At 40.8% G+C, this 72,089-nt stretch overlaps 1 protein-coding gene across 2 annotated transcripts; it reads left to right on the forward strand.

Annotated features, from left to right (window-relative positions):
- The first annotated feature begins 22,889 nt into the window (after positions 1-22,889).
- On the forward strand, positions 22,890-52,130 carry LOC120536814 (apolipoprotein L2-like). 2 transcript variants are annotated; one of them, XM_039765315.1, is made up of 4 exons: positions 22,890-22,968; positions 31,459-31,548; positions 47,309-47,407; positions 50,374-52,130. In XM_039765315.1, the coding sequence occupies exons 3-4, from the start codon at positions 47,349-47,351 to the stop codon at positions 51,332-51,334; spliced, it is 1,020 nt and encodes a 339-aa protein (XP_039621249.1). In that variant the 5' UTR covers positions 22,890-22,968; positions 31,459-31,548; positions 47,309-47,348; the 3' UTR covers positions 51,335-52,130. The 2 variants fall into 2 exon arrangements, with proteins under 2 accessions (XP_039621249.1, XP_039621250.1); XM_039765316.1 differs by lacking the exons at positions 47,309-47,407; positions 50,374-52,130 and adding an exon at positions 44,104-45,549.
- Positions 52,131-72,089: the final 19,959 nt, after the last annotated feature.

Consider the following 72,089-nt stretch of genomic DNA (forward strand, 5'->3'; position numbering starts at 1 on the left):
AAGAAATCACTTAAATAGGAGCTGCCTGACACAGAGAAGTAGACCAAAAGCACATCAAAAGCTAGACATCATGCCAAGATCCAAAGAAATTCAGGAACAAATGAGAACAGAAGTAATTGAGATCTATCAGTCTGGTAAAGGTTATAAAGCCATTTCTAAAGCTTTGGGACTCCAGCGAACCACAGTGACAGCCATTATCCACAAATGGCAAAAACATGGAACAGTGGTGAACCTTCCCAGGAGTGGCCGGCCGACCAAAATTACCCCAAGAGCGCAGAGACGACTCATCCGAGAGGTCACAAAAGACCCCAGAACAACGTCTAAAGAACTGCAGGCCTCACTTGCCTCAATTAAGGTCAGTGTTCACGACTCCACCATAAGAAAGAGACTGGGCAAAACGGCCTGCATGGCAGATTTCCAAGACGCAAACCACTGTTAAGCAAAAGAACATTAGGGCTCGTCTCAATTTTGCTAAGAAACATCTCAATGATTGTCAAGACTTTTGGGAAAATACCTTGTGGACTGATGAGACAAAAGTTGAACTTTTTCGAAGGCAAATGTCCTGTTACATCTGGCGTAAAAGGAACACAGCATTTCAGAAAAAGAACATCATACCAACAGTAAAATATGGTGGTGGTAGTGTGATGGTCTGGGGTTGTTTTGCTGCTTCAGGACCTGGAAGGCTTGCTGTGATAGATGGAACCATGAATTCTACTGTCTACCAAAAAATCCTGAAGGAGAATGTCCGGCCATCTGTTCGTCAACTCAAGCTCAAGCGATCTTGGGTGCTGCAACAGGACAATGACCCAAAACACACCAGCAAATCCACCTCTGAATGGCTGAAGAAAAACAAAATGAAGACTTTGGAGTGGCCTAGTCAAAGTCCTGACCTGAATCCAATTGAGATGCTATGGCATGACCTTAAAAAGGCGGTTCATGCTAGAAAACCCTCAAATAAAGCTGAATTACAACAATTCTGCAAAGATGAGTGGGCCAAAATTCCTCCAGAGCGGCATAAAAGACTCATTGCAAGTTATCACAAACGCTTGATTGCAGTTATTGCTGCTAAGGGTGGCCCAACCAGTTATTAGGTTCAGGGGGAATTACTTTTTCACAAAGGGCCATGTAGGTTTGGATTTTTTCTCCCTAAATAATAAAACCATCATTTAAAACTGCATTTTGTGTTTACTTGTGTTATATTTGACTAATGGTTAAATGTGTTTGATGATCAGAAACATTTTGTGTGACAAACATACAAAAGAATAAGAAATCAGGAAGGGGGCAAATAGTTTTTCACACCACTGTATGCACACACACACACACACACACACACACTTTGAAGTCCCGCAAGACTACTTTCACGTCACGCCCTACTTACAAACAATTTCTCGGAGACACTTTAACGTCCCATGAGACAAGGAAGTGAGACAAAAGGACTGCTGCTATAGAGGCTTTTAAATGATCGACGCGCAGCACAACATGCAGAACATGCAGCTCGGTAGCAGCAACTGATCTGTCTGTGTGTGTTTAGAATCCCCCACCCCTTCACAATGCGATTGGCAGAGACGTGAAGTGGCGAGAGTGAAGCACGCTCCTGGAGCAAGTAGGAGGCAAAGCCCCCTAGCATATATATATTACTTTTAAACAAAAAGAAACACAAAAACAAAGAACAAAATACAAAATAATGCCTAAAAATTCAACTCAAGGCAAACTAGCATAGCCTATAATTTAAAAATTCAAAATCCAAGAAACAGAGCAAAAATCAAATAAATCATCAGAAGACAAATAATGTTTACAATTAAAATTGTCGGCTGATAACACTCAATGGCGCTCTGAGGTAATCCATTTCCTTTACCTGAATATCATGGTGGCCCCATCTCTTGGGGTTGCACACACAGAATATAGGTAACAAAGCCAGGAGAAAAATATAAACAATGCAAAATTGCTAAATAATACTTATAGTTAATAAACCAATATAAACAAAAATTAAGCAAACACATGAAAAATGACAATTCAAAACAATATTAATACATACAAGCACTATATGGACAAAAGTATTGGGACATCTGACCATTGCACCAACAGGGACTGTAATGACATCTTATTCAAATCCATAGTTTTTAATATGGAGTTTGTCTCCCACTGCAGCTATAACAGCTTCCACTCTTCTTGGAGGGCTTTCCACAATAGTTTAGAGTGTTTTTCTGGGAATTTGTGCCCATTCATTCTGTAGAGCATTTATGAGGTCAGACACTGATGTTGGACGAGAAGACCAGGTTCACACTCTCCATTCCAGTTCATCCTAAAGGTGTTTGATGAGGTTGAGGCCAGGGCTCTGTGTGGGGCAATCAAGTTCTTCCACATCAAAGTCACCTGTTGATGTCTTTATGGCTCTTGCTTATTTCACTGCGGTACAGTCATTCTGGAATAGAAAAGAGCCTTCCCCAAACTGTTTGCACAAAGTTGGAAGCATAATGTTGTCTAAAATGTCTTGGTATGCTGAAGCATTAATATTGCCCTTCTCTAAAAGTAAGGGGCCTAGCCCAAACCCTGAGAAACAGCCCCACACCATTATTCCTCCTCCACCAAACTTCAGAGTTGGCACAATTCAGTCAGGCAGGTAACATTCTCACGGCATCCTCCAAACCTAAACTCGCCCATCTGACTGCCAAACAGAATAGCGTGATTTGTCATTCCATTGAACGCATATCCACTGCTCGAGTGTCGGTGTGCTTTACACTACTCAATCCGATGCTTGGCATTGGACTTGGTGATGTGAGGTTTGCATGCTGCTGCCCAACCTTGGAAACCCATTCCGTGAAGCTCTGCTGCAAAGTTTTTGTGCTTATATAAATGCCAATGGAAGTTTCGAACTCTTCAGGTATGAAATCACCTTAGCAGTCGTTGAACACGCTCTGTGACTTTATGTGGTGTTTTGCTTCGTGGCTGAATTGCTGTTATTTCTAAACACTTCCAATAATACCACTTACAGTTGACTGTGGAATATCCAGCAGGAATGAAAGGAAATTTCACAAACTGCCTTATTTTAAAGGTGGCATCTTATCACAGTACCACGTGTAAAGTCACTGAGCGCTTTAGAATGACCAAATTTGTTTCACAAATGTTTGTAAATGGAGACTGCATGGCTAGATGCTTGATTTTATACAACTGTGGCAATGCATCTGATTGAAACAGCTAAATTCAATAATTAAGAGGTGTGTCCCAATACTTTTGTCCATAAATTGTAAGTCAGGTAACATGTCTGCAACAAAACACATACTATACATTTAGAAAACTATATACTATACTATATATTTTTAAAAAATACCATCCGTCATTACTTCATTAACATCCATTACACTATACTGCAACTACAGTAGATACAAATCAAACAATTATTAGTTACAAAATTCTTGTGAAGTGAAGAAAAATGGCTGGTTTAGAGGTCAACTGTGGATTTATTACTATTATGTAATCTCTTATCTAATTCTACCCTTAGTTGACTTGCTCCAGCATTTAAAAGAAAAGCCAAGTAATCTTAGGATTTCTCCAAACTTACAATTGCTTTGATTTATGTGGAGTTAACAATTTTACGTATACCTAATCTTTTAACTCTTTTTGATTCTAGATTGATTACTTATTTGCTAAAAGGTAGGTCACTTCTGAGGTGGGATTTTGATTGCAGTGTTAAGTTAGATGTTTTAATTCTTGATGATTTCTTACGTTGTTATTGTTATTTAGTTGTTGATGATATATCCAACTGTCCCTATAAGTGGCATAACAAAAGCATTCAGGGAAAATCTGCGCTAACAAGGTGACAAATGTACGCAAGAGAAATGTACACAATGACAAATGCTCTCAGGTAGTAACATGCCCTCAATGCCAGCACAACAAAAAGGCTTACTTTAACTTACTGGAAAGATTTTTCTTTAATAATATATAATTAAATGCTTGTGTAGCATAATAAAACAAATAACCCTGAAGAAACACCATTCAGAATTGTAAAGAAACCACAAACCTTCATAAATAAATGTTTACCTCTTTTCTTAAGGTAGTGATAAAGCTGGTGTCATGCATGCGCATCACATGATGAACTTCTGAGGTACATAAAGCCACTGTGGGGCAAGTGAGGGCACTATTCCTAATCATGTCACCTCCTTCTCCCTCCACAATCCAGAGAAGATGCTCACTGAGGGAAACTGACTCTGCCCCTTCCAATTGGGGCTCCATAAAACCAAAGTGTGCTGAAAAAAGAGGAAGATGGCGATCAGAACAACCCCCAGAATGGAGCTCATTATAATCAAAGACCAGAGAACACGCTTAAGCGACTCTCCACGCTAGTGTTTGTATCTGGATGATGAATGTGACTGCATTCTCGTACCATTGCTTGAGTACTGAAGTGTCAGCATGCATTTTTTGTGGCATTGCACATGTATTTTTTGAGCATGCTTGTGTCAATTAAACACAGGAAGCTCTGCAGTCTACTTATGACTTTACGCTGTAGGAAGATAAGTAAATAAATCAAGGTAAATAACATTCGATCTGGCTTTTATGTACAAAGTACAGCGACAGCAAAAGTGCAATGTGCATTCTTTCTCTGATGTAGAACCCTCATCATCATCTGAGTTCACCTCTGTTATAGCGCGTCTTTATGCGTAAACAGCAGTGTCAGATGAGGGGAGCGTGAATGTGACTGGGCGAATAAAACTGAATAAAAAAAAAAAAAAAGAAAACGCTAACCTTTACAAGTACCATAAATTTACACCGGCGATTGCAGACTCAAATCAAATGTATGTTTTTATTCTATAGTAGTAAGAATAAGAGCAGCTGACTTCTCAAAACAGAGGTGTCCGGGGTCGAACCCGTGACTTTCTGATTATCAGTCAGCAGTTCTTACCGCTGCACCACCAATGTGGTCTTATTAAAGACGTCAATGTCGCACCCTCTTTTTCTGCAGTTATATTCTTGAATAAAAGCGCATTTATTTTGTTATACTTTGTTATACTTATTTATACTATATATATATATATATATATATATATATATATATATATATATATATATACTTATACTTAATAATCCACTTAACATGCACACGTATCGGTCCCGGTACATAATGACGATTGGACGACGTCACAATCATGTCACAGCCATGTGTGCATGCCCCTCTGTCATGCACCTCGACATACTACACATCAAATTAAAATTCAGAGTCTCGTCTTTCCGATGATATAAACCATTTTGACACACAACAACCACAGCACTGACACTAAATCCTTTTTTACAGAGAAGTAAATACTTTTAAGAGCTGACTTTTCCTACCTTTGACTACCTTTGAAGGCTCTCTGCAAGTCAAACATCGATATTTCCGAGCAATATTGATCTCATTCTGTCCGTAAGGCTCCAGGGAATATAATCCAGTAAAACGATTAGGTCCAAAACACACGATAGATCCTCAAAGGAACAAAAACTCCAGAAAACGTTTCTTAACTTGAGACTAGCTCCGACATTTTTTTTCATTTCTATTGGTCATATCAGACGTAATTTGTTTCTGTCGGCAATAACCATGCTAAAGCATGTTACACGGAAGTGTTAGCTTCTGATTGACACCTAAGTTGGCCAATTACGAGGGGTCTGGGGCGTGACTGGCACCTCGATAGCCAACGAGTGTCCTGACAGCTGAACGATGACGCACAACTCCAAACCCTGGTAGAATCTAACAGTTTGATTGGACGCTGTGAGTGACACTCCAAACTTACAGCCAATCAGCAGCTGAGCACGCCGATATGTAACTTGCCATGCTAACTTGTAAACAAAAACGATCGGAGCTGCACGAAGCTGGCATTTGTGCCAGTCTGCAGACTTGGTGCGTGGTTGTTTATTGCGATTTCACCAAGTTTTTTCGCATTTTTAATATGGATAAAAGTACAGATAAACGTATATACACTCTCGATTAAGTAATAGAGGCATGTACGCGGCGTGACAGTGATCGATCGGACCAGGAGACGTCTAATGGCAGAGAGCGACATGTGACATGCCCTTGTGCTTTCTGCCTGCTAGGGATTGCTACAATCAGTGGCACATAAAAAAACGCTGAGCTGTGTTGTAAAAGTTTGTAAAAAAATGTATATAGTTTGTGTGCATTTTATTTCCCCTTGGGATTAATAAAGTATCTATCTATCTATCTATTAAAAAAAAAGTAAAAAATAAAATATATATTGTAATGGATGGCCGGCCATTTATCCCGGCCAATACCCCCAAGCCGCCAGGTGGAGCCCTCCTTGCAGCGTGGAGGTCCCCAGAAGACCAGCAGGGCATCATGGACATTGGAGTTTTTATGCAAAGCCCTGCTGGATGCCGTGGGGGCCACAGGAGGGAGCTGCAGGGAGGACCGAGGGCTTCTCAGGTGCCCTGTGACCCGGAGGTTCGTCACAGGAAGAGCGACGGACTTCGGGTTGAAGAAAGAGACTTTACCTGACCCGAAGGAGAGGATCACATGGACTGGGGATTGAGAACACTTACGGGTCAGGGAGTATAAAAGGACTTTGGGAACTCGCAGACAATGAGCTGAGCTGGGTGGAAGGGTGGCAACGCGTCTGGGAGCTGGAGGATTGTGTTTATTTATTGTATTGGTGATTTATGAGTATTGTGGTGGAGAGTGTGCTTTGTGCACTGTGGCGACAAAATAAAGTCAACTTGAGGACTTTTACCTGGTGTCTGGAGTCGTGGACAGGGGTTCAAGGGAGCGAGGGTGCCCCTATCGTTCACAGTGGCGTAGCCGGCAGGATACTCTAGCATCATTTGCAGAGGACCTGAATAAAATATTTCTGTGGATAACGAACCCCGAGAAGACTACGGAATCAGGGATCACCACAGCATCGCCAAAACCCGAAAAAACCAAGTCCAAAATGGGAAAGAAGAAGGGCAAGCAAAGCGACAATGCCAGCGGAGTGCCGAGGTGCAATGGCCGCGCCGGGAGGAGTTAAGGAGAGGCCTTACAAGTCCGGAGAAACCTCCAGGAAGCAACGATCCCTCTAAGGTACGTGCCTTTTATTGTTTCTCACCTTGTCCCGTGCATGTACCTTGTAGATGACCACCTGGAGGCTCCGAGGGGAAAAGGAGACTGCCCCGAAGACGACGGCCTTCTCCTGTCGAAGCCAGAGCGCCTAGAAATCGACTTCCGCATGATGGCAGCCGACGAGGGACACGGTAGCAAACCCGGTGCATTGGGAAGGAGGAGCTCCAGCGTCCTGCTGTTTGCACCTTCAAGCCCGAAGGAGCGGACTTGGTCTTTCGAAGGGAAGGGGAAGCGGCGAGGCATCGCTCACCCACAAGAAGGTAAGGAGGGTCGGGAAGTAGCTGATCGGGATGTCGCAAAAATATTAAAGACAGACCGCAGTTCACCGAAGAAGGCAACTCGACCCTCTGAGAACTCCAAGTCCCAGAAGCCTCCGCGAGACCCGTCAGAGCACGTGCCTGAAGCAGGCGTGCTCATTGGCTCCGGTCGGCAGGTACGCGAACAAGGAAGTGAGTGTTCTGAAGGTCGAAATAAATAATTATATAAACTTGCGGGAGCTCGAAAAACTAATCGAGCCCGTAGCGAGTGTCTTGCAGGTCCTGGCGACCATTGAAAAGATGTCGGGGATTTGGGGCGGCAGCCAGAGAGCCGTTGGAGAAGGTGAGGGCCTACGTGCGGCGATTTGGGGGAGCCTCCGTAATGAATGATCTTGGCGATACAGGTAAGCGAGACCCGTATCATACATAATAGAGGGACGCGGTGTGATCCGGGCCAGCGTTTAATAAGTAGCGGGTGCCAATACGGCGTACCCTACAAGAGAGGTCGATGCGTTAACGAGTGGTCGGCGGAAGGGCTAATCGATCCGGGGCAGCTAGACAGTGCTGACTCGGGCGAGGCAGCCCTGAAGCGCCGCCGCCCGGTAATTTGTAAATCAAGAGGGTGCAGACAGTAAAGGGCTCTCTTCTTGTAATAGAGACCAGACTGTATATAAGCCCCAGATTAAACAGGAGGGCTCTAAGATAAACGGGGTCTCCTGACAAGAAAGGAAAAGAAGCAGAAAGAGTAAAAACACCGGTAGAGGCGGCAGGGGTTTCTCTCCCAGCAAAAGGGGCGGACCTAACATTTCCTTATTGTTTTCAGTCCCGTAGGGGAAGAATACCAGGAGGACAGAGGCAGTGTTACGGGTGCCGAAGGTTGGGCCATATTTGGCGGAACTGTCCTTGGAGAGAGGGGGACAAGATGTCAATTTGGAATAATATTCCCCCTAGGTTCTCCAGGGACCAAGATGTTCGTTTTAATCAAGGCTCAACCAGGACGTCCTCTTGGAGGAAGACTTCCTCTCGGGCAGGCCGCTCGAATAATAATTCGTCGCTGGGGAATACTGTAATGGATGGCGGCCATTTATCCCGCCAATACCCCAAGCCGCCAGGTGGAGCCCTCCTTGCAGCGTGGAGGTCCCCAGAAGACCAGCAGGGCATCATGGACATTGGAGTTTTTATGCAAAGCCCTGCTGGATGCCGTGGGGCCACAGGAGGGAGCTGCAGGGAGGACCGAGGGCTTCTTCAGTGCCCTGTGACCCGGAGGTTCGTCACAGGAAGAGCGGACGGACTTCCGGGTTGAAGAAAGGGACTATTTACCCTGACCCGGAAGGAATAAGGACTTGTGGACTATTGGGCAGAAACACTTCCGGGTCAGGAGTATAAAAGGACTATGGGAACTCCCAGACAACGAGCTGAGCTGGGTGGAAGGGTGGCAACGCGTCTGGGAGCAGGAGGATTGTATTATTGTGATTTAATGAGTATTGTGGTGGAGAGTGTGCTTTGTGCACTGTGGCGACAAAATAAAGTCAACTTGAGGACTTTTACCTGGTGTCTGGAGTCGTGGACAGGGGTTCAAGGGAGCGAGAGCGCCCCCTATCGTTCACAATATATATATTTTTAGCCCAAAAGACTTGTTTTGACTATTTTTATATTGAAATGTGTATTTTTTATTGTTTTTATTATGGAATATGAATTTCCATAACTAATAGAGTGACACTGTATGTAGATATAGATTCCTTTAGGTGTAAGCGTTCAGTAGAGCCCTCATTGATATCTGTGGGTTGAAGCATTCAAAAGTTATTACACTTTTTCCATACGTTCCAAAATGTGGATAATGGATAAACCATAGGTCCCTCTAAAAAGCACCTGGACATGCCCACATAAAACTGGTGTAAAAATGTCATTTTACAGGTATTCTTTCAAATTTGAAATGTGAGTAGTCAACAAGTTATTCTGTTGGTACATAGTGTGTTTCTGTCCCCACCTACCTACTGCAGCTATAGAGGCCTTTATTTTCACAAAAAAACTTAGGCGAGAACAAAAAAATTCATTTTTTCTGTAAGTTTTAATGTGCATAACTTTTGATCAGTCACACCTACAGTGATTCTGACTACTAAGGGTGAAACTAGAGAATGTTACCTTTACAAAGAGACCAAACATGTGTTTATACTCCAGATAGTTCAATAACAGCAATGATTCTAATTTGGAGAGGTCGAATTACAAGCGATTTAGCAAAAATGACCCCGCTTGATAAGGGGTTTTAATATATTTTTATATATTTTAAGCCCTTAGAAACTCTCCCACACTGTTTATAAATATTCTCCGCACAGTTATACAGTAAACCCTCATTTATAAGGGTCAATCCGTTCCAGACTCTACCATGATAAATTAATTTCCAAGAAGTAGGTTTCTTTATTTATAAATCTAATATTTTTGCAGTTAGAGCATTGAAAACCTGTTTACGACCTTCTAAATACATTTTTTTTAACATTATTAGAGCACTCTAGACATGAAATAACACCCTTTAGTCAAAAGTTCAAACTGTGCTCCATGACAAGACAGAGATGACAGTTCTTTCTCACAATTAAAAGAATGCAAACATATCTTCCTCTTCAAAGGAGTGCCGTCAGGAGCAGAGAATGTCAGAGAGAGAGAGAAAAGTAAGCAATCAAAAATCAATAGGGCTGTTGGGCTTTTAAGTATACAAGCACCGCGATAAAGCGGCTGCAATGAAGGGATCAATGTGAAGGTAGCCTTTCAGCATTTTTTAGAGGAGCGTCCATATCTTCTAAGCAAACAGCCACTGTGCAAACAGCCCCTCTGCTCACACCCCCTCCGTCAGGAGCAGAGAATGTCAGAGAGAGTGAGACTGAGAAAAGCAAACAATCAAAAATCAATACGGGCTGTTGGAGCTTTGAAGTGCGCGAAGCACTGCTGCGAGGAAGCATATCGTATATCATTGAGGAGTTTTATTTAATACGTAATATGTGCTCTGATTGGGTAGCTTCTCAGCCATCTGCCAATAGCGTCCCTTGTATGAAATCAACTGGGCACACCAACTGAGGAAGCATGTACCATAAATTAAAAGACCCATTGTCCGCAGAAATCCGCGAACCAGCGAAAAATCCATGATATATATTTAGATATGCTTACATTTAAAATCTGCGGTGGAGTGAAGCCGCGAACGTTGAAGCGCGATATAGCGAGGGATCACTGTATTTGATATTTGGACTTCATGCTTCACACATTATACGCTTCATCTCTACATTTTGTCATTTATTACTAAAACATCAAAAACGTTTCTGTTTTAATGATGTGTTTACATAAATTGTTGTAGACATGGAACACACATGAAATGCATGTGTTCCAAATAACAATATATATTATTTACCCTCTACAACTCTAAGCAACTCACAGGCAGGTAAACAGACTTAAGCTGAGAGAACTTGGTGGGGGAATGGGATAGCAGGCTGCTTGCTGCCTGTGCTGATTGACACATTTACAACAAAAAAGACACTGACAGAGAGGTGTGGAAAGATTTAAGGTGGGCCGGGATTATGAATTTTTCTGTTGGCTTTGGTATTCTTCTTCATCTGACTCCTAGCATTCCACTGCTCTAATCCTGCCTATAATTAATTACACCAATAATTCCTAGTTGAGGGGGTGTCAAACCACGCTGTGTCCATCTTATATGTTTGATAAGGACTGTCTTACTCCTTACTATCTCAGCACTTACTACCATTATTTACAGTCAAAGAGTTCACATTCCCTGTCTATGCAAGGGGACCCATCCTTTTTGATCTCTAGCACGTCTGACCTCTGGCTTATGAACTACTGGTGGTTTCTAGTTCATACAAAATAATAAAGAATATGTAAACTGGAGCCTATTTAATCCTAATACATGTTTAAAGCTTAGTATTAAACAATGCTTACTTACCCATGCGCTTATAATACTTTTCTAGTATGTGTAAATGACCAATTTTAAGAATACAATTTTCTATAGTTTTCACCCTAACTACTGTAAATAAACACCTGAATAAAAAAGTGTTCTGACTGTTTTACAGGGAAAATGATGACTTGAGGACCAATATGATTTTCCAAGGTATTCCAGATTCCTTCATAGAATTATTTTCAGAGAAAGAACAGAAGCTAACAAGATGGCTGGGGGCCTTATAAGTTATTTCCTCCAGGGTGGACACAGCAAAACGAATGCAAGTATCTCCACCTTAGCCGGACGTGCTGTCAGAGTGTTAAGTGGCACTCTGTGTATTTCTGGCCTGGCATTAGCACCTTTGACCTTTGGAGTCTCCACAGCATTAACCATAGCAGGAGCTACTGCAGGGGCATCAATGGGATTACCACAGGAGTGCACTGAAGCTGGCACGTTCCCTGAGTTTTTCCAGCAAGATGGTGCACCACCACATTATGGGTGTCAGGTCCAAATAACTCATGAAAGAATAAAGTTACGTTAAAACCAAGCACACCATTGTTTTTCTTGTGAAATTCCCAATAAGTTTGATGTTTCAAATGACCCTCTTCCTATTGAAAAAACAAAAGTTGGATCCAAAATGGCCGACTTCAAAATGGCCACCATGGTCACCACACATCTTAAAAAGTTTCCCCCCTCCCATAAACTAATGTGCCACAAACAGGAAGTTAATATCACCAACCACTCCCATTTTATTAAGGTGTATCCATATAAATGGCCCACCCTGTATATTCTTTTTTAGTTGTTGTTTGGAAAGAACAAAAACAGCAGCTGAAACCTAAATGTGAAGATCAGCAACACTGATAAACTAAAGCTGGACAACCACCAATTTTTTTGACTCAACTAGCTGTACAGAAAAAGTAAGAACAAATGACTGCAGCTAGCAAGGGTAGAAAATTCTTGGCTATGAGGACAAAAGAAGATGTGTTTTTAACAACTTGAAAGACTGACTCATAAATTGAACTGTTTTGTGATCCAACAGTAATGTTATCTGAGGGGTAGTAATATTACATATCCTAAATCAAGAGGTTCCCAAAGTGGGCGATATTGACCCGTGAGGTCGATTTGAACTTTCTGGGGGTCGATAGTTTCAACAAAAAAATTTGTGGGTTGACGACAGCAAAAATAGACCCCCTTACTACTGCTATGTGATGAAGACCATGGAGCGGCTGCTGCTTCACCACCTGAGGCCACAGGTCCGCCACGCCCTCGACCCTCTGCTGTTCGCATACCAGGAGAAGGTGGGAGCGAAGGATGCCATCATCTATATGCTACACCGATCCCTCTCCCACTTGGACAGAGGCAGTGGTGCTGTAAGAATTATGTTTCGGGACTTCTCTAGCGCCTTCAACACCATTCAACCTCTGCTCCTTAGGGACAAGCTGACAGAGATGGGAGTAGATTCATACCTGGTGGCATGGATCGTGGACTATCTTACAGACAGACCTCAGTATGTGCGTCTCAGGAACTGCAGGTCTTACATTGTGGTCAGCAACACAGGAGCGCCGCAGGGGACTGGACTTTCTCCGGTCCTGTTCAGCCAACATACATCAGATTTCCAATATGACTCGGAGTCCTGCCACATTCAAAGGTTCACTGATGACACTGCTATTATGGGCTGCATCAGGAGTGGGCAGGAGGAGGAGTATAGGAAGCTAATCAAAGATTATTAATGGTGTGACTCAAACCACTTATACCTGAACACCAGCAAAACCAAGGAGCTGGTGGTGGATTTAAGGAGGCCCAGACCCCTCATGGACCCGTGATCATCAGAGGTGACTGTGCAGAGAGTGCAGACCTATAAATATCTGGGAGTGCAGCTGGATGATAAATTGGACTGGACTGCCAATACTGATGCTCTGTGGAAGAGAGGAGAGAGCCGACTATACTTCCTTAGAAGGTTGGCGTCCTTCAACATTTGCAGTAAGATGCTGCAGATGTTCTAGCAGACGGTTGTGGCGAGTGCCCTGTTCTATGCGGTGGTGTGCTGGGGAGGCAGCATAAAGATGAAGGACGCCTCACACCTGGACAAAATTGTTAGGAAGGCAGGCTCTATTGTAGGAATGAAGCTGGACAATTTAACATCCATGGGAGAGCGACGGGCGCTAAGCAAACTCCTGTCAATCATGGAGAATCCACTGCATCCACTGAACAGGATCATCTCCAGGCAGAGGAGCAGCTTCAGTGACACACTTTTGTCACTGTCCTGCTCCACTGACAGACTGAGGAGATTGTTCCTCCCCCACACTATGCAACTCTTCAATTCCACCCGTGGGGGTAAACACTAACATTACTCAAAGTTATTGTCTGTTTTTACATGCATCTTTATTACTCTTTAACTTAATATTGTTTTTTGTATCAGTATACTGCAAGCTGGATTATGTGAATTTCTATCTATTTCAATATCTATCTATCTATCTATCTATCTATCTATCTATCTATCTATCTATCTATCTATCTATCTATCTATCTATCTGTTACTTCAAAATATCTATGAGTCCAATAGGTACCTAATTAAGAAGTAAAATAATTCAAAAAACACTTTTTTGATAAAAACACATTACATACCAAACTTGCGAATGAAAAGGTAAAATGTGTCATTAAAAGAGTCACATGTAAGAATGCATGAAAATACATGCAGCACAAACATGTCTGTGCATTGTCTTATCAAACGTATCAAAGCAAGTGCGGACATGAAAAACCGTTGCATGTCCGCACTTGCTCGCGGTGGGATGAGACGACGGATATTCGATATTAGCAGAATCTATCAGTCTTGTATGGTTATGTGTTCATAAAATACTACAAATTGGTTTGTTTGATGTGACATGTACTTATTTGTGATTTAAACTTTGAATATAATTATTTATTGAGGAGCAGTACTATGAAAAGAAAATCAGAGGACGCAGTTTATTTATTCGAGTTTGAACAAAAATCTTCAGTTTCAAGCAAGTACATAATTTATTGTTTTTTTTTTTTATATCACAGGGGCTGTTGAAATTATTTCTTAATAAAAGTTTTTATTTCTTCAGATAATAATATGACTGAACCAAAAAAGAAAGTACAGCGTGGACTATTTGTACATATTTTAAATTTACATATTTATTTCATAAATGTCAAAAATGTAAAAAACTCTTGCTTGTATTTTTTTGCTTTAATTTTCGTTAGTGCAGGTTTCGATATTAAATGTTGCACAAGATAATGCCATATTCCATAGTCCTTTTATCTTTTTCAATCGTTAATTGCAAGTGATTAAAATGAAAAGTTTGATATCTAGTGAAATATTTAATATCGAGTACTGTACAAATGTATTCATTTGAGTAATTAAAGTAAATGACTAGGGGGTCGACAGTTTGAAATGTTTTTGGTAAAGGGGTCTGCGGCTGAAAAAAGTTTGGGAATTCTTGTCCTAAATGCTTAACCTGCTAAGGGTCAAAACTGCACTTATTTCTTACAAACCAAATTTTCAAACCAAAAGGGGATAAAACAGCTTAAAGCTCAAAAACAAAATGGTTAATGGTGGTTCATTGCTTATATGTGTCATTTTCATGTATAATTTCAGCATTCCATTTTGAGACATACACAGTTGAATATAACATGGTAATATGTGCACATGTACATTATTGCACAGAGACGTGCAGTTATAAGTGCATTCAAGCAAACAGAAAGAGCACCTTAGCAATTTGTAGTTTGTTTTTTCTGTTTTATCCAATTAACAATCAAATCACCTTAATGTAGTATATTTCATGACAAAGCAGTGATGTAAATGTACTTACTGTTGGAACTATTATTTTATCAAACTCAAGTTTTGTAATACACATATTATTCAGGTTAACAAAAATTACTTTATAAAGGAATGGTTTATGAGAGAATTTGTAACGCTTATTTGGTCTCATGTTTTAAAGAAGGACAAACATTAACGATACAATAGTCCATAAAGAAGAACTGGAAACTTATTCTGAAACTGAAGAGCATCTTAGAATTGCCTTAATCAGGAAGTGTGGATCAGGAAGAAGTGCATCGGGTAATACCCTATTGGGACGAGAAGATTTCACATCCTTCATTTATAACTCACCTTCCACCAATGACAGTAAGAAAAAGAAGACACAATTTGATGGAACGAATGTCACCGTGATTGACACTCCAGGGGCCTCATGTATAAACGGTGCGTACGCACAGAAATGTTGCGTAAGAACTTTTCCACGTTCAAATCGCGATGTATAAAACCTACACTTGGCGTAAAGCCACGCACTTTTCCACGGTACCTCATGCCTTGTCGTACGCAAGTCCTCCGCTTGGTTTTGCAAACTGGCGGCACCCAGCGTCAAAGCAATGGTACTGTTCTTGTGTGATTACTCATTATTTTCATGACGCGGCTTTATAAATACACAGAAACTAACCGCATATTGTTTATTAGTGTAATGCATCTGATTGTAATTAACTTCGTAACAATATAATGGTCCAGGGAACAGCCATAGTATTCCAAATACCATAACTGCTTTAGCGTTGTTACTCTCACTTCTTCTTCTTCTTCTTCTTCTTCTTCTTCTTCTTTCAGCTCCTCCCATTAGGAGTTGCCACAGCGGATCATCTTTTTCCATATTACTCTCACTGCACGACTCAGAGTATTTATATCACTGTATCTGAGTGTGAATCACAGCAGCAGCTGATCGGAAGAAATTATCGGGATACAGCTTTAAGGACATGCTGTCTCAGCCACTGCAAAACGTTTTAAAGCCTTTCCTGTACAGACCTCGCGGTTCAGAAACAGTTTAATCCCAAGAACTTTAAATGCACTCAATCAATTGCTCCTTGTAGAATGGTTTGTACTTATAAGTACAATCACCCCACTGTAAACTTGCACTACAGTTATAATATCTCACAACCTGAGCCACTTTATAAAGCGCGTATTTACATATGATGACGATATCATTTTTAAGGTGAAATGCAGCAAAATATGTTTGTTAAATTATACACATAAAACTTTAACTTCATTTAAATAATCTATATTCTTCACTGGGAGTGTCGTGAAGGATAGAATAATTAAACATGTACTACGAAGATATTTCAATGTTCTTTAAAGCGTTTTGAAGAATCGGGCTAAGCTTACAGATGGCTTAACGTCTATTACAGAGCTGATTGTATGGCGATCGGTTACTTGGGGAAAGAAAAGCACTGACTGCAGTGATGGCTACGCCAATATATATTGAATATAAAACAGAAAGAGAAAATAACAACACAGCTAAAAAGCAGCGACAAATTTCGACAATAAATTATTTCATCGAGGCAAGTGAAACACATGTTTAATAATGTGCTTTAGCTCCTATCATCATGAAAATGACATCACGATACATCTCAGTATTTTAGTTATTCAGAGAGCTGTAATATCACGAATGTAATGGACTCTGTGTCCAGTTGGAGGAAGAGAGCCAGTTTAAGAAGCAAGTAGTGATTCACACACACAGATCACATACGAGTAGAAGATCAAATACAAAACAAAGCATTTAACGTGCTACTTTAATTACGATGTGATTTGAGAAACTGGTTAATTAAACGATTTTAAGATGAAGTTTATAATGTTCTACTAAATGACAAAATAAACTACGTGATTAAAGTGGAAATGTCGAGATTGAAGTTGACATTTCGTGCTTTTTCCCCACCGTGTGCCTTTTTTCTCTGTACCCTAATAAGCTTTCATATGACACTCAGACAGTGGGCTTACAACTCTTCTTTTCACGGCAACTTTGATATGTGACTTCTTTTTTATTTCCGGCACTGTGCGATTTTGTGAATGTGAGCTTTCAAGTTTCTCCAACACGCTATGTCACTCGATCAACTTCCTTTTGTTGATTATACCACGGTTTATTTGAACAAATAGTATGTTTTTCCTTTGCCTCCACTTGGTAATCGCTGAAATTCTTATATTTTCCCCGTGCTTTTCCCATTGTCTTTTCACAGAAGGCTGTGCTTAAGGGCGATTTATATTGATTTGCATATTCAAATAGGCGTAATTCTGGGAGGATTTGGGGCGTTACAAAATGAGCGTGCACGAGCGTTAGTCTTCACGCTGATCTGGATTTATGTAACGGAAGAACGTGGAAGTTAGATACGCACAGATTCCTGCATCTGGATTTTTGTGCGTAAGCACATTTCGGCTTTTGTGCTTACGCCATGTTATAGTGCGAGTTCTACGCACGGCGTTATACATGAGGCCCCAGGTCTCTTGGACACAATCTCTGCATTTTTCTTAGCTGATTCTGGGGTTTGTCAGGGGTGTGTTCTTTGCCCCTACTCTCTTCAAATGCTTGTATGGACTGGGTGTTGGGCAGGGTCTGGGGTCTAGCAACAGGGGGGCATCTGTTGGTGAAGGAAGATTCACTGATCTTGACTTTGCCGACAATGCTGTGATCTTCGCAGAGTCAATGGAGGCTCTGATCAGGGCACTCGAGAGACTGAGTGAGGAGTCTGAGTGTCTGGGCTTACGAGTGTCCTGATAAAAACCAAGAGCCAGGCCTTTAATGACCTCTTGGGCATGGCCATCAGCAGTATGTCTGTTTGTGTAGAGAGTGTCGACCTCGTCATTGAGAGGTTTACTTACCTCGGCAGTGACGTTCATGTCTCTGGTGACTCTTCCTATGAAGTCAGTAGACGGATTGGGAGAGCATGGAGGGGTCATGAGGTCACTGGAAAGGGGTGTGTGGTGCTCCCAATATCTATGCAAAAGGACGAAGGTCCAAGTCTTTAGAGTCCTGGTGCTTCCTGTCTTGCTATATGGTTGTGAGACGTGGACACTATCCAGTGACCTGAGATGAAGACTGGACTCCTTTACTATGTCTCTTTGGAAAGTACCGCTGGTTTGATTTTGTGTTGCTCATGGAGTCCCGAATGAGGCACATTACCTGCATAGGCAGAGTGGTGGCTCTGAGGCTAGGGATCTGCACTGGCAATCGGAAGGTTGCTGGTTCGAATCCCGTAAATACCAATGGGGACTCTGCTCCATTGGGCCCTTGAGCAAGGCCCTTAACCTGCAATTGCTGAGCACTTTGAGTAGTGACAAAGTGCGCTATATAGATGCAAAGAATTATTATTATTATTAATAATGTGAGGGAGCGTCAGTTGTGGCACTACAGCCATGTGCCGTGATTCCCCGAGGGGCATACAGGAATTTCATTATTGACGACCTGAGTGGCTGGACCAGGCCAAGAGGACACCCACATAACACCTGGTTACAGCACATAGATTGTCATTTCTGGAGGGTGGAATTGGATCACGTGTCTGCCTGGGGGGTTGACAACCAGGATCCCGAGCTGTTTCGTCGTGTGGTGGGTGCAGCAACGACCCCAATCGGATGTGACCAGGCCAGGCCTATGAATGGGAATTGCAGGCTTCTATAAAATATCACTTTTTCCATATTTCATGTATGGAGAGAGTGTTGTTTTCATGTAAAAGATCTGAAAAATGGAAAAAGCCTATTCTGATATCCCTACAAGTTGTTTTGAGCATTTTAGGAGTGTAATATTGGTATTTGCCACATTTTTGTATTTACACTTTTCAGTTCTACTGCTTCCAGCTTACTTTGTGCATTACAATAATTCTTTACTTTCATTTTCCAAAATTAAACCTGAGATCTGCAGTATGTCCCTTTTGTTTGCAAAGTGAAACAGGATACAGACGTTATTGGAGAGTGTTCCCCTTCTTTGAAATCACGTGATATTTCTTTAGTAAGGGAATTTTTTATTGAATAGGTTACTTTTTCCCTACAGGTCACATAACAGCTGCGTTGGGCTGGCGCCCTGCCCAGGGTTTGTTTCCTGCCTTGCATCCTGTGTTGGCTGGCATTGGCTCCAGTAGACCCCCTTGACCCTGTAGTTAGGACATAGCGGGCTGGAGAATGGATGGATGGATTGGTCACATAACAGTAAATAATAAGTGTAATTTGGTAGGCTCACTAGAATCAGAATTAATAATGGAAAATATTAATTAATCAGAAAATAATCTATACTAATAAAAGGCAAAGCCCTCACTGACTCACTCACTGACTGACTGACTGACTGACTCATCACTAATTCTCTAACTTCCCGTGTGGGTGGAAGGCTGAAATTTGGCAGGCTCATTCCTTACAGCTTCCTTACAAAAGTTGGGCAGGTTTCATTTCGAAATTCTAGGCGTAATGGTAATAACTGGAAGGTATTTTTCTCCATTTACTGTAATGGTGTTCAGCCAGTTCCGTGGGGGGCGGAGTTTCGTGTGACATCATCACGCCTCTCACGTAATCACGTGAACTGACTGTCAACGCACTACGTAGAAAACCAGGAAGAGCTCCAAAACGCGCTGAAGAAAACATGCATTATAAAAACATGCATTATATAATTGAGAAGGCAGCGAAACAATAAGAAGCGAGCGAGTGACATATACTACCATATTAATGAGTGCTGCTACTGCCGGAAAGAAAGGTGTAAACCTAAACTTTAAATTAAGTTAATAGACAGGGTGCCGCTGGTGTTTCTCATGCCCACGGGTAATGCGGGATACAAGTTTAATGAGAGGACACAGGATATAAACGAGAGTTTTGATCACTTTGTAACTAAGATTAACTAAAATTGCAGGTGAAGGGGTGTGCTTATGCAAATTCCGAGAGACTGTGTTTGTGGGGGATTGACAGTTAACGCGTTGGGGGAGTCACGTCATCATATCCCCTCCCATTTACCTCATTTCGCTCTGAGCTGAGCTCCGCGGCTAACAGCGTCTTCCGAAGCAACTTCATCACACTCCCACCAAATACTCACAGAAAAATCCACAAGTTAATACACACGCTGTCTCTAGAGTTTCTCCACACTCAATGTATTCCTCGCACCCCTTTATACCCTCTAATCTCCCATTTCAATTCAGATACCTCCAATTTCCTGTAAGGCTCAGCTTGCGATGACAAGTAATAAGTCTCAGGACAGACCCTACAAAGCGATGCCATTGATTTCAGGCAAGATTGCTTTTCTCCTGGACAACTATACTTGCATTCTCAAAAGTGAGCTCGCGCAGCTTGTCATATTACAACGAGTGCAGCCAGAAACTTTTAAGTACGGGTCTTAGATAACATTAAATTAAGCCGTAGACATCGCAACATCACACAAGATAGCAGCTCACGAGAACTTACTGAGCAGTGCATGCAGTGATCACTTCCATGCATCAAACCTGTTCAAAAAACGCATTACACAATTTACAAGGTGATGGCGTTCATTTATAAAGCAGCGGAGAGGCTGTGTGAAGGCAGCTACACAGAAAAAGCAGAGCGCCACACTCTGAATGTATTGCTGGCATCACCGTTATACCCTCTGATCTCCCATTTGAATTGAAATGCCTCAAATTTCCAGTAAGGCTCTGCTTGCGATGACAATTAATAAGTCTCAGGGACACACCCTACAAAAGGTTGCCATTGATTTGAGGCAACATTGCTTTCCTCCTGGACAAAACTATAGGTTGCATTCTCAAAAGTTATATATATATATATATATATATATATATATATATATATATATATATATATATATATATATATATATATATATATATATATATATATATATATATATATATACACCCGATCTACAATACTGTCAAATAAGCGACCCACACATCATAGCGCAACATGAGAGGCTTCACCTTTAGCTGGCGTCTTAGGTTGATTCGAGAGTGGGTGCAGTGCGTGTGTACTGCCTGATGAGCCCAGAATTAGGGCGAAGCACGTGCCGCATACTGTTTGCATTATTTGATAGTAAAACTATTTCAATATATTCAATATATATATATCAGCTTAATGATTCATTTTACTCAACCCCTGTTTGGGAAGAAGTATGAAAAAATATGAGGTTAACGCAGAAAACCAGATCACCAATTTAAGCTTTAGGAATCATAGATACTTTATTCGACATCAATGATTGTTTTGGTAAAGCCATACTCGGTGTAATCCTCCTTCCATGTTATATTTCCACGACTAGCCAAGATTAAATGAACGGAAAAAAAGTAAGAGCGAAGCGAGGGTGACGCAGGCAGGCAGGCGACAGCTCAATAGCTCAATTTGGATATACTACAGTAGGTTCTATTTAGTCGCCAGAAATATCTTTGGTAGGAATGGAAGTTGGATGTAGTCTTTAAATTTCTATGGTAAAGAAAAATTTATGCAATGATGATTAAATTTAACTTTCATTCCTACTAAACATATTTCTGTCGACCAAATAAAAATTACTTATATTTAAAATTTAAATAGAACTTGAACAAATACGATAGTTCATAATACCCACGCAGCACTAAGTGCACGTAAGATTACGAGTCATCCGTTTTAACAAGCAGCATATTGCACTGATACGAAATAGCCTGCCCATTTAATTATTTAGGAATGGATAGATAAATTAAGATTTTGTACAAATAATGTTTTACATTTTTCTTCCTCAGTGGATTCTGGCACCCCCAGCAACAGCTCCTCGCACCCCAAAGGAGATATGTGTGTATATATATATATATATATATATATATATATATATATATATATAGATATAATATATAGATTATATAGATAGATGGATATATACATGTAGATAGATATATAAGATAGATATAGATATACATATATAGATAGATAGATATAGGTGTATGTAAATGTGCGTCTGTATATATGTAGATATGTGTATATATATATATATATATATATATATATATATATATATATGCCAGCAACACTCATGACAATGACAAAACAATTATATTGTCAATCATGTTACATTATTATTAAAATGTTTCCTTTACTTTTCATTACTTCTTTAACACACTACTTCTCTGCTGCAAAGCGCGGGTATTTTGCTATATATGCATATGTATATATGTGTATATGTATATATATATATATGTATATGTATATATATGCATATATATGTATATATACTGTATATATGTATGTGTGTGTGTCTGTGTATGTGTGTGTGTCTGTGTCTATATATATGACAGCAACACTCATATCAGTGACAAAACAATTACATTAACAATCATCTTACATTATTTTTAAAATGTTTCCTTTTCTTTTTTCATACCTTTTTTAACACACTACTTCTCCGCTGCGAAGCGCGGGTATTCTGCTAGTATATTTATATAAAGAATACTTAAACTTACAAGCCAAGTGCTATATTGCAATTAGACAAATGCAGCATAAAAAAAAAAATAATCACACACACATTATAAAATGCAAACTAAGCCAAAACATGATGCCAACACAGCATCAGAATGTAATACAGTATATACACAGAAAAAACACACACAGGGAAAATATACTGTATATACATTTTGTTTTTGTTTTGTAATCTTCTACAAATTACAGTATAAAAGCACATTAATAACAGAGAAGATGGTTATTGTCCCACTGCACCATTAGCTGTTTAACATGCATTGTGTATTTTAAAAACATTACAAGGTGTTTTTTGCACTGCATTAAATACACAATGAGAGGAAGCAGAGGCGGAGGTGGAGGTGGAGGCGGACATGGACTAAAGCGGCTCTGTATTTCATAACATATGCTGTGTCATTTTCATGTTAGCTTTACTTCCAGTTAATACAACTCTTCCTGGAAACATAAACCTAAACTTCAAGAGCTCTACACTGTGGTAAGTTCTAAAAAATGTACTGCTTAGCAGAGCTGAAAGTAAAGCTTTGGTTATTAATTCAATGGTAAAAATAATTGCTTTTTATTAGGAAATAAATTATTTTTAAGGAGAGGATTTTTATCATAATAATTACTGCTGGCTTCTCAGTTTTAAATGATAACTCTGTGTACAAAGTTTCCTGGTAGTGAGTCGTTCTCAGTCTTTTTGACTACGAAAGGCTCTAATTCAGGTCCTTGGCATCTGCTGCTTTCCAAATAGATCATGGAATCTGAAAGGCATAGGTGGAATGCTAGTATATCACCAGGCACATTTAAGGACAGTCATACTGGGATAATTTCAAGTTGCAAAACAATTTAGCAAGTACTTTAGTTTAGTATATATGAGAATAAAACAACAACAGGATAGAGAGGAAACTCCTCATGGACATTTGTCAAATGTCAGACTCCATAAAGGAACAGAAACAAGTTGTTCTGAAGCTGCCATCGGATCACATGAAGACTATACATCAAGCCTGGAATTCTGTGGAGTTTCTTTGCCACTTGACTTTTTAAAATGGTGTGCTGACTGTACATGCAGTAACAGATACCCACATTAACAAGCCCTTCACACTATATTTGTGGTTAAGGAGTGTTCTGAAGGTGCGTAAACTGTTACATTTTGCATGAAAAACAACTGTAAAGCACAGTCAGATTAGTGTTGATTTACGTTCTATTTTTGTGTTTACAGTCTGCTTTGGATTTCACAATTTCAGATAAAAAAAAATCAATCAATGTAAGGAACTAACAGATAGTTTCAAGTAACTTTGACCATGACCATGTAGTTTATAGAAATATGAATTTATTTTCATTGAAACTTAGCTTTCAGATTGCTATGTGTTGTAAATAAACTGTACAGTAAGCTCTAAAACTTATTTTTGTTGTATAAAAGTAGTATTTTATTTCAAAATAAAAAGATGAGGGAATTCATTTTTTTCTTTAATTTGTATTTTATATATGCTTTGCTTTAACCACTGTGGTGATTGGCTGGAGGTGGTACCCAGCCGGGACGCCCAGGAGGACCAGAGGAGGTCTACCACCCTGGTGGCTTTGGGGACCACGGGAACAGAGCTTAGAAGCTCAACCCTATAGGGGCCCGTTGTCACCGCCAGGGGGCACCCCAATGCTTGAGGAGCCCTGGCACTTAGCACTTCCGCCACACCCGGAAGTGCTGGGGGGAATTAGACCAGGGACACCCAGAGTGCTTCCGGGTGCAGTTCCGGTACTTCCGCCACACTTGGGAGTGCTGGCGGGAAGCTAATTGGGAGGCACCTAGAGCACGTCCAGGTGTGTATAAAAGGGGCCGCCTCCCTCCATTCGATGGCTGGACAGAGCTCGGAGGAGAGGAGTGGAGTCGGTCAGAAGATAGAAAAAGGCATTGTGAAGAGGCCTGGACTTTGGAGGTGATTGGTGCTGCAGCACTGGGGTTGTGTGTGCTTCAATATTGTAAATAGTTGTAAATAAACGTGTGTTGGGTGATAAAACCATATCTACCACACCACATATTAAGTTCTCATAAATTACTTAATAAAAGATGAGGAATTTGATTGCTTGTACCAGGTCACCTGCATATGCACTGCCATTGAATTCCCTTTGGATCTCGAGATGTACTCAGCTGCAGACAGAGCTGTTTGTGGCCTCAAATGACTTTGGGCATTTAAAAACTTCACAGCATACAAGTTTTTGCCTCCTCTGTTGTTATGCCCTTCATAAGGTCAGTAATTCCTGTTAATTTCTCATGACCATTGTGAATTTTAGTTCTGTTTAGCCATACATCTAAGGAACACACTTCAGAAACTTCCAAGTCAAACTGACCAATATGATTTCTTGGAGGGACCAGACACACACACACACACACACACACACACACACACACACACGCACAAATTATTATACTAGCTGCGTAAGCCTATTCTGTAAAAAGCCCAGGCTCCTAGAAACTATTGAAATCATCAGAAAAAAAATTGAAATGCAGAGCCAGCGGTTTCATTTTGCCAATGTGCTCGTCCCCCTTGTCTATCAGCAGCTAAGCGAGCTTCTCTCTCCTCAGATGTTTCATTTTGCCGATGTGCTCACCTCGCTTGTGTATTAGCGGCTAAGCGAGTTTGTCTTTCGTTTCACTTTGGCAACAGAGTCGCTTTATTTCAGTCTCTTCTGACTTGTTAACTTGGAACCGCCTTGCCGGCTCTTTGAGCTTCATGCTGTTGCCTCACAGTTCCAGGCCGGACAGAAAGACACACACATTTCCATGCATAGACGTTTATATATAAGATAGTAGATTTTATAACTATAAACTATTACTATTCCAGTGTTCATAATATGTGAGCATACTGCGTAATAGCATGTGTTTTGCAAAACAGTACAAGTTTGCACTAAAATAAGCAGTTGCCAAAAGTCTTCAAATGTAGTTAGTGTCATGTGTCATGGTGCAAGAACGAGATAGTTAAAATGAGCAAAAAAGTTAAAAGGAAAAGAGAAATGTTTTCAAACTGTATGAGATCAAAGTGTATTATGTACTGATTGTTGCTCAGTGTAAATGATAAAGCACGATGGAGGGTGGCACCTACTAAAGGTGTGATACTTCTGTTTCTCTACGCTGTCATTAATGTTTGTTTTTCTATTCCTTTCAATATTTCTTCGGCTTGAACTTTTGATCTTTTTTTCCAGACAGCACAGCATATTAAATCCTCACAGCCTTATCTACAAGCGGAGCAAACAGTTCTAGAGTACCAAAAAAAAAAAAAAAACTGCACAAACCAATCTGACAATGTTGCATTCATCCAGCGTATAATAAGTATTAAGTCCATAAAAGTAAATCTAATCTAGTTTGCATGGAGGTGTTTGGAGATCTAGATAAAGAGGTAAATCAAAACAAATAGGAAAGACCCTATTTACATGGCTTTTTGGTGAGAGACGTGCTTTCAGACACTTCTTGTTTGCTCACCTTTTTCTTTGATATAAAAATACCTCACATAACTAAAATTTTTAAACTAAAAATCCTCATACATGTTCTATGGATGTCAAAATGTCTTCTCCCACTAAAAATCCAGTCAACATTTTTCATGAAAATCATAATTTCTCCATCTATGAAATAATGAGAAAGTAAAATTTGACACTTTATAGAAGACCGCAACTCTCTCTAACATAATAATATGTTATTAAACCTGTGCAATGCTATTACAAGTTCTTGGAAAATTTAAAAAATGAGAATACTAAAGTATCCTGAAATTGCGCAGTTGGTAGAGCTGCTGTCTCGCAGTTAGGAGACCCGGGTTCGCTTCCTGAGTCCTCCCTGCATGAAGTTTGCATGTTCTCTGGGTACTCTGGTTTCCTCCCACAGTCCAAAGACATGCAGGTTAGGTGCACTGGCGATCCTAAATTGTCCCTAGTGTGTGCCCTGCGGTGGGCTGGCACCCTGCCCAGGGTTTTTGTTTCCTGCCTTGTGCCCTGTGTTGGCTGGGATTGGCTCCAGCGGACCCCCGTGACCCTGTAGTTAGGATATAGCGGGTTGAATAATGGATGGATGGAAATTGCCTTGATGAGTCTCTGCTGCCCTTCACCTTCTGTGATCAATTAGAGGGCTGCACCTGTAGCTGTGTACTTTGCTCTATATGATATACAAACATTATGTAATGTTATTATGTTCATGTTATTATATAAACTCATGATGGGAGAAGTTGTGCAGGCAGGCAAAGAAAAAACTGCTTTGTGTTTTATAAAATCTGAGGCATAATTCTTCTTTCTTAGTTTCTCTTCATAAAACTCTTCCCAAATTCCAAAAGCTAATTTTAAGTTCACATAGATTTACACTTATCAGTTACTGCTTAGCAGTGCCAATGTTGTGGAGAAATCTTAGAAAAAACAAGCAGAGTCTTCAGAAAGGCAGTCCGAATTTAAGACTTTATTGCACAGCATAAAAAAACAATTACAGAGCACATAAAGCCTGTCTCACTTTATGAAGTGAGCCCCGAGTGTCCAGAGCACCCCGAATATATGACAGTTCTTATCTCTAAATGCCCCCCTTGCAGACTAGGTTCCCAGTATCTACTGTATGGAGGTTCCCGTGATGTTTTCCCCACTCAGCACCTCTGCCCATAACAACCACCTGATGTCCAAGACCTTCTCATAACAACGTTCTTGCCCCTGGAGACACCCCATAACAGTATTCTTTTCATAACAATATTTTTGCTGGCAGGACATATTTGCCATCTGGCGATAAGCATCACCTGATCCCCTTCCACTGTTTTTAAGGCCTAATCCTGGTCTGTTAAGATCAATGGCCTTTCAGTTGTTAATCAACTCCCAACTTAACAATTAAATTGAGATGAGGGGGACCCATAGATAAAAACTAACTTGACTGCCTAATTTATAATTCAATAAGTGATTAATTGTTGCACTAGTGTCCTGTGAGGCTAAGGGTAACGTAGTAAGCGGTTGTGCCAGTGAGCGGTAGTGCACAGCTGCACTGATAAGAGCTAAGCTGCAAAACAACATAGACATGACACAGTGCTTCACACTTGAGAGAAAAGAAAAAAGACAAGCCTTTAAAAATTGCTTCTTTAAGTTCACTCATATGTGCTACTATATCTTATTATTATTATCAATTATCACTAAGCTATATAAAGAAATACTTCTGTAAAATATAAATATATATGTGCATGCTAATATAAAAAGCCCATGAACGTAGACAGCAGCACTGTTAAGTCAAGGCACACAGCTGCCCAGTGGTCTGACTGAGACCAACCTGCTGCTTACGTCACGGCACATGCTTAGGAAAAAGTGCCCTAGCTTTCAATAATCAACTCTTAAGTCCCTGTAGTGTTCAAAGCTAACTAATATCATAATACATTGTGTTTAATTTTATTGCCTAAACTATTAATGAACTCTAATGCTTCTCTTCTAAATGCCATTTAATTACTTATATATTTTATACACTAGCTTACCTTTTACTCACGCAGCCAAAGGCCTTACATGCAGTTTGTTTAGTCTTCGGTCAGTAAGAAGCTCTATTCCTGCAATGTTCAAAACAAAGTTTGCCTGCTTGCTTCCTCAGAGAGCTCATGATGGCCTCGTCTCACAGCTTGCCTGGCAGAAACTCAAAAACAAAGCAAGTATGAAGAACAGGCAGGCAAGAGGCCTCTTTAACAAAACTAATGGTGTCCTTTTAAAGTTGTTTCAGGCCTAAACCTTTCATAGCTAAGAGACACAAAACTAATAATAAAACTCATTGATCCCTAATCAAAATTCTCAACACCAACAGTAAGAGCTTGATTTTGAATCCAATAATAATTAAAATGGTTTTAAAGACTGGGATATAGATCATGATTACTGTTTATAGAGTTTCTTGATAATGAGCATTTGCTTTATCTATCAAAGATTGTGAAATTAAGCTGCGGTGGGCTGGCACCCTGCCCGGGGTTTGTTCCCTGCCTTGTGCCCTGTGTAGGCTGGGATTGGCTCCAGCAGACCCCCGTGACCCTGTAGTTAGGATATAGCGGGTTGGATATTGGATGGATGGATGGATGGATGTGAAATTAAGATTCTTAGTATTTACACCTTTTTTGCTTAAAATGGCTCATAAAAACGGGAAGCATCAGGTGAAAGGCAGAAACTAACTTTTCACACAGTGCCAAGTACATCCATGGACAAAGATACTAACACTAGACCAGTTATGAGTCACAAAACAAATTAAACAAGATTTTTTCAGGAGGTATAAGAAAACAAACCATGCCTGAAGAAAAATCAATATGAACTTTTGTTACAATTGCATTTATCTTCCCTACCATATAAGTCTTTTGAATACCTTGTGGTTACTAAGCAATTTAGAAATCTTTCTTATATAACGTACAGGAAATAGAAAGAGAAATCACATAGGTCAGCAAGCAGTCAAATAGCAGACTACTTGTTGTCACAATGAAAATGGGTAAAGAATGTCTTAAGGGACTGGTAGAAGATTATAACATGTCAAAAATGTGTTTAATGTGAATTCTAGATAATCTTTCACCACATCACAAAACAAAACTCTAAATCACAGACAAAGTTGGTGCCAATTTGTGTTTAGTTAGAATAAGCCAGAAAAGCAGAGGGACATGCAAAGGGCACTATCAATATCCTTATCTTGGGTGACCTATTATGCTCTCACAACAATGCTATCACATGACATGCTCTGATGGACGGCTGAATCCCATGCCCAGCCGGGACGCCCCTGCTGCATATGTTCCAGGGGAGCAACCATGGACAGCTCAATACCTCCCCCGGGACGCTTGGTGGCAGCCTCTCGGGCTGACGATGATTCCCCAACCTCCCGCCTGGCTCCATGGGAGATGGAGTCCTCCACAGCCTGGTTGGGAGCTGGGATGGCCGCTAAGGGGTGCTGCATGGAATCAACAGCCCAGCTGGACAAGTCTTCGGCCCCAGCCGAAAGTGCAATTGGGACCAGGTGGTCAAGCACCTGGAACACTTCCGGGTGGGCTATAAAAGGGGACAGCCACCACCACTTGATAGCCAGAGTCGGGAGGAGGAGGACTAAGCTTGGTGAGGAGAAGTGGTGGATAAAGAGAGTGTTTGGTGGTGTTGTGTTTGGCTTTGGGACTGTGTTGGACTGTGCGACACGGGGAAGACATGTCCCACGGCTGAAGAGCAAATAAAAGCCTGTGTTTGTTTTGTACATGCCTCTGCGTCAGTCTGTGCCAGGTTGAGCCCTATACAGCATCCATATTACAATGCATATTATACTAATTCTATAATAACACCATGGCAACCTCTCCTGAAAATGCCATGAAAACAAAGATGACATCAATAAGACGCACATTATTTTAAGATATTTAACCTTAAATTAAACTAGTAACACTAAAAATGTATTCAACAACCCTAAAAACATAACTTTAGCTTTATACAGAAAATCAGAAAGAATGGCAATTTTAATATAAATAATCGTCGCACTTGCAGCTTAAACAGGGGGCATGGTAGTGTGGCCGAAGCTGTTTTCAAATGGCATGTGGCGTGGGTGTTTCCTCACTTAAGTGCACAGGTGAGGGATCATCCATGTCTGTAACTGATGCCAGGAGCTGCTAATTGCCGCATTTGTGCCACGTCCCTATTATAAATAGTAGAAGCGTGACTGTGGAAGGGAGGCAAAAGAAAGAGAGGAAAAGAGAGAATGGAGGTTAAAAGTGAGAGAAGAAGGCAGGAGGTGAAGGAGTCGGTGCGGGAGCAAGAGAGAGCAGTCTTGTTAGGTATGAGAGGCAGCTGGGAAGATATCCCCTGGAATGGGTGTTTGGCCGACACATGGGGGGCTGAAAAAAGCGGTCGCTCCAGCTGAGCGGTTTTTAGGAGTTGGAGTGACCGCCAGTATGGAGGACCTACTGCGGAAGGCAGCAAGAGTTGAGGAGGCTTGGGAGGGTGAGCCTCAGAATGAGTGCTCTGGCCATTGGGGAACTCAATTCTCGGTCCAGAAGGATGAGCTCTACGTTTTTTTGAAAGGAGCCCACTAATACCAATTTGTTCTTTTTTTAATTAATGATATATCATAGACGCATATTTTATTATACCTGCTTAACTTTTATCGACATTTATCTAACTCTATATTTATTTTTTGAGTATCAGAATGTAGTTTAAGTTAATTTATTTTGGTTTCAATAGATTATATTTTTCATATTTTCGATTCTTGTTTTATTTTTTTCACTTCTTCCCATCCCCCCTTTTTGTTACTTCGCGCCCCTCCTAGGGGGGCCCGCACCACAGATTGAGAACCACTGTCTTAGACCAATACTGCTGCCCCTGGTTCATGTATTTTGTTTCTAAGGCTTCTCACTTGAAGAAGTAAGCATTTTATAAATGCAAAGTTACTTAATGTACTTTGGTCAGAGTTTAAATGTTTGTGTAGTACACTTTTCTGAAGATCATTGTTCCTCAAAGATTTTTCCCATTTTCTTGTAGATGTAGCCCATCTTGGAAGTGTTTCAGTTGAAAGGCCTTCCTGCGAAATGTGAAAAGTAACACTTTGTTGTTCGCACCACACCTTCATCCACACATTCTGACAAGAGTATTAAGTTCTGATGATGTAGTTGTTTTTTTCTGGTTCTCGAGTTATCTCATAAGAAATAATTGATTCAACTTGTTTTTAAGATTCCCTGAATTTTTTTGTGCAAGAATTATGCAATAGGGTCTCCAATTTTATTTCTTCCAACATGAGGCCCTGCACTTGTTCTCACCAGTAACTGGTCCACACTTTGAGTGATGTGAGAAACTCTTGCCCCTGGTAAGCTGCACACAGCTGCTGAGTCCACCTACAACTAATACTTTATTTTTCTGCCTCAGTTTCACTTAAACTTGATTTTGAATCAGAAATAAACTCCACTTTTTCAGGCTTTTCTAGCAGAGTTTATCTTTTTGTTATTCAATACAACTTTCATGGTAGCTTTTTAGCTTGTATTTAATGAACTGTCTATTTTAGGTGAATTCATCTGCAATGTTTGGAAATGTGTGCGCAACACAGAAGTGAAGCACTGAGAACTGCAGTTAACTCGACAAACGAGGAAACAGAGTAAGACTTTATTTTTTTCTCTGTTTATTTAAATTTAAAATGTCTCGTACACTGATTATAAAAAGTATTCACCCCATGGAAGTTTTTGCATTATATTGTAATACAACATTGAATTACAGTGGTTTGCATTCGGCTTTTTTGACACTGATCCATCCGCACCGATCGATTTTCACATTGGCATTGGAAATCAAGTGCCCTTTCATGTTGTCAAAAAACCCAACTTAAACTCACTGTGATTTAAAGCTGTAAAATAATAAAATGTGAACACTTCTGTGAGAATTGATTTTTACTGTTAAATGTGATTTTCAGTATTTAATTATATATTGATCATACTGAATGATTTACATCCTTGTTAGCTGTAGCTGTTAACTATTATCCTTTGTCTTTAGCATTCATAGAAGGCATTTTGATGAAAGCCTATTGGTCTGTGACCCAGTCCCACTGTTACCTTTGTAAAAAGTTACAGTAAATATCGATAAGAGAACCAGTGTAGCAGAATTCTGACATTGAGGGTCCATTTATCAGTAAATTGCAAGGACAAGAGGAATGAACCTAATCACTTTCTTCTTAAATTAATATTGTACTTAAGAAGTATAATCAACAGCTGTAATTGAGCTATATTCTTCCATGCACTGAGTTGCTCCACACACATGTATCAATAAAGGTATTCTTGTCACCATGAACTGGTTTAATGAATCTGACTTTGACATTTCCAAGAGGGTGATTACTTTTACAGGAGCTGTGTATGTGATTGTGTAATGTTTATCTAATAAGTTTTAAGTCAGTGTGGCATCTTCATCTGCCCATGTGCTTGTCTGTAAGTTGCACTGTTCCATCTATAAGAACCTTTTTCCCAGTTTAGTGTATATCACATTTTTTATCTATTAATACATAACTATTAATAACCCTGTATGGGGAAAAAAGTGTAGCAGTGATCTACAGTATATTACAGCCTCATGGAACAGACATCTTGGGTTTAAATCATGACCCTTGACTCTGTCTCCGTGAAGTCCAAAAGTTCCCCCTGTGTGTTTTTGGTCATCACAGCATTTCAGTCTAAATTAGCCCTTTATGTATGTTTACAGGAATGTATTTTATAACTGCCTCTCCATCCAGGATTGGTTTCTTGTGTTCAAGGATGTTAGAATGCTACTAAAGTTCCACAAAACCATGAACAAGATTGCCTGTGTCTGAGAGAATTATATTATGTTATCTATAATACTTATCTGATGATACTTTAATCAAACTTCAAACTCTTTACTCAAGCAGGTTTGGATAGTGGAGCTTCTCTCTGCCATGATTGCTGTAATTATTGAGATTCTGCAGTTTATACTTCTAAAAGAACAGCATCAGTTCTCTGTAAAGCCATGTCAGAAAAGAATACTTAGTCAAACATAAACTGAAACAGCTGCTTTAGAAGTGGAAGTAATTATTTTAAAGAAACTTGTTGTTAAGACTGGGATATAACCAGTCATACTAACAACTACATGAGGGCTTCTTGTATAAAGTAAATTGCCTTAAATCAGCGTTTCTCAACCTTTACGTATTTGCGACCCGAGTTTTCATAACAGTTTTAATCGCGCCCCCCCTAACTTTTTTTGAAACCCTAATTAAATTTATTCCTATATTTTTTGCTGCCGATACACAGCTACAAATTTTATTATACCAATACTTTTATCGACATTTATCTAACTCTATTTTTCTAGTATCCGAATGTAGTTTAAGTTAATTTGTTTTGGTTTCAATAGATGTACTTTTCATATTTTTGATTCTTGTTTTCTATTTTTCACATCTTTGCGCCCCCTTTTTTGTTACTTTGCGCCCCCTAGGTGGCGCGCCCCACAGGTTGAGAACCGCCATCTTATATAATACAATAATTAAAATACATTGTTGTATCCAGTGCCTAGGTCAAGTTAATTGTCTTTTATTTTATATTTGTTCTGATCTAGTCTGTAAGGGACATCCATACAGAAATGTTATTGAACACTGTAAGAGTTCAGCTACCAAGAAATGAGAAATATGCTGTTAAACAGGGATCCAAAGAATCAGCAATTTAATAAAAAAACAAAGCCAATATTGTGATAAGCAGGAGCCATCTTTCTAATATAAGTGCCCAGGTGTATCCTGCCATCAATATCCAAAACACATTTTTTAAAAGCTAGCCATCTTTCCATTTTTACATTCACAAAATATCTTCTTAGAAATCTATTTTTGTTAGCGTCCTTGCAATTTAAGATGAATTGGCCAATGTATTTTTTGGATTATTTTTTTTTTTGCTTTGCGAAGCACTTTGTCATGGTGAGTCTTGTGAGGAGTGCCAGTCCCAAGTGTACAACCAACATAAAGACACTTGAACACTGACAATAAATCTGACTGTTGTAAAATAAATAGCCTCGACACACAAAAAAGGTTTGGGACAGCCACCTGTATTCCTGAAGCCTGGCTGCAAAAAAAGCAAATAAGTAGCACAGATGTGTACAGAGTCGTGTCCAAGACAGAACTGAGGTTACGGAAAGTTGTCTTGTATTTAAGGTAGAAAGGCAGAAGTGATGTCATTGGAGCCCAGAACCAGAAGTGACGTCATCCTTGGGGTGAGAACCAGAAGTGATGTCGTCAGGCTGAACCAGGCAGAATTTCCCATATCTGGTCTGCAGAGATAAAAGAGGAAGGTTTAGTGCGCCCCACCACCCTCTGGCCTGGCGTGGAATTACCTTTGTTTGGTCCATTTGGCTGCCTCCTATGCGCACGTGTGTGACACTGTATTTGTAAGCTGTGTGAGCAACCTAGTGTCTCTGGGGGACACCATGCAAACCAACTGACAATACAACGACTTCACAAAGGCTTCATACAAAGATGCTTCCATTAAAGTCACTTGCTTGTTTCATTCATTCTTTAATTTTCAAAACATATTTATTCCATTAAAAGATTTTGAGAGGTGGTGCCTCAGAAGGGTTCCTCAAAATGGTTCCTCAGAAGGAAGTAAAAGGCAGGTACAGACACTGGACATGATGCCAGTCCATTGGAGTCTCACTTACAGACACAACACTCATATTTGACAAAAATCAATCATCAATGACATAATCCGCCAGTATTTTGAAGGTAAACTGGAATGTCTAGAGTCACGCTGTAGATTGTACACAGACAGTGAGGAGTTCAGAATTTGAATTTTTCTTGACTTGTGAAGTAGCTTTGTTAACCTCCACACCATTATGTCACCCCAATTAATTCAGTTGAATTGTCTAATTCCTATTTGTTAAACAATCCCATACCTCTTTCCAAGTTGAGCTTTTTTAAATGATGTACACAGCACAATGTTATATTATATAAAAAATGTCATGTCTCTTAAAGATTAGTGATAGTATTACAACAGCTACAACAAAGAAAAATGACAACGGCATGCAGGTTAGGTGCATTGGCGATTCTAAATTGTATGTGCTTGGTGTGTGGGTGTGAGTGTGTGTGCCCAGGGTTTGTTTCCTGCCTTGCACCCTGTGCTGGCTGGGATTGGCTCCAGCAGACCCCCGTGACCCTGTAGTTAGGATATAGCGGGTTGGATAATAGATGGATGGATGAATTTATCATATTTAAGGAAACAATCATCTGTTGGTTAGTATGAGTGACTATTCAGTAACCTTATGACATTTTGATTGAAAAACTTCCCAAATTTGGAGTTCTGTATTGTTTTTGTAGTGCTTTGTGACTCAGTGCTAAGCAAGTGCCGTAAACACAGAATTGAAAGTGCAAAAAATATCTTCACGCTAAGCCAGTGGGAACAAAAATGGGGGCGCGAAGATGTGAAAAAAAGAAAACAAGAACCAAAAATATGAAAAAACATCTGTTGAAACCAAAACAAATTAACTTAAACTACATTCTGATACTAGAACAATCAATATATAGTTCGATAAATGTCCATAAAAGTTAAGTAGGTATTATAAAATATGCATCTACATTTAAAATAAAATGTTGGGGGCGATTAAAACTGTTATGAAAACTCGGGTCGCAAATACTTAAAGGTTGAGAAATGCTGCGCTAAGCAAAAGAAAACATCAAAAATTCAAAGCAGCTAAAACAAACATGGGAGGAATGGGAAAGAAAAGAAGTTAAAGTGTTCTGATAACATGTCAGGAATGCATTAGTAGTTTCTCTATGTTATTTACATTTGATGTATTTTATAATAACATGCATTCTTGAAGATTTAAAGCTTGCTAATGTCAAATATTTGGAGTAGCAGTTTATTTCCCACTGGTGGATAGCTATCATGGTGTGTTTGGTATTACAAAGGATTCTGGGCTCTGGTCTTGGCATTTCATGCAGTTTTTACTCTTGGTTATACACATCTAGATATGTTCCTCAGCATGAATCACATACTGGGAAGAGAAAGGGGAGAAAAAAGTAAGCACTGGCTTTCATTTGTGATCTGATAACATGTACAGAATGCATTAGTAGTTCCTAAATTTCATTTACATTTGATGCACTTTTTAGTAGCATATGGCATTGTAATTGTATGACAACTTTGTGTATTGACTTTTCAATGGACACCTCCATTCTTGAAGTTTTACTCAAGAAAGCTGCCATTTTATTGTCAGGGACACTGCTTTTTACCAGTAATGCTTCTCTGGCTGGTCATCACAGACACACTTGAAAAAAATGGTAAAATATGAATGTTAAGTTCCTTAAAGGAAACACCCATGATCAATTTGTAAAGTATTCATTAGGATCAACTTCTGATTTAGCCTTTGGTTTGTTTTTGACTTCTATTTTAGCTTGGTTTTGGTAATTGATGTAACAGCCTTCCATGTAAAAGGCCTTCATAGTGACTCTGTATACCTGGCCATAAAATCTTCTGCACATCTCTACTGCTCTCAATAAGAAAAGAGTCTGATCAGTCCTGGTGCTCGATCTTATTTGAATGTAGCACTATTTATTGGCATACTAAATGTTTTGTATTTAAAATTTAGACCTTTTTCTGTGTTTTGACTATTTTTGCTTGTTTATGCATGATTTTCCAAATCCTTAACTCCTACTTGATTTTTTTTGGTTAATTCTTTTTGATAGTGGATCTATATTACTAAACAAAGGTTGTATATGTGCACGGATGCCAGAGGCCAGCAGCACCGAAAGAGCACGTGCACATAGCCCCAGAGTCAAACCCAGCAGCTTCCTAGAGTCAAACCCAGCGGCTTCCCAGAGTCAAACCCAGCGGCTTCCCAGAGTCAAACCCAGCGGCTTCCCAGAGTCAAACCCAGCGGCTTCCCAGAGTCAGTAGGTGGCGCCCAAACAAACAACACAACCTGTAAACTAAACTTCAGATTAGTGATGGGCGGAGTGAAGCCACACGAAGCATCAAAACGTTTGAAGCAATTGTGTCGGAAATCGTATCGAAGCTTCGAAGCATTTGACACTCATCTCTCTAGTGACCCCTCCTGACCATTTTCATTAACGTTACACAAACTCATGATCCACTTCAATGACGTCTGTTATAACTCTTATTGCTTTTATTTTTTCGCTACTACAGACTGATAACGAAGAGAAGGGTTCGTCAGCAACTTCTAGTGTCTGATGTCTAAAAAATATAAATACTGTATATATATATAACTAACGCCGACAAGCAATGTGAAAAAAGACAGTTGTGATTAGTTATTCAGAACACGCTTTTACTCACATTGCTTTTTGGAAATCAATAATACAAATCAGCAACAGATCTGGGAATCACTGAATAGTGAAAATGTTTAATGACGAATGTCTTGCGCATATACTGGTTTAATGACCACGTCGGCTTTAGTGAAGCATTTCTTAGCCTCTCTGATATGATCGACATGGGGTAGAATAGATTCTGGATTGTTATAATACGTGCTGCCTTACGCAGAATATGCTCATCAATTTGTTACAGATTCTAGGTGGACACTATTCCACACCAAGGAATAAGGTGCCCCATGTAAATCGTTCATAATGTCTCCAAAATATATTTGTTAACTTTCAGACAAGTACTACTTAACTCTTTTATACAAAATCCTTAGTTCAACATATGCGAGCCCCAACTAGGATTTGAACTCAGGTTAGCGCACCTTATCACTGTAGCCCAGACAACCGCTTTTACGCTTTGAGCCAAAGCACTTCAGCACACTAGTTATTGACCAAATCGACTGCTGACTGCGCAGATATCAATGACGTCATTACGCTAGCGTGACTCAAAATCATGTGATGGGAGCATTTGAAGCAAGCCTCGAAGCGGTCCTTCGATGTCCAGTGTAGTGATGGGAAGTTCGGATCATTTTACCGACTCGGACCTTTGAGTCTCGTTCAGCAAAATGAACAAATCATTTTTCGAGTCATTTCGTTCAATTCTGTTTCCGGCTCAGACTGCATAGATTAAGCTTATGGGGCTGTCACGTGATGAACAAACGACTCAAACCCGAAGACTCGAGATGAACTAATCAATTCTGTTTCCGGCTCAGACTGCATACTAGGTTAAGCTTATGGGGCTGTCACGTGATGAACGAACGACTCGAAAAACCCGAATACTCGAAACAAGTGAATCAATTCCAATACAGAAACTATAGGAAGTTGCGGAAATGGGCATGCGCGACTGAACGAATCACTACTCGTTCTTCCCGAGTCACATTAATGATTCGTTCAAAATGAACGAATCGTTCAAGAATGACCCATCACTAGTCCAGTGCTTCGATAGCTCGACACAGTGTCGAAAACTGAGTATCGAGCGGCCCATCACCACTTCAGGTCACTATACAACTACTGTCCGAACGCAAACTCGCACACCACCGCATATATAACCTTCGTTTAGTAATGCTTGTATATATGCACGGATGGCAGAGGCTAGAAGCAAGCCGTACACAATACAACCGCATCCCGAATGCGAACACCACCGCATATACAACCTTCGTGTGTTATGTAGATCTCCAAGCTGAGATCAGAGGCCAGAAGCAAGCCGTGCACAATACAACCGCCGCCCGAACGCGCACACCACCGCATATACAACCTATTGACGTTGACCAGATAAATAACCAAGTGATTGGATTGCTTCCTGGAGAAAGCCACGTCTTTCTAAGTACTGACAGTGTTGATTCTGAACACGAAACTGAGCATGGTAATTTCCCATTAGAATATTTAAACACCATTAGCCTGGCTGGATTACCACAACACAATCTTAACCTTAAAGTTGGGACAAAATTACCTTTTAAAATTAAACAACGCCAATTTCCCATTAATGCTGCATTTGTCAAGACGATCAACAAATCCCAAGGACAAACCATGAACAAAGTAGGTATTTACCTGTCTGAGCCTGTATTTGGACATGGACAACTTTATGTTGCTGCCGTTCGTGTGACGTTAAAGTGAATGTTTTAACTACTCCATACCAGGGAGAACTGATTCAAGGACAGGAAAACATCTTTACCAAAAATGTTGTTTATAAGGAAATTTTTGATTAACTATTTTGAATTTACCATTTTATCAATTTTTTGTTTCCAATTTACTTCATTTAAACCTTTGCACTCCGATATTTGCTTTACTTATAAGTGCAGCAACTCAAAGACATTTTGGACTTAAATGATATAACAAGTATATTTCAATTTTAGTTTTAATAAAATGGTTAATTTTAGTACAAATATATTTATTTAATTAAATGAAAACTTTCCCAGGACGCTCCTACCCTCCATCATTTTTTCATCCCTCCAAAGATCGGAGGAAACAGAAAGTGATGGCCATTCTTGGATTTGCGATTCTTTAGAGAATCGGGGGTTTACTGGTTTCAATATAATCTAGACATTTTTATGTTGCCTGTCATGGCTACACTTTAAGCTTCTGCTTTCCCAGATTGGCCTTACACTTTTGGCTTGTGATGCTCATCAATGATGTTATTATATTGTACAAATCTTCACCTGCAAGGCTCAGTTTCCTTCAGAAATTTAGTTCTAAAGGTCATGTTCAAAGTCTCACCACCTTTCTAAAAACAAATGTGACTCTTCATGCCATTTCTAACAGAATGTAGTAAATATGCAGGTATTTTTGCTTTAATAAAGATTTTTGCATATAGTGGATTTAATTCTTATGTTTCTTTTATGTATAGGGTGGTCCAGATCTAATTATGCAATTTTCATTACGCTATAACTTATTAAGTTTATTACATAGAAAATCACTCGAAAAATCCTGGACCATTGAGAAGTGTGCAAACCGACAACATGAAGAATCGTCTTCCCGCCAAACTAGAATCGTCCCCACATAAATTAAAGTCATCCAGATGATCTGGATCTGCATAATTAGATCTGGACCACCCTGTATTGAATAGGAAATAATAAAGTCACTATTTCTACAGTCTCGATTTTCATTATTTACGTGATGTCTTAGGACTGGTCACATGACCATGATGTCGCACTTGTGATGTCACATGACACCACTTATACGTGTAGAAGCAATTGTGGTTTTAGGTTATAATCTCCTAATCTCCTCATCCTCTTCGTTGTAGTAATCCTCAACACCCTGTGTGATCATAACACAGAAAAACAGGGATAACAAGAAGGAAAATGAAACAAACATTATTATAACCAATGGTACGCAGTAATCAAAAAGAAAAATATAACCACTCTTAAATGTTTATCAATTCATTTTTCCAGTCCCCTTTTCTCACTGCAAGGTAGTGAATAATCAGAGCCTAAACAGTGTTTAATTCAACAAAAGGATCAACCTTTTGTTCTCACCAGGATGGAAATTAGGCAGTGGATGGACAGATTTAGGAAAGGACCAGGGGCTTCATGTATAAACAGTGTGTACACACAAAAATGTTGCACACTCCCATTTCCATGCTCAAATCGCGATGTATAAAACCTAAACTTGGCGTAAAGCCACGCACATTTTCACGGTAGCTCCAACCCTGGCATGCAAAACTTCTCCACTCGGTTTTGCAAACTGGCGGCACCCAGCGTCAAAGCAGTGCTATTGTTCCAGTGTGGTTTCCCTTTCTTTTTTAGATGCACATCCCAGACGCGGCTTTATAAATACCCTGAAATGAACCGCATATTGTTTATTAGCTTAAGGCATCTAATTGTAATTAACCTGTAGCAATATAATTGTCCATGGAATGGCCAAACTATTCTAAATACAATAGCATTACAATATACAATTTAGCATTGTTCCTCTCACTGCACCACTCAGACTATTTATACCACTGTATCTGAGTGTGGAATCACAGCTGTACAGCAGCTGATTGGAAAGAGAATTATCAGTATACAGCATCAAGCACATGCTGCCTCAGCCATGCTGTCTATTGAACTGCTCTCATACAACAAACGCTTCAGAGCCTTTTCTGTACTGACCTCGTGGTTCAGAAAAGTTTCTTCCCAAGAACTCTAAATGCACTCAATCAGTCCATCAAGTGCTCCTTATAGAACTGTTTGTACTTGCAAGTTTACAGTGAGGTAATTGTACTTATGATACAGTTATAATATTGCACAATCTGAGCCACTTTATAAAGCGCGTATTTACATATGATGATATAATTTTTAAGATGAAATGCAGCAAAATATGTTTATTACATTATACAGATAAAATGTTAACATCATTTAAATAATCTATATTGTTAAAAATTAAACGTGAGGAAACGGTGGCGTAGCACTAGCTAGTTCTGGGATTGTTCCTGCCTCACACTGTATTCTTGCTGGGACTGGTGCGACACTGGAAGGATAGATGAGCAGAATAATTAAACATGTACTACGAAGATATTTCAATGTTCCTTAAAAGTTTTGAAGAATTGTTGTTCTAAACTTACAGATGGCTTAACGTCCATTACAGAGCTGATTGTATGGCGATTGGTTACTTGGAAAAAGAAAAGAAAGGACAGGAATTGGGGGAGGGGCGGCACGGTGGCGCAGTTAGGATACGCGGGTTCGCTTCCTGGGTCCTCCCTGCATGGAGTTTGCATGTTCTCCCCGTGTCTGCGTGGGTTTCCTCCCACAATCCAAAGACATGCAGGTTAGGTGGATTGGAGATTCTAAATTGGCCCTAGTGTGTGTTTGTGTGTGTCCTGCGGTGGGTTGGCACCCTGCCCAGGATTGGTTCCTGCCTTGTGCCCTGTGTTGGCTGGGATTGGCTCCAGCAGACCCCCGTGACCCTGTGTTCAGATTCAGCGGGTTAGAAAATGGATGGATGGATGGAATTGGGGGTTACTACATTTAAAAGAGACAGCACTGCTGCAATAAATTATTTCATCGAAGGTTGCACACGGCGCAGCAAGCATCTTGCATGAGGCTGTCTCTGGACAGGGCGCTAGCTCGTCACTATCACTGTGCCACCGTGTTCCCATGTTTAATAACATGCATTAAATCATATCATTAGGAAAATGATATCAAGTATACATCTCAGTATTTTAATTATTCAGAGAGCTGTAATATCACGAATGTAATGGATTCGGTGTCCTGTTGGAGGAAGAGAAAGCCCGTTTAAAAAGCACGTAGTGATTCACACACATAGAAGAACAAATACAACACAAATCATTTAACGTGTTACTTTAGTTATGATGGTAGTTGAGAAACCAGTAAATTAAACGATTTAAAGATGAAGTTTACGATGTTCTACTTTAATGACAAAATAAACTACATGATTAAAGTGGAAATTTCAAGATTAAAGTTGACATTTCAAGCTTTTTTCTCACTATGTCCGTATTTTTTTTCTTTTCTCTGTACCCTAATAAGCTTTCATATGACACTCAGACAGTGGGCTACGACTTGCCTTTTCACAGCGACTTTGATAGCTGACAACTTCTTTTTTATTTCAGGCACCGTGCGACTTTGTGAACTTGAGCTTTCGAGTTTCTCCGACACGTTATGTCACTCGATCAACTTCCTTTTGTTGATCATACCAATGTTTAAACCAACAAATAGTATGTTTTTCCTTTGCCTCCACTTGGGATTCACTGAAATTCTTCTATTTTCCCCCGTGCTTTTGCTATTGTCTTTTCACAGAACGCTGAGCTTAAGGGCTATTTATATTGATTTGCATATTCAAGGAGGCGTAATTCTGGAAGGAGACGGGGGGGACTCCAGGCGTGTGCACGTGCGTTACTTTTCATGCTGACTGGGATTTATTTACCGGAAGAACATGGAAGTTGGCGAACACACAGATTTATGCATCTGGATTTTTTTGTACATATGCACATTTCCGCTTTTGTCCTTATGCCATGTTTTAGTGTGAATTCTACACACAGCATTATACATGAGGCCCCAGAAGATAAAATGCAGTCCAAATTTTAACCAAGGGTCTAAACCAGCAGGACTAAACGAAGCTCCAAAACTCTAATAGCTAAATAAAACTCATAATCAAGAGACATGTTGTGCTAAGTTCTTCATTTCAATAAAAAAAGCTCCAAATCATAAAAAGTTTTCAAAGTCAAAAGAAAACCTTACCAAAAGTTTGATAACCCTAAATTAAAAAAAAAAAAATGCAACTATGTGCATTTTAAAATTATCCACAACTAATGCTGACCTTTATATCATCACAATAATAATTCTGCATGCCACGCAACTGTAATCTTGTGATGCAAACAAGGTGGAAAGCACAAATAATAGACCTTCCAAAATTCAAATAAAAAAGTAGTGTATAAAAATAAAAATAAGACATGAATTCATTTCTGCCATGTTTAAATGAAGTCAAATGTAAACATTAGTAACATAATTGAACTCTCCACATGATAAAAAAACGAACTATATCATAGGTATCTTAATATGAGCAGTTTTTGATGAAAAATTAAATAAAAGATTTACAAACTTATAAGAATCACAGAGCACTCTCCTCCATCAAGGTTTGGAGTGTGGGAGAAAAACACATGTGGAAGAACAATATAGACACTCTATATTGTAAATGCTATACCGAGGTACTCACTGGACAAATATTTGAACCAACTGCCACAGAGTTATAATGTAGCCATTGTAGATGCCACTCAGGCTGGATGGACATCCCGGCCAGGAAAGGAAGCAAACCTGGAAGAAAGAAAAGGACAGGCAGCCTCTATAGAAGCAGAGAGATCACTAGGGAACTGTTATTTATATATTTCTAAACCCATGTCACTATCATTAGAAAGAAAGAAAGAAAGAAAGAAAGAGAAAGAAAACTACAAAATTTCTGCTAAACTAATATTGCAAGAGTAAAATCTAATTTTTATGCTAATATAAGCAAGACAAACAACTGAATTATACCCTTCTGTTAAACTGAATTGGTAATCAAAATAATGTTTCAAATCAATCCAAATGCTTTTACATCTTATATTGTATAACTTACAAAAACAACTAAACTAAAGTTATCTATCTAAAATTAAAGTGTTCAATTTAGATTACATTTAAACAGAAGCACCCATAAATCTGTAAAACAAACTCCACAACTTTCACGTCTAACAACCTGCAGCCACTGAGCACCACTGTCCCAAATGTGGCACCAATTTTTTTAGTCCTCATGAGTTTTCAAGCTTGAAGTGTCTTCCATCAGGCATGGAACAGAAATGTGCAGTCTTATGATAAACCCAACATGACTTCCTCTTCTGTCTCCCAACAGGGTGGAGTTGGCTGAGGCTGTGAGAAACTATGTAGATGATACTTTCAATTATATTACACTGATAGAAAAATATGAAAACAACTTTTCTGAATGGTGTAATTTACAAGAAAAGGAAAAGATTGAGATTCAAGACATTTTGGAAGGTGTGAGAAATCTGAACAGAACACTGGCAGATGCAATGCAGGCAAAGTCAATGAAGACCTTCATGAAGTACAAACTGACACCCAACCTAAAGTGCTACACAGAAAAGGAGTTAAGGAAGAAGCTTCAAAGAGTTTTAGACAACATCTTCAACAGTATGCCAGGGGTCAGAGAGGTACCGGAGGCCATTGAGAAGCTGTCTGTCACATGTCCTGCAGTCTTTTGTAAGGCAAACAAGTTACTGAAGTACCCTGAAGGAATGAATGAAAAGAAAGTCCATATGTTCATTAGAATGGCAAAAGAGGTGGCCCCTTATATGGTGAACTTCCGAAGGGATGTCAGGGAGCTTTTCAAAGATGACCTTGAAAACGTGGAGAACCTCGCTTATCAACATTCCCTCTATGTGCAGTTACACCGTGAGCTACATTGTAGAATCTTATCAAGAAGTGCTCATCAAACTGATTATCATTTTGTCAGATCTTTTCATTATATTTATTTGCTTGTTTTTGTGTGTATCTGCGTTTATGCAGTCTTCAAGACCATGCATTGTGAAAAGCATTTTGTAAACCCTGGAATTAAAGACCTGCAAACAGGTTCTGAGTCAAAGCATTTTGTAAACCCTGGAATTAAAGACCTGCAAACAGGTTCTGAGTCAAAGTGCAGCCATATTTGGGGTTTCCTGGTGATCTCTGTTCTTGTGTGGGTTCTTTCCCATTTCTTTCTGAAACAATAATAACTGATTTCAAAATGTTATCAGCAAGCACAATTGTGTAAAAGATTTTTTGCTGCCTAATCAAATGTTTCTGAAAGAAATTGTATACTACAAGCATACTTACATTATATTTTATACATAGAAAATTATATTTTCTGTAAACACACAGGTGTAAAACTAGTAAGAAAATGCTACAGTTTTAATTGAGGCCATATATATATATATAATTTTTAATATGTTTTTAGACATATATTAATATTTTAGCAGCAGAGAAGTGTATGCAGATAAAGTCGCATGCCCAAATTTCAGTACTCTGGACCATAATAAATAATGTCTCGCTTTTGCTCACAATGAAAAAAAAAGGTGCAGATGAGATGAAAATCCATGTGTTGAATGAAACACAAATTATCTATTTTTTTTAATGAAGCAAATCTCTTTGTTTTGCTAAAAATTCAAATTTGCATGAATCACTTTGTTCATCACTGGGTATGGGTTATATATTTATTTTGCTTATGATGTATCTTTTTCTTTTCTATAGCACCACTTTCCCCCTGCCTTCTCTTCACTTTATTAACTTTCTAAATAAAATAAAATTCGCCTTTTAGATATAATTTTTGTGTGTGTCTTTATGATCCACTCTTTTCCTGCATATCTGCAATGTAATGGTATGTACCTGATACTGTGTGGTGCCATAACACTGTTTAATTGAACTGTGCTTACCCCATAAATTGTAAACATTAGTTAAGATTGAAATGCTTTGACACATGCAGTTTCTGTATAACTGGATGTTTCACCTTAATGTTGATTATTATTATTATTATTGTTTGTGATTTTATAAAACAGCTAGCCATTCCCTACGGCTCCACCAGCGTAGTAGTGAAACAGAACAAACTTGACGTCACGCTTCCCCCTTTCCTCAGCCCGCAGCCTCTGTCATGTATTAGCACAAATATGTCACTCCTGCAAGTGAACTCTGATTCTTAGCATGATGAGAGAAGTCACAAAGTAAACCGGAATGTTCAAGTAAATTCTAGAAAAAAAAACAGATCTAAATCCATTATGTAGTTCTCTAGTTCGCTAGCAAAGCGGATGTAAGGTACACCCAAGGTTGGTGCGTGAGTGAGGAGGGCCCTTCCCCTCGGGCAGCAGCCTCTGTCTCGGATTTGCGCAAATAAATCAGTATCGCAAGCAAACTATGATACATAACACAATGAAAGAAGTCGCAAAATCAACCGAAATGTTCAAGCAAATTATAGAAAAAAACCCAATCTTCATCTGTTAAGTAGTCCTCTCATTTGCTAGCTAAGCAGATGTAACATACACCCCGAGGCTACCACATGAATTAGGATGGCCCGCCCCCTCCCCTGTGAGTAACTAAAATGTAGAAGAAAATTGCAAACTCAGTTTTCGGTGGACATTCAGAGGACTCCGGTAGCCTGTTCATGACTTCTAATATCACAGTCCATGCTGGTGTTAAGTCAGGTTCCAAATGAATTATTATTATTATTTCTTCTTCTTCTTGGTAATGGCAGATTGGGATCATGAATAATGATCCATTACTGCCATCTTTTGGATTGCCATCTACCTTTAATTATCTATTATAATTATCATTATTTACACTAATAAAATTTATGATGCATTTTGAATCTTTAACATATTTAATAAAAGCTTAAATGACTACTAAACCTGGTTATATTAACAACTATTTCATTTAAAGTACTAAAGTGGAGTCCTTTGTTTTTAAAATTTTCAAATAGCTTCTGTCTTGCCATACAACACTATTCAAATTTCCTTATTTTAAGGTTGCCAATACAATAATGGTATTATTATTATTATTATATCTGTGACAATATATACAGTATGTTTGCGTTCTTGGTCTTGCACATTTCTGGAGAAACAAATCAACTAAATGCACAAAATAATGAATTACCGGTTTGAATTGGCTTGTGACTATCAAGTTAAGTGAAAAAGAAAACACCCACAGCACCCACTGGTCTATACGATCAAAGTCAAATTGAAGCTTTTTATTATTTATTTATTATTATTTGCAAAACAAATGTGGTATTAAAAGTCAAGAATCAGAACTTCAGCATAGTTAACAAATAATTATTGAGAAAGTACAGGAACACAACCATTTGTCATTCTTTGCACTAATAGCAATTATTCCAATAGCTCATAAAGATATATATTTTAAATATCATTATTATTATTTTGTTTAGTTCGAAATGGGAGCTAATATGCTATATCGTTGACTTTTTTGATATTATCAGTTTTTACTTCCTTCAAAGAGTCATTCATAAATTAGTTTGGTTAATGGTCATTATCTATCAGTTTTCTTATTCTTACTTCCAGGAACTGAAAAATATAGTTATAACAAGAAAAGGAAAAAGAAATGGATGAAGCAAATATACATACTAGTCTCTTGCATTTTCAGATCCTGCAAATTCTCAGGTAAGTTTCAATCACTATGTTTTATCAAGGGGCACATAATAAATGTAAACATATAAATAATACATTCAGTTGTATTGATTATTTTTGGAATTACAAACTGTTGAGAAACTCCGCTTTACTGAGGCTTTGTTGAATCTGCTGTAGCCACTAGGGGATGCTCTGCCACCACAACCCAGACACAGACAGGCAGGAGACAAATTTGCCACAAACCACACGTTTATTTACAGCATCTACATACACAACGCAAGGCACAGCACCGTACCAACACCATTCAGTCCATTCTTGCCAGTCCTTCTCCCTCCACTCCTCTTCAGGCTTTGTCCTATCCTCCCAACTCTGGCCCCTCATGGAGTGAGGCTGCTCCTTTCTATAAGGCACCTGACAAGCTTCTTCCGGGTGTGGCGGAAGCGTGGCCAAATTAGGCCCTGGAAAGGTCCATGTGCCCCCTGGCTGTGGCTGAGTCCATGGTCATAACTCGTGACCACATTGAAAACCAAGGGGGCTGCCCTCTATTGGCCCAGGCAAGAAACTGTCCCGGCCATCCACCACACTGCTCAAAGTTTACCTTTTGAAAATTAAATTTAACTGTTTTTTTTTTTTTAATTTGCACTTTGCCATAACACTGTTAAATCTATTATATTATCGTCACTAGATCATAATGGCTCAATCACCTTTACCCTTTCATTTCTACCCTGATTATTGCAAATACTTTAAATCCTGTAAACGCCAAAAGTGACTTTACTCCATTGGGCCTTTGAGCAAGGCCCTTAACCTGCAATTTCTCCATCCTGGGTATATCGTTAATCTGCATCCCATCCTGCATGTAGGCCCTCCAACCTGCAGGGAAAAACCTGGGGATTGGTGGCAGAATTAGCACTCCAGTCACCAGAAAAAAACTCACACTGGTTCCACTCCACCTGAACTAGTGTGGTGCTGAGGTGTCGACGATTGCATGGCTGCACTTGGGTCCTAATCTGGGATATTGAGGTGGTTTGTCATGTGGATGGTGTGGCAACGGGCTATATCAGTGTGTGCTCCTAACTTCCTCCTCCTCTTCCTTTTATTGCAAATTACTAAGTCTAGTCTGGTCTCCCTCTGATTGGTGATTTAAATATAAGCCAATTACATCAAAAAACTGTTTTTGTGCTCCTCATTTTGTACGGTTAGCCCCTATGACTATAATATCACCCTCTAAACTTGCCTTTTTAGCATTATTAAAAGGTGTACATTTCATAATACTCTCCTAATACAAGGTCTTGATCCCTAGCACTGTCCAGTCATATCTAAACATCCTCTCAAAGATGTAGCTCATCATCTAATTGATTGATGATACCATAGAATTTTTAAAGCCTGCTCAATCCTGAGCAGGGTCACAAGGGGTTAGAGCCGGTTTAACATATATAGTGACTTTTATGTTTTTCCTTTCATCCTAAATAATCTATTACCATCTACAGTATGTTATACTCCTACCCATCTCTATTATTTAGATATGTTTCTGTTACTCCTATTATATCAAAGTTGTGTGCAGTTACATATAATTCCAGATAGCTAAACAAATACATGGAAATTGTAGGTGAATATCATAAAGTGGCATCTCATTGTACTTGATAAACTTTAAACCATATCACAATATGCAAAATTCTAAAAACCTCACACAGAAAAACCTTTTAATTAAGTGTTCAGTTTCCTCCCACACCTTAATTCTTGCATGTTAACTGAACTGGTGGCTCTAAACTGACTTATAAACTGATTTTTGAGTGAGTATATGGGTGAGTGTGCCATGGGGTACACTGGTTCCTTTTCCTGTGTTGCATTGTGTCTAGTGTTTCCAGAAACACTGCAACCCCTAAAACTGAATTAAACTGGTGTTCTGCAGCAAATGGCTGGTGGGGAATGCAAGAAAGCAAAATTTTCAGTAATTCACTTAATCAGCACATGATATTCTGTATTTCAACTCTTTTAGGGCTAATTTTGTTTTGTTTCTTTTCTCCCAGGGCTGAATATTTTTCCAAAAACTAACTGTTTTTAAAAAACTGCACAAAGCAATTTTTTAACATATCAGATCAACAAAAAATATTTACTTTTGACAAATGTTACTGTCTTGCATGTTGTATGAGCCTGCATACTATATGATTTCACATACATATCATATACAGTTAGGTCCTTAAATATTTGGACAGAGATGGTGTTTTTCTAATTTTGGTTCTGTACATTACCACAATGAATTTTAAATGAAACAACTCAGATGCAGTTGAAGTGCACACTTTCAGCTTTAATTTAGTGGGTTGAACAAAAAGATTGCATAAAAATGTGAGACAGGCATTTTTTTAACACAATCCCTTCATTTCAGGGTCTCAAAAGTAATTGGACAAATTAAATAACTGGAAATAAAATGTTCATTTCTAATACTTGGCTGAAAACCCTTTGCTGGCAATGCCAGCCTGAAGTCTTGAACTCCTGGACATCATCAGATGCTGGGTTTCCTCCTTTTTAATGCTCTGCCAGGCCTTTACTGCAGCGGCTTTACTTTCAGTTGCTGTTTGTTTGTTGGCCTTTCTGTCCGAAGTTTAGTCTTCAACAAGTGAAATGCCTGCTCAGTTGGGTTAAGATCAGGTGACTGACTTGGCCATTCACGAATTTTCCACTTCTATGCTTTAATAAACTCCTGGGTTGCTTAGTTTGCAGTTATTATAAAGTGTTACCGTTTACATTTTGCAACTCACGCACACGCAAGGATTAGTTGCCATGTCAATGAGTCTAACATTCCTCCAAGTACAGAGGGCATGCCAGTGATGTGACAGTGAGTTTTGTCGCCATTAACAGCTGATTGTTGCACTCTATCCCAGGATGTCCACTTTTGTCGACATTTGCCCTTAACCTCTGCTGTTGACAAAAGTCAACATTCGCCCTAAAAGAGTTAATGCTTTAAATTTTCATAAGACTTCTGCATTTTTATCTCATTATAGGGAAGATCCTGCAATCAGGTGCAATATCATATATTCAGACATTTCTGATGCCTTCAGGATGCTATTTGAGGCAACAGAGGAGGAGCTACGCTACTGTTTAGGAGAAATTGAGAAAACCGCTGATGAGATGGACACAGTGAAGAAGAATGCCGCCATTGTCAGTGTGGCAGGGAGCACCGCAGGTGTGATTAGCGGTGTGTTGTGCATCATTGGTCTGGCATTGGCTCCAGTCACCTTTGGTGCATCTACTATCCTCACTGCTGTTGGAACTGGGGTAGGAGTAGCAGCTGGAGCTGCTGGGGTAGGTACAGGGATTACTGAGACAGTCCTTAATCGAAAAGACAAGGAAAAGGTCAAGAAACTCCTTGAGAAATATGCCAAAGCTTTGAATGAAATACAAGATTTTTTAGGAGTTGAACGTTTAAAAGACAATGCAAGTACTGATAATTTAAGTGAAGATTCAGATAAATCTGATGCTGCTATAAAGGCAGCTTCTGTTACTGCAAGAATAGCTTCACGGGTTCCTCTGATTGTTGATGACATAGCCAGAATGGCAGATGCAGCAAGTGATGGTGCCACAGCTATAGGCAGAGATGTGGATGGTGCTGCAGATGCAGCAGCTATTGCATCACGGTCTGCCGTAATAGCCGGCGGAGTTTTAAGTGGCGTTTTTATTGGGGTCGATATTATCAACATCTGCTCAAACGGCTATGACCTTGCAAAAGGTCAAAAAAATGTATTTGCAAAAGCAATAAGGAAGACAGCTGGACAACTGAGGAGTGAGCTGGATTCGTACAGAGGCCTTTATGAGGACTTTGAAAAGGGCAGCGAGTTAGCCTGGCTATACAAACAAACTCTGGATAAAAAGCAAATCATGCCTTCAACTTTATTTTCTTCTTCAGATACTTTATTTAGGATTCTGTTAGTTGTGCTCTGTTTTATCATTTATATTTTATTTTAGTTGTGGCAGTAATCAAAATGCCAAGAATTAGTTGAACTTACAAAATTAGGCCAAAGGAAAAATTTTAAAGTCATCATAGCAGGAGCAAATCAAACAAACAGTGTAATCAAAATGATCACATAAAATTCAATTTCTCAGTTGCTGTGAATAAAATTATAGGATGTTTCAGTGTAATGCTTTCTTTACCCTTTAGCCATAGGATAGCGCCCTAAGTTCGTAAATTCTATTTCCCTAAACCAATTTATAGAAAACCCCTTTAATTTTAAGTATGTGTTTTAGAGGATAAATTGGAATCCCTTAACTAATACCTACTTCCCAGTAATAATTTGCCAGCTGTTTCACAATTAGTAACTTGTAACACAATTCACAATATAAATATGTTCCCAAACCATATCAAAATTTATTGAGTAAATTGGAACAATATCAAAAATAAATAAATAAATACATTTATAGTTAAGACCAATCAAAATTCCCACCAATCATAGATTACAGAAATTATAAAATTCACACAAGTTTCAATATATTTACCCTTCACAACAAATACCTTATAAGTTCAGGCAGTGTACTATAACCTTACAAATGTACCTTTTAGCTATTTGCTTTTACCAGCACTTAAAACATCCCACTGATAATAAAAAAAACACAATAACCAACTCTATAATATGAGCAAACTTAATTACTAAAACCTCGCGTTAACTTAACAACTTTAGGGGCCCACAGACACGCACATACTCACACACACCCAAGCCAGCGGCCACCAAAATAAAAAAATAATATTTACACAAACTCCCCTCGTTGCAGGCCTGGTCGACGCTCGGGAACGTGGTGGCCAAAAAACAAAACGTTGCTCGTTCACTCTAACGAGCCAACATAAAAGGTCACAATACTCACAAATAAGTGAAGTGAAAACCAGTGTCCATTGTCCAAACACAGCACTACCACGCTGTGGAAAAGTAATGGAGTTGCCCTGCAAGCAGGCTCACTGCAAAACACTGCAAACGAAACGAAGCTAGTCCGTCCAAAAAGGGTGGAACTTATTGTTTTTCCTCCGTGCCTGAGGAGCAGCCAGGCATTTTTTTTTCACCTGGAGTGCTACCTCCAAGTCTCCCGTGCCTCTTCGCAACCTTGACCCCCTCGATTGCCTCTCCCGCTCAACTCCAACAACCCTCCTCTTTTTTTTTTTTTTTCAATTTTCCCGCTTCTTCCTCTCTCGTCCAACCAATCTCACAGAACACCGCCTGGAGCTCTAAAGCCTCCGCAAATCACGTAAAACTTTTTTTTTTTTAAACAAAAACCAAAGTGAAACAACCAGTAAACATTATTATGGGGAATATTATATTATATTATATGAGCCTAGGGCTACACCAGTTACACAAGAATTTAATGAAACATGTCGACACCACACTGACCCATCCAGAAATCAAACTTTGGTGCCAACAATTGTGAGTCAACAACTGTAACCATGGCACAAACCTGTAGTTCTCTTAAATGTCTTGTAAAGCGCTTTGAGCTACATTTTGTTGTATGAAAATGTGATATAGAAATAAATGTTATTGTTGGTTCTGGTCAAGCAGCATGGAGACATTCCCCTACTAATATGTTTGTATTTAACAAATTATTCATATTTCCCTTCATTCTCTTCTAAGCACTACATATAAGCATACATTCTCTGTCTCCTGTTCCTTTTTTAACTTTCTTGCTCTTCTCACCCTCACTAGTTCATCCTTTATCCTGCTCACCTTCTGACTCCAAAGTAAAGCTACGACCAGTGACTCCTTCTATTGTTACTTCCATAGCCATGATTATAGCATTACAATACAATTACTGGGACCACCTTAAATCTGCCCACCCCCCCAACATAAGCTACATGTATCTCTGCAGTTCAGTAACCCAAAAATATTTTGGAAGTGTTAGGTAACTCCTGGTTATCCTGACCACCTTAATAAATTGTAGAATGTCATGTGTTCTGTGATAGACCTCCACAGTGCCAGCTGTTGACTCAACAGCCTTCACTTAATATGTTCAGTCCTCCATGGCCTTCTTCCTGTCTCATTGCCCATGGAGTAATTTTTTTCATGGCGTTTTTCGTAAACATATGTCCTTCCTTTTCTGATGGTATTATAACTAAATGTATGGTTAAGCAACACAGAGCCCTGTTCCTACTGTCTGCACCTCACAGCTGACATAAAATAGAAAGAGTTGAATGAAAGACTGCAAACTTTGTAAAAAGATATGCCAAATAGTTTCTGTAAGACACATTTTATTGCTGTAATGTAGTTCATCTACTATAATTAGAAGACTAAAATTTAGAAGCTCAAATGACATAAACTTACCTGAATGAAATGATATTATTTAGGGAAGTGCCTATGAAGATTTGGAACATGCATTACTGATGAGTTTATTTTGGAGAATTGGTCAGAACCCATTTCAAAATGAGGTTTATACCAGAAGTAGCATTATATCTCTCTATTATATAAAAAAAATCTTTGGACGAGACGAGACTTTTTCAGAGAGGCGAGATGAGACATTTTCATAGAGATAATATCAAGAGATGAATTGAAAACCTAACAGGTCCAGGTGGGGGCATAAATAAAAGACAAACAGTAGAAGGAGAGAAGACAAAGTAGAATGTCGTAAAGAGGTTCAAAAACAGCACAATACACATACAGAGCAGGTTAGAGATTATGAATTAAAATTCAAAAGTCTCAAAAAACTGATAGTAAAGATCGTATTAGCGCTAACAAACTGAAATTATTACTCGGTGAAATAATGGAACAGCAAAAAGAGATCTACTATATGGACATAGGTGATATGACAGAAGTATATAGATATTGTTCGGCTTTAAAGTTTAATGTCTGATTCGTGATGCCATCAGGGAAAGGTAGTGTTTCTTCAATCTGTGTGAACTGAGCTACTGCTGCAAGTTACTCTCACTAGGCTTCTAGGATGCAAAGTTGGGTTGTCTATTTCAAGTGAAGTAAAAAAATACAGTCATCTCAGTTAATCAAGTAAAAGGAGAACTTCTTTGGCTCAAGTAACTAATTAGAATTTTGACAGGCTGCCTTTTTTCCAAAGCAGACTCAATCCATTTGAGCTCTGCTATCATACAGCGGGGAGTATAAGTACTGTATTGAACGCATCAACGTTTTCTCAGTAAATATATTTCTACTTAGGTTATTGACATGACATTTTCACCAGATGTCGGTAACAACCCAAGTAATCCACACATACAAAGAAATCAAAACAAGTAAGTCCATAAATTAAGTTATGTGTAATAAAGTGGAATGACGCAGGAAATAAGTATTGAATACACTTACTGAAATTTATTTAATACTTAGTAGAAAAGCCTTTGTTGGTAATGACAGCTTCAAGACGCCTCTTGTATGAAGAAATGAGTAGCATGATCCTTAGTTCTTTCCGTAGATTTGCAATTGGATTCAAGTCGGATGTTTGACTGGGCCATTCTAGCAGATTTATTTTCTTTCTCTGAAACCAACAATATTCTCCCAGTATTTCATTGGCTTGTCCAAATGTTGTGCAGCAAACTTTAAATGAACTTCAACAGGCTTTTTCTTCAGCAGTGGAGTGTGCATAGAGACCATGGTGGTTGTGTGCATTACTTATTGTTTTCTTTGAAACAAGAGTACCTGCTAATTCCAGGTCTTTCTTAAGCTCTTTGCGAGTGGTCGTTCACTTTTGGACAACACTTTTAATCATTCTTATGACTCTTCTGTCAGAAATCTTGTGAGGAACACCTAGTCGTGGCTGGTTTATGGTGAAATGATGTTCTTTTCACTTCCGGATTACGGCCCCAACGGTGCTCATTGGAACATTCAGAACTTTAGAAATGCATCTGTAACCAATGCCATCAGTATGGTTTGCAAATATAAGGTTTGCAAAGGTCTTTAGAGAGCTCTTTGCTTTAACCCATCATGAGATGCTTCTTATGTGACATCTTGGTAACATGAAACCTTTTTATAGGCCATCAATTAGGACTAAATCAGCTAATATTCATTTGCACTGATAGGGGGCAGCATTGTTTTCTAAATAATAACAGATTTCAATTGGTTTCTTGACTTTCCATGCCTTTTGGCACCTCCTTTTCTTCTTTCTGTTCAATACTTATTCCCTGTGTCATTACACTTTATTACACATAACTTAATGTATGAACTTATTTGTTTTGATTTCTTTGTATGTGTGGACTACTTGGTTTGTTACCGACATCTGGTGAAAATTTCATGTCAATAGCCCCATTAGAATTATATTTATTGAGAAAAACGTTGACGCATTCAATACTTATTTTCCCAGCTGTAGTTCACAAATAAATTAAATCCTAGATACACTAGAAAGGTAACCTTTATATAGTCATGCCGATAACTATATAACTGCAGTGTTGTCATGTGTTTTGTCTTACTAGGTGACCCTGTTGTCCCTTTTTATACTCATCATTGTATAGACTTTAACAAAAAGCCTCAAATCAAAGCCTTTAGCCATCATATGGCACACTACCTTTTATACCTATGCCTTCAAGCACCAAAATAGAGCAGTAGAACAAACAGGAGAGAAAGTTGCACTTTTAACTAATTATCTATTATCTATATTAATAAAAGGCAAAGCGCTCACTGACTGACTGACTCACTCACTGACTCATCACTAATTCTCCAAGTTCCCGTGTAGGTAGAAGGCTGAAATTTGGCAGGCTCATTTCTTACAGCTTCCTTAAACAAGTTGGGCAGGTTTCAAAGGTTTGAAATTCTATGCATAATGGTCATAACTGGAAGCTATTTTTCTCCATATACTGTAATGGAGTTGAGCTCGAAAGCCGTGGGAGGGAGTTTCGTGACATCATCACACCTCCCACGTAATCACGTGAACTGACTGTCAACGCAGTGTGTAGAAAACCAGGAAGAGCTCCAAAAAGCGCTGAAGAAAACATGCATTATATAATTGAGAAGGCAGCGAAACAATAAGAAGCAAGCGAGTGACAAATACAACCATATTCATGAGTGCTGTTACTTCGGAAACAAAGCACGGTGTAAACCTAAAGTTTAAATTAAGTTCATAGACACGTTGCCGCTGGTGTTTGTCATGCCCACGAGTAATGTGGGATACAAGTTTAATGAGAGGACGCAGGATATAAACGAGTTTTGATCACTTTGTAACTAAGTTAAAATTGTAGGGGAAGGGGTGTGCTTATGCAAATTCCGAGACTGTGTTTGTGGGGATTGACAGTTAAGGCGGGTGGGGAGTCACGCCATCATCTCCTCCCATTCACCTCATTTCGCTCTGAGCTGAGCTCCGCAGCTAACGAGTGTTACGGAAACGACTTTGTGACGCTGCCACCAAATACTCACAGAAAAATCCACAAGTTAATACACACGCTGTCTCTACAGTTTCTCCACACTGAATCCTCCAGGCACTACTTACAAAAGGTTACATTGACAATCGTGTTACCTTATTTTTAAAATCTTTCCTTTTCTTAGCACAAGCACAGCTGAGAAGCTTCGATGCATGTGCTCCATAACGCATTAAAAAATAATGCATTAATCACAATTTGCATTACAAGCAAAGGGGAACTTTTGTCAATGCATGATTTCCTGGTACACCGATTACATTGATCAGCGCTTCCCGATTCATTTTACCCTCGCACCTTTGGTTTGAGAAGAAGTATGAAAAAATATAAGGTTAACACAGAAAAACAGATCACAAATTGAAGCTTTATGAATAATCGATTCGCCAACAATAATTGTTTTGGTAAAGCCAATATTCAGTGTAATCCTCCTTCCATTTTATAATTTTTCCGCCACTAGCCATGATTAAATGAACGGTAAAAAAGTAAGAGCGAAGCAAAGGTGACTTATTCAAACAGGCAGGCGACAGCTCAATAGCTCGAATTTGGCTATAAGTAGGTTCGATTTAGTTGCCAGAAATATCTTTGTTAGGAATGGAAGTTGAATTTAGTCTTTAAATTTCTATGGTAAAGAAAAGGTTATGCAATGATGACTAAACTTAACTATATAAAGTCAAAACTTGTATATATAAAGATAGCATCGGTATACATAAAATCAAAACTTGTTTCTGAATATATAAAGTCAAAACTTGAATATATAAAGTCATTCCCAAATATATAAAGTCAAAACCTGAGTATATAAAGACGGCGTTGAAATATTTCGGAATATATAAAGTAAGCGCTGGAATATATAAAGTCAAAACTTCAATATATAAAGTCAGCGTCGGAATATCCATCCATTTCCCAACCCGTTGAATCCGACCACAGGGTCACGGGGGTCTGCTGGAGCCAATCCCAGCCAACACTGGGCGCAAGGCAGGAACCAATCCTGGGCAGGGCACATGCATCATTTTCAAAACAACCTCTTAATCTAAGCACACGTCCCGTCCCGGGACAAACAGCGGTTCAAAAACGTTACAGTAATGTGTGCATGCCCATCTTGCCATGCATCTCGACACCCTATACATCAAATGAAACTTCAAAGTCTCGTCTTTCCGATGATATAAACCATTTTGACACACAACAACCACAGCACTGACACTAAAGCCTTTTTTACAGAGAAGTACATACTTTTAAGAGTTGACTGTGCCTACCTTTGAAGACCCCCTGCAAGTCAAACATCAATATTTCCGAGCAGTATTGATCCCATTGTGACCGTGAAGGCTCCAGCGAATATAATCCAGTAAAACGATTTAGGTCCAAAACACACCTATATATTCTCAAAGGGACAAAACTCCAGAAAATGTTTCATAACTTGAGACCACCTAAGTAATTTTTTTTCACTTATATTGCTCATATTAGACGTAATTTGTTTCTGTCGGCGATAACCATGCTACCGCATGAAACACGGAAGTGTTAGCTTTCAAAGACACCTAAGTTGGCCAATTACGGGTCTGGGGTTGACTGGCACCTCGTATAGCCAACCAGTGTCACAGAAAGCTTGCAGGGTGACGAGTAAAGCTCTGAACTCTGGTAGAATCTACCAGTTTGATTGGACACTGTGACTGACACCTCAAAACTTACAGCCAATGAGCAGACGAGCATTTTGATATGTGACTTGCTATGCTTAACTTGTAAAAACAATCGCGAGCTTCGCTGAAGGTGGCATTTGTGCCAGTCTGCAGAGTTGGTGCGTGGTTGTTTATTGTGATTTCGCCAAGTTTTTTCGCAGTTTAAATATGAATAAAAGTAGAAGTTTAAACTAAATAAACGCTCGATTAAATAATAGATGCATGTACGCAAGGTGCAAAAGTATTCAACCGGCACACGGCATATGTAATGGGAGAGCGAGCGTGCCACGCCCTTTGTGCTTTCTGCTTGTTAGTGATTGCTGCCATCAAGTGGCACATGGAAAAACGCTGAGCTGTGTTGTAAACAGTTTGTAAAAGAAATATATATAGTTTGTGTGCATTTTATAAAAAAAAAGTAAAAATAAAAATATAAATATATTTTTGGCCCATAACTTGTATTGACCATTTTACATAGAAATGTGTATTTTTTATTGTTTTTATTATGGAACATGAATTTCCATAACTAATAGAGTGACACTGTGTGTAGATATAGATTCCTTTAGGTGTAAGCTTTCAGTAGAGCCCTCATTGATATCTGTGTTGAAGCATTCAAAAGTTATTACACTTTTTCCATATGTTCCAAAATGTGGATAATGGTCCCTCTAAAAAGCCCCTGGGCATGTCCACATAAAAACTGGTGTAAAAAATGTCATTTTTACAGGTATTCTTTTCAAAATAATGAAATTTGAGTAGTCAACAAGTTATTCTGTTGGTACATAGTGTGTTTCTGTCCCCACCTACCTACTGCAGCTTTATTTTCCTTTTTTTCATAAAAAACTTAGGCGAGAACAAAAAAATTCGTTTTTTTTGTGAGTTATAATGTGCATAACTTTTGATCAGTCACACCTACAGTGATTCTGACTACTAAGGGTGAAACTAGAGAATGTTACCTTTACAAAGAGACCAAACATGTGTTTATACTCCAGATAGTTCAATAACAGCAATGATTCTAATTTGGAGAGGTCGAATTACAAGCGATTTAGCAAAAATGACCCCGAATGATAAGGGGTGTAACCGGACAGTGTTTTTTTAATTTATTTTTCTGAATACGTTTTTGTTAACTTAGTTCAGTTCAGAGTCGTTTCAATCAATAGATTTTGACTTTCACTTTATATATTCAGGAGTGAGTTTATATACTCCGATGTTGACTTTATATAATCAGGAATGACTTTATAAATTCCGACGCTGACTTTATATATTCAACTTTTGACTTTATATATTCGGAAAAAAGTTTGACTTTATATATACCGACGCTGACTTTATATATTCACGTTTTGACTTTATATATTCCAGCGCTGACTTTATATATTCAAGTTTTGACTTTATATATTCAGAAAAAAGTTTTGACTTTATGTATACCGACGCTTGACTTTATATATTCAATTTTTGACTTTATATATTCCGAGTGACTTTATATATTCAAGTTTTGACTTTTATATATTCTGAAGTCGATTTTATATATTCACAAAATCAATGTATTTGCCTGTTTGGCACCCCATAGTATATGTGTGTGTGTATATATGTATACATGTATATATATCTATATATATATATATCTATATATATATATATATATATATACTGTGTATATATATATATATATATATATATATATATATATATATATATATATATATATATATATATACTAGTTAAATACCAGCTTAGCAGCGAGAAGTAGTGTGTTAAAGAAGTAATGAAAAGAAAAGGAAACATCTTGAAAATAATATATATATACATACACACACACATTATATCTATATCTATATCTATATCTATATATATATATATATATATATATATATATATATATATATATATCAAAATACCCAAGGCTCATGCAGCTAAGTACTGCCTTAAAAGTTTTATTAAGAAGAAAATTAAACCTTTTTAAACTGAGGGAAAATATACCAACAATTATTTGTTAAGGATCTCTTTGTATACCACGTTGTCAGTTCGGCCTCCGTTGTAACATGACCAAGCTGTGCGCTGAGCTTACTTCTTGAGCATGCAACGACAGTTGGCCATGTGAACAGTAATCTTGTTTCAAATCTCACAGCTTGGATTGCTGCTGTCATAATCGGTTTGAGTTTCATGGTTTGTTTCAATTCCGACAGTATTTGCAGGACTTGTTGTGTTGAAGTGACATTCAGCATCTGTCAAGCGTTGTAAGTATACAACCGTTTCATCGATAACTTCACATCCAGCTTTTGAGAGTTTAAATATTCATAAACATCAAAGTGTCCACTACTGAAATCGTCACCTGTGAATCTAAGATGTTTAAGAGGCATTGGCGGTTGTCGAAAGGTGTAAAATATTTGGCCATTTCGTACACTTGAAAGTTTACAATTGAACAATTCAGCTGCAGCCATGAACTCACATGCAGATGCATAGGTGAAGGGCTTAAGCATTTCACTCTTCTAGTGCTCCTGTGTAGTATAATTATCTCCTGTACCGCCATCAGTCCACACCTTGAACCTGTCCCAGTCATTCAATACATAAGACACAATGTTTCTCCAGATATCAAGAGTGAGCCTGATATGGCCGCGCAATATGTAACAAAGAGAATGGAAAAGATGGGTGCCATCTCCGGGCATGGAAGCCACTCGGTAAGTGACAGTTCTTTGATCGATGGTGATCACCTCGATAGACATGTTAATGGGGGTACGGTTGGAATGATAAAGGAAATGGGTACCTGAACAATGTAAAGTAAGTCTAAAATACCTAGACAATAAATATAATCGTAATAAATGAACAATAAAACAGCGGAGAAGCCGTGGATTAAATAAAAAGGCTGTAGTTATCAGCAGGGAGACATGAATCCGGGGGGCGGCAAGGAAGGGAATGTAGAGACTGGAGACGGACGGCCTTATATAGGCAAGCAGCCAACAACGGGAGGCGCTGGGATGGGGGACCCAACGACGCCTTACACGGTGACCGAGCTGTTGGCTATGGACGTATTTATGTACATAAGTAGGATTCAGTTAGCGTTGGGAACTCACGTACCAAATTTCTTGAAGATGGGCCCATAAGTAACAAAGACTGCTGAAAAGTTCAATATGGTGGCTGACAGTGGCATCATATCACCGCAAATAAGTACGACATTGGTTTCAAGCGAGGAAGCCGCCTACCAAATTTCGTGAAGATGGGGCCATAAATAAGAAAGTTCAACATGGCGGACGCTGTTGACCATTATGACCAAGTATGTAGAATTTCAGAATGAAACCTGCTTAACTTTTGTAAGTAAGCTGTAAGGAATGAGCCTTCCAAATTTCAGCCTTCTACCTACACGGGAAGTTGGAGAATTAGTGACGCTTGGAAAGTTCAATATGGTAGCTGACAGTGGCGCCATATCACCAAAATAAGTACGCATTGGTTTCGTAGCAGGAAGCCGCCTATCAAATTTCATGAAGATGGGGCCATGAATAAGAAAGTTCAACATGGCGGACATTGTTGATCGTTATGACCGTTACGTGTAGAATTTCGAAATGAAACCTGCTTAATCTTTGTAAGTAAGCTGTAAGGAATGAGCCTGCGAAATTTCAGCCTTCTTCCTACACGGGAAGTTGGAGAATTTGTGATGTTTGGAAAATTCAATATGGCGGCCGACAGTGGCGCCATACCACCAAATAAGTACGCATCGGTTTTGATTAGTGCAGGGAAGCCACCTACCAAATTTCGTGAAGATGGGGTCAGCCTTCTTCCTACACGGGAAGTTGGAGAATTAGTGATGAGTCAGTGAGTCAGTGAGTGGGGGCTTTGCCCGTTTTTAGTATATATATATATATATATATATTGTCACGCACGCGCAGTAGGAGGTCATGGATTGATTCGCAGCACCTGGGAAACCATTCGCCAGGGAATGGGGGTATTAACTTTCTCCCTCTGCTTCCTCATAGAAAGAAAGACCTTCCTGCACCATAGGCTGGATTGACCGCAGTGCGCATACTTCCGCCCTTCCTCCGCCATCTTGCCCTGACGCCATCCTTCCCATCCTCCCTTGCGTCCTTCCCGCATCCTCCACTTCCGCTCCTCCCCAATAATGGCGCGACGCCAGGAGTCGGCGCGCATTATGAACTGTTTGTTTATAATTTTGACCTGTTTTTGTTGTAATTTACAATATACGGGCCGGAAAACCCCAACCCTTGCTACTGTCTCCTCGGTCCTTTACAAGTGGCGTAGTCGGCAGGATAGAGAGATCCCGAATGACGGAGGGACAGGACCTCAACACGTGCTGCAGGAATGAATGACCAGCTCCAGGCGCTGCAGCGCGCAAGCCGCCACCACCGGGAGCTGGAGGCCAGGCCAGGTTAGTGGAAGCCCAACGGGCGAGACCAGACCCGCCAGGCAGCCGCCTCCTCCTATGGTCCGGCGGGCCCTTCGAGGACGCCGATGCCTACCTGGGCATGTTTGAGAGGACGCCACCCGAACGAAAGTGGCAGCGGTCCGGTGGGCGCCCATCTTGGCGCCATACCTGAAGGGACTCGCCATGGCCTATTATGACCTCCTGAGGAGGAGGCCGCTAATTACGACCTCCTCAAGCCCAAATACTGGCCCGCTACGCATTAGCCCGGCCAGCAGGCGCCGAATGGCGGAACTGGGTCTTTGACCCTGAAAAGCCCGCCGCCAGGCGCTCGAAGTTCTGGGGCAAGATGGGCCGCTGGCTACGCCAGAGAGCCCCGACGGGCGGAAAGTGGTCGAGCGGGTGGCCTGTGAAGGCCTGGTCAACGCATGCCCAGTTCCCCGCCCAGCAGGTCCGGGACACGCTTATCAGAACATGTCGGGCCTCCTCGACGCCCTGGAGCGCCAGTTGGCGGTCCTCCACTTGGGGGTCAGAAAAGCCTGCTCGCTGGAACCGCAGGGACGGGCGGCCACCCCGAAGCCCTCGACGCTGCAGAAGCGCCAGCCAGAGCCAGAGAGAGGCCGGGTCCGCCGCTGTTTCAAGTGTGGCGAGACCGCCACCTGCTGCCAAACTGCCCCCATCACACGCCCGGAGCCTATGGACTGCAGCTGGACATCGGAGAGGTATTGTACCCGCCGCATCCCTTGGCGAGTCCAACACGGAGTGGTGTTGCTAAATGGGCACGCCGTGGTGGCTTTGTTTGATTCCGCAGCAACATTACCATTGTTGCTCGCCGCTTTGTCTTACCGCAACAGTGGTTAAAACAGCATTTGTTGGTCACCTGTGTGCATGGGGGACTAGGTCATATCGCTCCGCCACTGCTATGTCACCTGGAAGGGGAACCAATCCAAATGACGGTCGCTGTGTTACCTGACCCCCTTCCCAGTGATTTGGGACAAGACTGGTCTAAAAGAATCAGCGGTAAGCCATTCGCCGCCCCGGGCCTCGCTGGATCTTGTTATGAGGGGAAAAGGCACCTCCCGCGCCTCCACGCCGCACAAGGGCAGGCCCTATGGGCGCTGGTGTCTCGGGGACCTTCCGTGGCTACGGACCTTGACCCGAAGATTCCGCCGGAGAAGGGACTAGCCAGGAACTCTTCCCGGCCCAGGCCCCAAGACTCCTCGGCGCCTGGACCATCAATTTCGTCCACGCCGCCTCCTTTAAGAGGGAGCAGTGGAATGATGACTCCCGCGCTTTGCCCGAATGCGTCGTTCTGCCTAACAGCTCAACAGCGGACGGATCCACACCGGAACCCTTTTTGTCCTTGAGAATGATCTGTTGTACCGAAAGTGGCTACCCATGAGGGCGAGGTGCGGAAGTTGTTGCTAATTCCGCACCTTCCGGGCGGGAGATATGCGAAGCTGGCACATGCTCACCTCCTAGGCCACCTCGGGCCAAAAACACTGGAGAGGATTAAGCCCGCTTTTACTGGCCTGGGATCAATGAGGAGGTCCGCGGTTCTGTCAATCCTGTCCGAGTGCCAGACCCGCCAGATTCCTAGGAGGGACCGTGCTCCTCTAGTCCCTATTCCCTCGTGGACATCCCTTTGAAAGGATAGGGGTCGATTTGGTGGGACCCTGGAGCCCTCAACCCGGGCCACAAGTATATCCTAGTCATGGTGGACTATGCCACCCGGTACTCCAGAGGCGGTTCCCCGCGCCCGCTAATACTAAAAGCATCGCACGGAACTGGTTAATTTGTTTCACGCTGGGCATACTCCAAGGAGGTCCTCACGGACCAGGGTACGCCTTCACTTCGGATACGCTCAAGGAGGTAGCCAAATTACTGCAGATAAAGCACCTGAAAGCGCCAGTCTATCACCCGCAAACTGACGGGTTGGTCGAACGTTTAATCAGACGCTTAAGAGATGCTCGCAAGGTAGTCAGCTGACGGCAGGAACTGGGACCAGCTCCTCCCGCCGTGCTTTTTGCCTACCGGAGGTACCCCAGGCCTCTACAGGCTTCTCCCCTTTGAATTACTATACGGGCGACAACCCCGGGAATCCTCGACATCCTAAAAGAAGGCTGGGAGGCCGAGGCTCTTCCCTCCTCTAACATTTTGAGCACGTGAGCAACGCGCCGACCACTCACAAAGATCAGGCCCTCCTAAAAGAGCACGCGGACTCGGCGCAAGCAGCGCAGGCCCGTGTTACAACCGCAACTCCGCCCTCAGGGAGTTCCGCCTGGGACCGAAGTTATGGTGCTCGCCCCACCTCCCACTCAAGCTGCTCGCCACTGGCAAGGGCCTTACGAGGTTAAGGAGAGAAAGGACTCGCCGACTATTTGGTGAAACAGCCCAATCGCCGATCGAAAGTGAGAGGATCTATCATGTCAACCTGTTAAAGCCCTGAGAGATAGAGAGGAGCTCCCAGCCCCGTAGGTCACTCTCCCTTTCGCAAGCACAACTGCCCTTAACCTCGGCGAAGAGCTGACCCCAAGCAGCGGCAGGAGTTAGCCCAAACACCGAGCCATCCCCGAGGTAGTGAGCGAGTCACCCGCCGGACCGCTGATTGAGCACATATAGTCACGGAGCCCGGGTAATCGTCCGGAGAGGCCCTACCGACTCGGAGGCAAAACGCGCAGAGGTCGAACTGGAGGTGAAACGTATGTTGACATGGACATAATTGAAGAGAGCCATAGTCCCTGGTCCAGCCCTATTGTCCTCGCCTCCAAGCCAGACGGCTCCTGGAGGTTCTGTAATGACTTTAGACGCCTGAATCAGATCTCCAAGTTCGATGCCTACCCCATGCCCCGCATTGACGACCTCCTTGAGCGCTGGGTACGGCTCGTATCTGACTACCCTTGACATGACAAAAGGGTATTGGCAAATTCCTTTAACGGCATCCGCAAAGGAGAAAACGGCCTTTAGCACCCCTAGCGGGCACTGGCAGTACAAGGTCCTCCCATTTGGGCTGCACGGGCCCGCGACCTTCCAACGCCTGGTAGATAGAGTGCTGAAGCCCCACCAGTCCTATAGCCGCTTACCTGGATGACGCTTGTCATCTATTCCGCACCTGGGAGGAGCATCTACTGCAGGTCGCAGCTGTCCTCCTAACACTGGCTAAAGCCGCCTCCGCATAAACCCCGGAAGTGTTTTTGGATTAAAGGAGGCCAAATATTTAGGCTACCTCGTGGGACAAGGACAGGTGCGCCACAGAGCTCCAAAGTTAAAGACATCTTAGAATGGCCCCGCCCGAGTACCAAGAAACAGGTGCAGGCTTTCTTGGGGCTTGCGGGTTACTACCGCCGGTTTGTTCCTCGCTTCTCCAAAGAGCAGCACCCTTGACTGACCTGACAAAAAGGGCGCCCCTATATGCGGTGTGGACCGACAAAGCAGAACACGCGCTCAGTGACCTAAAGAAGGCCCTAACGCCGGCACCTGTGTTACGGACGCCCATTTTGGGCTCCCGCTTATTTTCCAGACCGACGCCGGACACAGGCCTGGGTGCCGTGCTGAGCCAAAGCGCCGATGGTGTCGAGCACCCTGTGATGTACCTTAGCCGGAACTGATGGACCGGGAGACCCGCACGCTGCAGTGGAGAGGGAGGCCTTGGCCATTAAGTGGGCAGTGACCCACCTCCGTACTACCTGCTGGGTCGCACGCCTGGTGGTGACTGATCACGCTGCACTTCAGTGGATGTCCCTGCACAAAGAGTCGAATCCGCTGGGTCACCAGGTGGTTCCTGGACTTACAGCCGTATAAGTTCACTGTCACTTATCGGCGGGCACCCTTCAGGCCAATGCCGATGCCCTCTCGTATTCACGCACTCTCGGTTAGGTCCGCCCACCTGACGGTCCTGGGCTAAGGGGGATCGTGGTCACGCACGCCAGTAGGAGGCGCGGATTGATTCGAGCACCTGGGAAACCATTCCGCCAGGGAATGGGGGGTATTAACTTTCTCCCTCTGCTTCCTCATAGAAAGAAAGACCTTCCTGCACCATAGGCCTGGATTGACCGCAGTGCATACTTCCGCCCTTCCTCCGCCATCTTGCCCTGACGCCATCCTTCCCATCCTCCCTTGCGGTCCTTCCCGCATCCTCCACTTCCGCTCCTCCCCAATAAATGGCGCGACGCCAGGAGTCGGCGCCGCATTATGAACTGTTTGTTTATAATTTTGACCAGTTTTTGTTGTAATTTACAATATATGGGCCGGAAAACCCCAACCCTTGCTACTGTCTCCTCGTCCTTTACAATATATATATGAGCAACACTCATGACAATGACAAAACAATTACATTGTCAATCATGTTACGCTATTATTAAAATGTTTCCTTTTCTTTTACTCCGCTGCTGGTATTTTGTATATATATATATATATATATATATATATATATATATATATATATATATATATATATATATATATATATATATATATACAGTAATCTCCTCCTCAATCGCGGGTGTTGCCTTCCAGAATCCCCCGCGATAGGTGAAAATCCGCGAAGTAGAAACCATATGTTTGTATGGTTATTTTTATATATTTTAAGCCCTTAGAAACTCACCCACACTGTTTATAAATATTCTCTACACAGTTATACAGTAAACCCTTGTTTATCGCGTTAATCCGCTTCCAGACAGATCAATGAATTTCCAATGGAAGTAGGATTCTTTATTTATAAATCTAATATTTTCAGAGTTAGAGCATAGAAACCTGTTTACACCTTCTAAATACGTTTTTAACATTATTAGAGCCCTCTAGACATGAAATAACACCCTTTAGTCAAAAGTTTAAACTGTGCTCCATGACAAGACAGAGATGACAGTTCTTTCTCAAAATTAAAAGAATGCAAACATATCTTCCTCTTCAAAGTGCGCGTCTGGAGCAAAGAATGTCAGAGGGAGAGAGTAAAGTAAACAATCAAAAATCAATAGGGCTGTTGCGCTTTTAAGTATGCAAGCACCGCGATAAAGCAGCTGCAATGAAGGGATCAATGCTAAGGTAGCCTTCAGCATTTTACAGGAGCGTTTGTATCTTCTAAGCCAACAGCCTCTGTGCAAACAGCCCCTCTGCTGACACCCCCTTCGTCAGGAGCAGAGAATGTCAGAGAGTGGCAGAGAAAAGCAAGCAATCCAAAATCAATATGGGCTGTTAGAGCTTTGAAGTGTGCGAAGCACCCCGTGGGAAGCATATCTTATATCATTGAGGAGTTTTTTTTAACATGTAATACATGCTCTAAATGGGTAGCTTCTCAGCCACCGGCCAATAGCGTCCCTTGTATGAAATCAACTGGGCAAACACACTGAGGAAGCATGTACCATAAATTAAAAGACCCATTGTCCGCAGAAATCCGCGAACCAGCGAAAAAATCCGTGATATATATTTAGATATGCTTGCATTTAAAATCCGCGATGGAGTGAAGCCGCGAAAGTTGAAGCGATATAGCTTTAGGATCACTGTATATATATATATATATATATATATGACATCAACACTCATATTAATGACAAAACAATTACATTAACAATCACGTTATGCTATTTTTAAAATTTTTCCTTTTCTTTTCATAACTTTAACACACTATCTGCCAAGTAAGAGCGGGTATTCTGCTACTTGATAATATTCCCAAATTCTAAAGAAAGAGAATACCACGAGTGCTAGTAACAAACCAATAGAACATGATAATACTACAGTTGTGCTTGAAAGTTTGTGAAGCCTTTAAAATTTTCTACATTTCTGCATAAATATGACCTAAAACATCATTAGATTTTCACTCAAGTCCTAAAAGTAGTTAAAGAGAAACCAGTTAAATAAATGAGGCAAAAATATTATACTTGGTCATTTATTTATTGAGGAAAATGATCGAATATTACATATTTGTAAGTGGCAAAAGTATGTGAACCTTTGGGATTAGCAGTTAGTTTGAAGGTGAAATTCGAATCAGGTGTTTTCAATCAATGGGATGCCAATCAGGTGTGACTGGGCACCCTGTGTTATTTAAAGAACAGGTATCTATCAAAGTCTGCTCTTCACAACACATGTTTGTGGAAGTGTATCATGGCACGAACAAAGGAGATTTCTAAGGACCTCACAAAAAGAGTTGTTGATGCTCATCAGGCTGGAAAAGGTTACAAAACCATCTCTAAAGAGTTTGAACTCCACCAATCCACAGTCAGACAGATTGTGTACAAATGGAGGAAATTTAAGACCACTGTTGCCATCCCCAGGAGTGGTCGACCAACAAAGATCACTCCAAGAGCAAGGCGTGTAATAGTCGGCGAGGTCACAAAGGACCCCAGGGTAACTTCTAAGCAACTGAAGGCCTCTCTCACATTGGCTAATGTTCATGTTAATGAGTCCACCATCAGGAGAACACTGAACAACAATGGTATGCATGGCAGGGTTGCAAGGAGAAAGCCGCTGCTCTCCAAAAAAAACACCGCTGCTCGTCTGCAGTTTGCTAAAGATCACGTGCACAAACCAGAAGGATATTGGAAGAATGTTTTGTGAACAGATGAGACCAAAATAGAACTTTTTGGTTTAAATGAAAAGCGTTATGTTTGGAGAAAGGAAAACACTGCATTCCAGCATAAGAACCTTATCCCATCTGTGAAACATGGTGGTGGTAGTATCATGGTTTGGGCCTGTTTTGCTGCATCTGGGCCAGGACGGCTTGCCTTCATTGATGGAACAATGAATTCTGAATTATATCAGAAAATTCTAAAGGAAAATGTCAGGACATCTGTCCATGAACTGAATCTCAAGAGAAAGTGGGTCATGCAACAAGACAACGACCCTAAGCACACAAGTCGTTCTACCAAAGAATAGTTAAAGAAGAATAAAGTTAATGTTTTGGAATGGCCAAGTCAAAGTCCTGACCTTAATCCAATTGAAATGTTATGGAAGGACCTGATGCGAGCAGTTAATGTGAGGAAACCCACCAGCATCCCAGAGTTGAAGCTGTTCTGTATGGAGGAATGGGTTAAAATTCCTCCAAACCGGTGTGCAGGAATGATCAGAAGTTACCAGAAACGTTTAGTTGCAGTTATTGCTGCAAGGTGGGTCACACCAGATACTGAAAGCAAAGGTTCACATACTTTTGCCACTCACAAATAAGTAATATTTGATCATCCATCCATCCATCCATCCTCTTCCGCTTATCCGAGGTCGGGTCGCGGGGGCAGCAGCTTAAGCAGAGAGACCCAGACTTCCCTCTCCCCGCCACTTCTTCCAGCTCTTCCGGGAGAATCCCAAATGCTCCCAGGCCAGCCGGGAGACATAGTCCCTCCAGCGTGTCCTGGGTCTTCCCCGGGCCTCCTCCCGTTGGACGTGCCCGAACACCTCACCAGGGAGGCGCCCAGGAGGCATCCTGATCAGATGCCCGAGCCACCTCATCTGACTCCTCTCGATGCGGAGGAGCAGCGGCTCTACTCTGAGCCCCTCCCGGATGACTGAGCTTCTCACCCTATCTTTAAGGGAAAGCCCAGACACCCTGCGGAGGAAACTCATTTCAGCCGCTTGTATTCGCGATCTCGTTTTTTCGGTCACTACCCATAGCTCATGACCATAGGTGAGGGTAGGAGCGTAGATCGACTGGTAAATTGAGAGCTTTGCCTTACGGCTCAGCTCCTTTTTCACCACGACAGACCGATGCAGAGCCGCGATCACGCGGATGCCGCACCGATCCGCCTGTCGATCTCACGCTCCATTCTTCCCTCACTCGTGAACAAGACCCCGAGATACTTGAACTCCTCCACTTGGGGCAGGATCTCTCCCCAACCCTGAGAGGGCACTCCACCCTTTTCCGGCTGAGGACCATGCTCTCGGATTTGGAGGTGCTGATTCTCATCCCAGCCGCTTCACACTCAGCTGCGAACCGATCCAGAGAGAGCTGAAGATCACGGCCTGATGAAGCAAACAGGACAACATCATCTGCAAAAGCAGTGACCCAATCCTGAGTCCACCAAACCGACCCCTTCAACACCCTGGTTGCGCTTAGAAATTCTGTCCATAAAAGTTATGAACAGAATCGGTGACAAAGGGCAGCCCTGGCGGAGTCCAACTCTCACTGGAAACGGGCTCGACTTACTGCCGCAATGCGGACCAAGCTCTGACACCGTTGTACAGAGACCAACAGCTCTTATCAGGGGTCCGTACCCCATACTCCCGAGCACCCCCACAGGATTCCCGAGGGACACGGTCGAATGCCTTTCCAAGTCCACAAAACACATGTAGACCGGTCGGGCAAACTCCCATGCACCCTCCAGGACTCTGCTAAGGGTGAAGAGCTGGTCCACTGTTCCGCCACCAGGACTAAAACCACACTGTTCCTCCTGAATCCGAGGTTCACTATCCGACGGACCCTCCTCTCCAGAACCCCAATAGACTTTTCCAGGGAGGCTGAGGAGTGTGATCCCTCTATAGTTGGAACACACCCTCCGTCCCCCCTTTTTAAAGAGGGGGACCACCACCCCGGTCTGCCAATCCAGAGGCACTGTCCCCGATGTCCATGCGATGTTGCAGAGACGGGTCAACCAAGACAGTCCTACAACATCCAGAGCCTTAAGGAACTCCGGGCGTATCTCATCCGACCCCGGGGCCCTGCCACCAAGGAGTTTTTTGACCACCTCGGTGACTTCAGTCCCAGAGATGGGAGAGCCCACCTCAGAGTCCCCAGGCTCTGCTTCCTCATTGGAAGGCATGTTAGTGGGATTGAGGAGGTCTTCAAGTACTCCTCCCACCACCCATAACGCCCGAAGTCGAGGTCAGCAGCGCACCATCCCCACCATATACGGTGTTGACACTGCACTGCTTCCCTCCTGAGACGCCGGACGGTGGACCAGAATCTCCTCGAAGCCGTCCAAAGTCGTTCTCCATGGCTCTCCAAACTCCTCCCATGCCCGAAGTTTTGCCTCAGCAACAACCGAAGCCGCTCCGCTTGGCCTGCCGGTACCTATCAGCTGCCTCCAGAGACCCACAGGACAAAAAGTCCTATAGGACTCTTCTTCAGCTTGACGGCATCCCTCACCGGTGTCCACCAACGGGTTCGGGATTGCCGCCACGACAGGCACCGACCACCTTGCGGCCACAGCTCCGTCAGCCGCCTCAACAATAGAGGCACGGAACATGGCCCATTCGACTCAATGTCCCCACCTCCCTCGGGACGGGTTGAAGTTCTGCCGGAGGTGGGAGTTGAAGCTACTTCTGACAGGGGACTCTGCCAGCCGCTCCCAGCAGACCCTCACAACACGCTTGGGCCTACCAGGTCTGACCGCATCTTCCCCACCATCGGCCAACTCACCACCAGGTGGTGATCAGTTGACAGCTCCGCCT

Source organism: Polypterus senegalus, chromosome 10 (assembly GCF_016835505.1).
Source record: "Polypterus senegalus isolate Bchr_013 chromosome 10, ASM1683550v1, whole genome shotgun sequence".
Lineage (NCBI taxonomy): Eukaryota > Metazoa > Chordata > Cladistia > Polypteriformes > Polypteridae > Polypterus > Polypterus senegalus.

Coding starts and splice junctions, on each gene's coding strand:
- LOC120536814 (XM_039765315.1), top strand. CDS start 47,349: ATGGATGAAGCAAATATACATACTAGTCTCTTGCATTTTCAGATCCTG. Junction 47,408..50,373: donor CAGATCCTGCAAATTCTCAG/GTAAGTTTCAAT, acceptor ATCTCATTATAG/GGAAGATCCTGCAATCAGGT.